We start from the raw sequence: 72,089 nt of genomic DNA on the forward strand, positions 1-72,089 counted from the left end.
CCATAAAAAACCAAAAAAGAACAAATTAAACCAAAGCATGCAGAGGAAGGAAATAATAATGAAACAGAAGTCAATGAATCAGAAAGATTAAAAAAAATTAATAAATCCAAAAGTTGGTTGTATGGTAAAATAATCAGTAAATTTTATAAACCCCTAGCTAGATTGATCAAGGCAAAAAGACACAAATTAACAAAATCAAGAAGAAAAGAACATCAGTGCACAGTCTTCAGGTCCTGAAAAGAAATATTAATAATTTCATGCCAATATGTTTGACTACCAAGTGAACAATTTCCTTGAGAGAGAAAACTCAGGAAAATTAACCCAAGAAGAAATACAAAATGTAACCAGCTATATATAAATATCAGAAATTGAATTTGTAATAGAAATCCTTCCCATAGAGGAAATTCCAGGTCCAGAAGGCTTCAATGATGAATTATATGGAACATATAGTTGATAAATAACATCAATTTTTCAAACACCCTTTTAGAAATCAGAGGAGGCAACCATTTTCAAGTGAATTTATGAGGGAAACATTACTCAGATTTAAAAAAGAAGAAGAAAACCCAGACAACAAAATCACAAGAAAAAAGAATCAAGAACAACTATTTCTCTTGAGCCCAGACCCCAAATTCTGTGCAAAAAGTTATTGAATGCAAATAAACATAAAAAGAACAATGTGTCATGCCAGATTGGTTTTTTTATGGGGAAGTGTTTGGTTCAACACCTGCAAATTAAATAACACAAGTCACTCAATTAATATAATAAAAAACAGGCTGGGTGCAGTGCCTCATGCCTGTAATCCCAGCACTTTGGGAGGCCGAGGTCAGCGGGTCACTTGAGGTCAGGAGTTCCAGACCAGCCCAACATGGCGAAATTCCGCTCTACTAAAAATACAAAATTAGCCCGACATGGTGGTGGACACCTATAATCCTAGCTTCTCAGAAGGGTGAGGCAGGAGAATCTCTTGAACCCAGGAGGCAGAGGTTGCAGTGAGCCAACATCACGCCACTGCACTACAACCTGGGTGACACACTGAGACCCTGTCTCAAAAAAACCCTTTTTTGTTTTGAAACAAGGTCTCACTCTGTTACCAAGGCGGAGTGCAATGGCGCGATCATAGCTAACTGCAGCCTCGAACTTCCAGATTCAAGCAATCTTCCTGGCTGTCACAGCTGTCTGCACGAGTGCCAGAGCAGACACCAGCAGCTCCGCCTCTGCCATGCCACCACCACTGCTAGCACAAGCGTTGCACAGGAACACCACAGCCCCACTCCTGGCGATACCCCACACCAGCCGATGTGCCTGCACTCCGCTGTGCTGCCTGAGCTGCTGACGTGTTAACACCTGAAACTAAAATAAACAGTAAAAAAACTAAATACCATTTAAAACTTTTTTTTAAAGGTATCAAACAAAGATGCCAAAAGTCAAGTGCAGCAAAAACAAAAATTTACAAAAGGGACCTAATTAAAAAGCTTCTGCACAGCAAAATAAACTGTCAACAGAATAAACAGCCTACAGAATGGGAGAAAATATCACAAACTATGCATCTGACAAAGGTCGAATATCCAGAACCTATGAGGAATGTAAAGACATTAACAAGCAGAAAACAAGCAATCGCGTTAAAAAAGTAGGCAAAAAACACGGACAAACACTTTTCAAAAGAAGACATACACAGGGCCAGCAAGCATATGAGAAGATGATCGACATCACTAATCACTCCAGAAATATGAACCCAAACCACAGTGAGATACCATCTCACACAATCAGAATGGATATTATCACAAAGCCAAAAAGTTATGGATGCTGGCAAGGTTGCAGGGAACAGGGAACGCTTATACACTGCCAGTGGGAATGTAAATTAATTAGTTCGGCCAGTATGGAAAGCAGTTTGGTGATTTTTCAAAGAACTTAGAATTACCATTTGACCCAGCAATCCCTTTATTGGGTATATCCCCAAAGGAATATAAATCATTCTATCATAAGGACACCCCATGCATGTGTATGTTCATTGCAGGGCTATTCAGAATAGCAAAGACATGGAATCAACCTAAATGCCCATCAATGGTAGACTGGATAAGGAAAATGTGGTACGTACACACCATGGAATACTACATATCCATAAAAAAGAACAAGGTCATGTCCTTTGCAGCAACATGGATGGAGCTAGAGGCCATTATCCTGAGAACTACCACAGGAACAGAAAACCAAACACCACGAGTTCTCGCTTATAAGTGAGAGCTCAACAGTGAGTACACATGGACTCAAAGAAGGGAACAGTAGATACCAGGGCCTACTGGAGGGTGGAGGATGAGAGAAGAGTGAAGATTTAAAAACTTCCAATCAAGTACCATGCTTATAACCTGCATTGTGAAATAATGTGTACACCAAACCCCCATGACATGCAATTTAAATATATAACAGGCCTGCACATGTACCACAGAACCTAAAAGTTAAAAAATAATAATGAAAAATAGAATGTAACACTCATTTGTGACAAAATTTGTCAGTAAACAGGAATTGTAGTCAAGTTCTTCAATTTGATAAAGGGCTTCTATGTAAAACCTACAACTCACATCATATTTTATGATGAAAAGTGATCACTCTCTACCTAAGATCAAGAAAACGGCAAAGATATTGTCCTGGAGATTTTGGCCAGAGCATTAAGCCAAGAAAAAGAAATGAAAGACTTATAAATGAAAGAGAAGTAAAATGTCCTAGTTTGCAGGTGACAATATTATCCAAGTGGAAAATATTAAGGCAAATAAAACTTCTAGAAGTAATAAGTGAATTTATCAGAATTGTACGGTACAACACCTACACAGAAGTAAAGTCTCTATAAGTAATGTAAAATCAGAATAATGAAAAACTTAAAAATCCACTTATAAAACATTTATTAAAGTAATACCGTGTTCAGACATTAATTTTTTAATAGTGTTTGTGATTTGTACACTAAGATCTACATGGCAGCACCGACAGAAAGTAAAGATGATCAAAATAAACAGAGAAGTAGTGTATTCAAGAACTAGGATCTCCAATGTTATTAATTCTCCAAGATTGAACTATTAAATTAAGTGGAATTTGAATTAAAACACTGGTGAGCTTTAAAAGAAGTGTTTAAAGAAATTGGCAAGCTGAAGCTACCATTTCAACGGAAATAAAAATAACTTTGAATAGCCAAAATAATTTTTAAAATGAAGAAATTTGGAGGATGCATAGTGGGTGATTTCAATATTTACTATAAATTCTAGTAACAAAAAGCAGTGTGATATTGGCATAAAATAGGCATAAATCAATGGAATACAATGAAGCGTACATGAATAGAACCACGCAGACCCCGGCTGATCCCAACCCTGACCTAGGGTAGGCGCGCCCTCTTGTGTTCAGACCCCTGTCCTGCTGCCTGGAGCCCAGGGAGACCCAGAGGAGGTCTTGGCTGAGCAGGTGAGGTGGGGGGAGCTCAGGGCCTCTGTCTTTAGCCCTGTGGGCACACCGGGGACGCCGCCGCGCTGCTCTCAGATTCTCTGAGCAGAAGAGAGGAGTGGGCTGTAAGTCAGGCAGAGATGGCTGAGCCGGGGGTGAGCATCAGTGGGGGTGAAGGAGCCTCTGGGCAGCAAGGGACTCCACAACGATGAGAGGAGAGGGAAGCTCTGGAGCCTTGTGCCGTCCCTGAGGTTTCTGTCTCCTCCCTGCAAACCCTCTCTCCAGCCCTTCATGACAACACTCTGGAAAACCGAAGAGAAGAAGCATTTTCTTCCTCTGCTTCTTTCTTTTCGGTGCGCCTTCTTCATGTAACAATAATAACACATGCACAGCTGCTTTCCAGGAAGGATGCATGAGACTTGGTCACGTGCTCGTTTCTGGCAGAGGACCTGGGGTCTGGGAATGGAGGAAAATGTCCCCTGTAATACCTTTGGAATCTTTTGAAGAATCTTTTCAAAACATGTTACATGAAAAATCCCTCTCATTGGCAAGACCCTCTCCAGTGACCGCCCAGTTTACCCAGATGTGGCTGTGCAATGGGGCCAGATTGAGGCCCTCCACGGCGTCGTTCATCCAGCACGCCCAGGTGTCCACACCTCAGAACCTCTGCACAGCTGCTCCCCTGCCTGGAAGCTCATCTCCAGGGCTCCCTTCCACCCTGACATTCTCCTCATTCCCACCACAACCCGTCCCTGCACTGCCCACTTCATGTGGCTTCTCCCATCCCCTCTGACCCCACCCTGTACCTTTGGACCCATTTCTCATTGTGGTTTTGAGATCTTTCTGCCTCCCTCCTCCCAAACCTCCCTCACCTGTCATCACATTAGGGCCCCACTCCCTTCATTGTAGCCATTCCCTGTGGACCCCAGGCCATTCCTCTCAATCCTGACTTGTAGGTCCTGGTTCCCTGGCTCCCTCTCCAGCAGTGCTGTCTCCTTGATATTGATGACTTCAACATATGCAGATGCGGTAGGCTGGGTAATGGTCCCCAAAGTAGTCCAGCCTCAATCCTTAGAACCTGTGAACAGCTTGCGTTACATGGCAAAAGGGACATTACTCATGTAATGAAGATTAAGGACTTTAAAATAGGGAGATTCTCCTGGACTATTTGCATGGGCCCAATCAAATCACATGAGCCATTAAAAGCACAGAGTCTGCTCTGGCTGGAGTCAGAGATGGAGCGAGGAAGAGGAGACACAGGAGAGGAAGCCACAGGTTCCTAGCAGGGGCATTGGATGTGCCACAGGGGCCACGTGTAAGGACGCAAGACAAGGCGCTAGGAGCTAAGTGTTGCTCTCAAATGACAGTCAGAAAAGAAACGGTGACCTCAGTCCTATCTGCAAGGAACTGAATTCAGATAACAGCCTGAATAAACTTGGGAGTGGATTTTTCCCCAGAGTCTCCAGGAAGGAACACAGACCTGCCCATACCTTGATCTTAGCCCCATGAGACTGGACTTGCAACCCACACATCTGTGACGTGACAAAGAGGCGCTGCTTAAAGCCACTCGGCTTGTGGTAATTTTATGACAGCAATAGACACCCATACAGCGGAGAGCATGCCCTCACTCCCTGGCATCTGAGATCCTAAAACTCCTCTCCTCCATGACCTTCTCCTCTGCTGTGCATGGGCCCTGTGCCCTTGCCATCTAGGCCTCATCATGGCCGAGAACCCGAGCACTTAAATACTCTCAATCTCACACTTCCCACTCTCTGACGGTCCTCCCACTCATCCCCTTGCAGGGTGGCCACAGGCTCTGAGGACACAGATACTATCATTTTATCATATGTTGTAATTTGATATCAGCAAATAATTCATTCTATATGTACCTGTTTTTCAGGCTTGGTGTCCACCCTATAGTACATCAATTTCAGCAATCCTTTGACCCCCCCGGCACCCCCCCACCCCGGGATTCTCAATCTAGTGATCCTGCCATCTACCCATTGTCCCTGAGCCTTGGGGGTCCTCTCCTCCCTCCTCACCCATTTTGAGTTCTATGGTAAATAATTTCCATCCCTCCCTTGTCTCTCCCTTGCGTTGTCACACTTGCTTGGCAAAACTATACAGCTGGTGAATTCCACCTCTGCCTACATTCACCTGCCCCCATGAGGTGCAGGAGGCTGGAGAGCAGCACACAGCACACTGACTGTTCTCTCTACCTTCACCACCCAAACCTCTTGGGGAGCCCCCACCACGTTCAGCAATCACCCTCTCCCTGCATAGCTCACCCTCAGCCTCCTCCTGGCCTGGGTGACTCCTACACACCTTCTCTCTGTGCTCACACATCTAACCCTCCTTCCCCATTCTTATTTCCGCTGATGACCTTGCTTCCTACCTCACTGAGAGAAGTGAACACATTAGAAGACAATTTCACAGATTCCACCACCATCAGCTCATGCATTTGCAGCTGTGCCACTTGATAGGCCTTCCACCACACAGACAGTTATTGTAGGTTAACCTAGTCCCAGCCAGAGCCAGTTCCTCTGCTGGTGTCCAAACCGCATCCTATCTCATCTACTTGAAGATAATAATTCATCAGTCTATTATTTTTTTCTCTTTCATCATCATCATTTTTTCTCTCTCTACTGGACCACTGTGGCAGTCACAGGAATGCACACCTGAGGCCCTCAGCTAGAGGAAGTGTAACTGATGATGGTCCCAGCTATTCTAGCCTGAAGCCTATCGCCACATTTGCTCTGAAACCATGTTCCCATAGGCTTCCTCCGGACAAGGTTGAGAACAGCAGGGAAATTAAGGCAGGACCTTTCCTCCACTGAAGGCCGACTGAGCTCCAGGACTCCCTGATCCCCTTACTGAACTTCCCTTAGCCTGCAGTGGGTCCAGGGCGCTTCCAGCTGACTCTGCCTCCCTCTCTCCTTCACTGGAGTTTAGACTTGCATCACCCCCTGATGGCTCTCCCAGCGTTTTCTATCTTCCTCCCTAATTTCTGTCACAAGCATTTCCCCTAATAAATTCTTGCACATATAAACTATATTAGGGTCTTCTCCGGGGACGCTAACAAGAGTGGTATCAGGAGTGTTCCAAGAACACAGGCAAAAGCATGAGGATTTGGGATGAGCTCACCCACTGCCTGGCTGGCCAAGAGGATGCCATCTGGGTCGGTGGAGGACACAGAAAGTGCATAGCACAAGGTGCCGCCAAGCAACTGTGGATCTGCCCAGTGCTGACCTGAGAAGATGCCCTGGTTAGGGGAAGCTCTGGCGGGTGTGATGATAGAAGCCTCTGCACAATAATGACAGGGTGAGAGGGAAACCTACAAAGACAGTGAAGTTGGCTGAATACTACTCGGCCGTGTTAGTGTCCTATAAAAGGAGAAGGAGAATCTGAGGATTGTTAACAGCAGTCGGTGGCTATGTGTGAGTGCCTCTGCAGTGTCTCATGGACAGTCCTTTATCTCCTGTAGAGGAAGGGCAGGTAGCATGGAATAGCAGCTGAAGATATCATTGTGAGGGTCACAGCACTCCAGAGATGTTTGACACTCAGCCGAGGCACGCCTGTTGTGGGAAAGTCAGGGCCCTGCTGGGGAAACCTGAGATTCTGCAAACTGGAACAGAGTTATCCGATAGGTGCCCTCCAGGACCCTCTGGCATGCAGGGGAGGCTTCCCTTTCTCTGGTAATAGTTCCCGCTTCCTGTACTGGAAGATGCAGCAGAAGCCTCCCCCAGTGACGCAGTGGGAATCCCTATCAGGAGCTCTGCAGGAACCAGCTGGCATGGCCTTGTAGGAGCCCACGGAGCACTTCCGGGATTGGAATGTGAGGGTGTTTGATCAAAGCATCAGAATGTCAGGCTGGATGAATGAAAATCCTTTGGCTTGAGGGCAGTTTCTCAGGACATGGGTTTATCCGGGACTCCAGGGCGTGAGACACACTCACTGCTGGGTGGCTCTATGTAGACTGGAAAAAGTAATGCCCAGCTCTCAACAAGTTAACCACGACTTAGTTGCCCTGGAACATGCAGAGGATGAAATAAGAAGCCTGAGGAAAGTGGAGTGTGGATGAAGCCGTTATGTGAGGCCAGAGGCCCATCAGGGTCATGTCCCACCAGAAGGCCCAGAGGGCACACCTTGTACCAGAGCCCTCAGGAGCGTGCTGGTGAGAGAGATCTGCATCAATAAGAAGTGTCGGGGTTCTGTCCTCTGTAGGATGGGGATGATGATAGGAAATGCGGCCCCAGAGTTGGGCTAGTTACTATCTGTTTGAGGATGTGGCCCTGAAAAGATAGAGATCAAGTGGTGGCAGTGACCTGCAAAAGTCAGAGGGCACAGTTACCATGACAACCCCAACAGAGCAGCCAAGGTTGTGCTTGACCTGCAGGGAGTGTGGGGAAGGTTAACAGAGGGCAGTGTCTCAGGTTCAGAACAGAAGGACAGCCAGCAAGGGCGCTGCTTGATATCTATGGAAAGAAAACAAGAATTGAGGAGCAGGAGGCCGAGGGTGGTTGACACAATACAAAATCATAATCCATTCTCAATGCCCAGACCTCAGCCAACTTTCAGATTCACATCCCAGTGACAGAGGAGGAGTCCATATCCGTAGGAGGAAGACCCTGGAACAGCATGGAAGTGTATGCTGGCTCAATTCCCTGAGCTCTTCTGCAAAGGAACCTACAGCCATTTACTCAGGAGACTGTACACTGGGAAAGGGAAATAGGCAGAATTTGGGGGAGGATTGACATTGGATGTGAGCTGACATTGATGCCCAGATTCCCACAGCACCATCATGTCCCATCACAGTGGGGCTTCCAGAGGCCGGGACACATTATAGCTCATAATCCCGTAGTCCCAGCCCTGTTTATTTCGTTGTTTCCTGAGTGCATAATTGGTCTTGATGCACTGGCAGCTGGAGTCACCCCCACACTTGATCCCTCGCCTGTGGAGTAAGGACTCTTATTGGACTGAAAGCCAAAGGGAAGCCTCTGAAACTGCCCCCTTCTCAACTGAATCTGAAGTGATGTCACCTCCCAGGGCAGGTTGGTGGAGGTTACTGCAGGTATTGTGCGGGTAGCACCACCATTAGAGAGCTGTAGGAAGTGGGGTGGTGCTGGGGTTGCCTGTTATCTCCATGTATTCTGTCCTTGCTGAAGCCTGATGGGGCCTAAAGAATGAACAGGATTACTTCAGATTTGACCTAGTAGCAGTCTTGATTGCAGCTGCCATGCTGGCCGGATATCACTGCTAGCAGAGGTTAACAAGGCTGCAGGCCAATGTGTGCAGCTGTGGATTTGCTGAGTGCTTTCCTTTCCAATTAGAAAGTGGATATGGAGTTATTCACATTCATACCACAATTATTTACAGTTTCCCTGAGAGCTATTAGAACTCTCCTGCCATCTATAACAGAGTCTTCCGAGACCATGGACATTCTACAGAATATTCAATCTCTTCATTTCATTGGCAACATCATAGATTGGGATGGATGAGAAAGAAGGTGGAAAGTATTCTGGAGGCCTTGGTAAAACACATGCACCCCAGGAAGAGGAGGACAAATCTTACAGAACTTCAGGAGTGGCCACTACAGTGAAATTTTATGGATCTGGTGGCTAGGGGCATGCAGGGATATTTCTTCCAAGTGAAAACAAAACCAAACAGAAAAAACAAAACAAAACCCGTTGCATCCTTCATCTTCACTGAAAAAAAAAAAAAAAAAGGGGGAAGCACACTGCCTGGTGAATCTCTTCGGGTTCTGACAACACTACATTCCATATCGAGGTATATCATTTTGGTCACATTTTTGGTGACATACGAGGATGCCAGCTTCAAGTAGGGCCCACACAGGAAAGGACCCTGCAGCAGATCCAGGCTGTGGCGCAGGCAGTCACCGTCCCTCAGTCCCGCTGGTGCTGGAGGTGGCAGGGGTGGGGAAAGATGCGGGATGGAGCTGAAACAAGCATCGGGGGAAAGTCACAGTGGAGGACCTTGGATTCTGGAGTAAGATCATGTCATCCACAGCAGAGACATATGCCACTTTCCAGAAGCAACATTAGTGTTACCAGCCCTGATCAGATAGAATTCTTGACCATGGGACATCGAGAATCATGTGATTCCAACTGCTTATATCAATTGGTTTCTGTGTGATCTACAGAGTCGTAGATTGGATGGGCCCAACAGTGTCCATCATGAGATGGAAATGGTCCATGTGGATTGACTCTGAATCCCAGGTTAACACCCCATCCACGCAGAAAATACCTGCCCATGAGGTGTCAGTGATCAACCAAGTGGACAAATGCAAGTTAGCCAGCCTTCACTGTGGGTCACTCAGACCTGGCAGGATGGGTGCGTGCATGCAGGAACCACACTAGCTCCCTTCACTTGCCCATCCTGCCAGGTCATTCGACTGCCTTGGCAGGTATAAGTCAGTGCTGCTGGATCTATAGGTGGCCTCATATTTGGAGGCTACAATGGGCCCAGCACAGCACTGACTCCCACCAACCAAGGCTGATCTAACTGCTGCTGCCTCTGAATATGCAGCTTGTCAGGATTAGAGGGCCATGACAGGCCCTGATGAGCCCTGCTAGGATGCTATTTCTTTAGGTGATGAAATAGCCACTAAGTGACTCAGTGACCACACTGAGCCTCATCATGGAAGGGCCAGGGGTTCATCCTCACAGGGATAGACACTTCCTCCATGGGTAGGCTTGTTTTCCCCTATTCTCAGACTCTCCGCCAGCACCACTATCCAGGAGCTGCGGACATTCCTGATCCACAGGTTTGGAATTACTCTCAGCACAGTGTCTTCCTGGGGGACCCACCTCACAGGGAAATGGACTTAGGTGCAGCATGGGCTGTGACCAGGGGATCCACTGATCCTATCACCATCTGCACCATGCAGGGGCTGCAGGCCACACAGAACCATGGACAGGCCTTCAACAGGCACAACTCAGAACCAGCCTGGAGGAAACACTGAGGAATGGGTCCATCTTTCAGGACACAGTGCATTGATTGAATCAGAGACATCACTATGGTGCTGTATTCTCAGTAGGAAGGAACTTGGGTTCAGAAACCAAGGGATGGAAGAGGGTGTGGCTCCATGTCCCATCCCTTATATTCACCCGCTGTGGAACTCGCACTTCTCATCTCCCAAATCTGGGCTTTGTAGTATGGGAGGTCCTGGTTTTCCACAGGGAGGCACTCGGACAAGGGCACAAACAAGAGCCCATTGAGCTACACATTGCAGTTGCTTCCAGGGAAGTCTGGACAATACGGGCCCAGAGACGAGCAGAGGAGAAGAGCACCCCTCTCCTCTCCAGGCAGAGGTGCTGGACCCGGATCCCCAGGACGAGGCAGGGCTGCTGTTACACAATATGGGGCAGGAGGAGTTTGTGTGGAATCCACAGATTCACTTGGGGGCCTCCTTGTTCCCCTTGTTCCATTGCAAATGTGAACAGAATCGTCCAACAACCCAGTCTGAGAGAGTTTGATTTCCAAAGGCCCAGACCCCTCAGGAGGAAGGTTTGAGCCAGTCTCCCAGGTAATTTCCCAAAGCCTCGCTCTTGTGCTCTGACATCCTCAGCGGCATTGGTGCAGAGGCCCTGCTTCTCATAGGCTGTTCCCAGCCACTGACAGGTAACAGCACGGACACTAAGGCAGGCCATTCCTGGGCAACAAGGGATTCCTCTATTGGCCATCTGTGGCCGGAGGACTCCTCCATGGCCTTGCTCAACTCTCCTTAGATTGCCTGTGGTCTAGGATGCGTCCAATGAACCTTCTCTCCTTTTGTCCAGCACTGGAGTCAGCCTTGCATCTGGGCCTGCCACTATTCTCAGGGTTCTCTGACTCCCTCTCCATTTTCTATGAAAGGTGTGTCCCCCAATAAACTCTGTGAGAGGCCCTGAGCCAGAAGCACTCAAGGGAATCTCTCCCAGATTCCTGACCACTGGAAACTGTGGGAGATGATAACCATTTGTTGTTTTGGGCTGTCAAACTTTACGTTATTTATTATGCAGCAATAGGCAACTAAAAGAGCTTCAAAAGAGAAAAAGAATTACTACACTTTACTTTTTATTTACTCTAAATTAACTAAAAGATACTCACTGTTATTTGGTTTTAAGATTTCAGTATTTCCATGTATCAATAGGATGTATTTTATTAACATTCACAGCAATCTATTTATTTGAACTTCAGTTTCCTACTGTGACCCAATTAGACACAAAAGGAAGATCCTGGCTATGCGAGGATGATTCAGTGATGGCCTCCAAATAACCACCCCTGGTTATTCACCTTCCCCCAGTTACTCAATCAACACTACTGTAGGTGCTACTGTGAAGGGTTCTGCAGATATAAGGAAGGTCCCAAATCAGTTGACTTCAAGGTCATGATTATCCTGGCTTGGACTGTCCTAATCAGGTGAGGTCTTAAAACAACTTGTTTCTTCCTCAGCAAAGAGATTCACAGTGTGACTGAGATTCCATGTGAGGGGCTTCCTCCACTGCAAGCTTTGAAAGTGGAGGGGCCATGTGGCAAAGGATGCTGGTGGGCTCCAGGAACTGAGAGCAGCTCCACCCCACCTCCACACGACAGCTGCCAAGCAACCAGGACTACAATCCTACAACTGCCGGAAACTGAATTCTGCCACCAAGCTCCATGTAAACTTGAAGGACGACCCCAACCTCAAGATGAGGACACAGCTTTGTGAAATCCTGAACTGACAATCGTTCACGCCAGGTCTGGATTTCTCATTAAGGAAATGTGGAGAAATAAATGGGTGCCGTGTAAAGTCACCGAGTTAGTGGTCATATGTTATGCAGTAACAGAAAATTAATACATAGGCTCAACAGATAAGCATATAACATTTTCTCTATTGGAATAAATTAATGAATTGAAAGGTACATTTCTTGCGTAAAATAAAATCTTTCCTAATTTTTTTGGTATTCTTCATTTTATAATTTTTATGCAATGCAATTACATTTCAATACAATCATATTCATGAATTCACCAAAGACCAAACCTAACTTTGTGTCTATTTTATACCAAGTATGTCTTTATATACTGTGCAGTTGGTTCAGTTCCCACACCTGCTTTCCTCATGTTTTCTGCCCTGGGTCTGCGGTCACAGTTTTGGAAACTTCTCTGGGGTCCAAGACTAGGGGGTTCCTCTAGGACCTCATGGTCCTGTCTCTTCCCTGGCCCCGCACAGGATGATTTCTTCCCAGGGGTAGAGAAGGAGGTGCTCAGGCTGTGTTAAGTATGGGAGACAGGTGTGGAGGAGCTCACCTATGCCGTAACTCCTCCTCTCCCACATCTCCTGAGGCTCTGACCAGGTGCTGTTTTTGTTCTACCCCAGGCAGCCCTGACAGTGCCCAGGGCTGTGATGTGTCTCACAGCTTGTAAAGGTGATGTCCTGGAGGGCCTCATGTGGAAGGGGGATGGGGTAGAGGGGACAAGACTGGATTATGGTGATTCTTTGGGACATGTTGAGTGTGTAGTGGGTAGTTCAGAGCATTACCCTTTATAGCCACTGACCTGAATTTGTTCATGACTGTTGTTTTCTGTAGCATGAGACAGCTGTCTTGTGAGGGACTGAGATGCAGGATTTCTTCACGCTTCCCCTTTGTGACTTCAAGAGCCATGAGGTCAGGAGATCGAGACCATCCTGGCTAACACGGTGAAACCGCATCTCTACTAAAAAATACAAAAAAAACCTAGCCGGGCGAGGTGGCGGGCGCCTGTAGTCCCAGCTACTCGGGAGGCTGAGGCAGGAGAATGGTGTAAACCCGGGAGGCGGAGCTTGCAGTGAGCTGAGATCCGGCCACTGCACTCCAGCCTGGGCGACAGAGCAAGACTCCGTCTCAAAAAAATATATAAATAAAAAAAAATAAAAAAAATAAAAAGAGCCTCTGGCTTCTCTTTCTGCAAAGGCATCTGAATGTGTCTACGTCCCTGTTAGCCTACTGTGAGGAGGTGGGGAGACCAGCCCACCCGGGTGTCTACCATGACCCCCTTCCCCATGCTGAATTAGCTGACTTTGCAAAAAGAAAATGACCATCAATAATGTGAATGTGCCTCATCCAATTAGTAGAAGACTCTGTGAGCAGAAACTGAGGTTTCCCAGAGAAGAAGAAATTCTGCCTCAGAATTGGAACATCTTCTTTCTGCGTTTTCAGCCTGCTAGCTTATCCTGCAGATTTTCAGACTTACCTCCCTAATAATCACATGAATAAATAGCATCATATGAATACAAATACATACACACACACACACACACACACACACACACACACACACACACACACCCCCTATTGGTTCTGCTTCTCTGAAGAATCCAGACTGATAGAGACTGTGGTATGAAGAGTGGTTCTAGAGGAATATTATTAATATTTTAATAATATTAAAAATGTTATAGCTAACCATAAAAAATACTTTATTAAAATGTTGAAATGTATGTAAGCATAATTATAATTAGCAAATTAAGAATTAAATCGGCAAATAAGAAAAGAATTGTTTTCTTTTCCTTATACAGGACAAGCAACAGTAATTTGGATCTTCCTCACTTTCAGCCACCATTTGCCCTAGGTGTCCTTCACTTAAGTTTCTGGCTTGTGTTTTTGGAGTGAAAAGTCACCTGAATACTAAGAAGCAACTCTAACAATGTGAATCAGGTATCAAAAACGCCTTATGGCGTGTTAACACGTGATGATGGTTCATATATATTCCAACATCTCACAACAGGCAAGCATTATTTCCAGAGGAAAATTAAGTCACTTTTGTAGCTGCTAGTGAATGTTGTACAAACGAACACTGAAGATGTAAGGCATTGCTCTGCTCTGGAGCGGTGCTTCTGTGGCTCCAGCAAACTGTGCAAAGGCGTTCTTTAATTATATATAATTTTATTTTATATACACAAATATTATACATATACACACCCCCTGAAACTGAAAGTTGAAAAAAGAAAAAATACAAACATATCTTCTGTGGTACTTCAATCACTTCACTCCATTGATCATTTTCTTGGGCGTAGAACTGAAACTATCGCTCAATAATGTGTTTATACACCTTGCTGTGATTCAAATGGTTTTGAACAAATAACCATTTGTTCCATTTTCTGTTGCCACTAGAACATGGTTATTTGTCCCTGATGTAACAACTCCTTCTCCAGCTCCACTCTCTCGCCACTGAAATTAACAGTCCAGGTGGTCTTTTGAGTCACTGGGTGGTTTGACAGGACAAGGTTGATTTGAGTTAATACTTCTGCCATGTCCATTTTGATTTGTAACAGAAGCTTTTTCTGGATTCATCACCTGCAAGGTGAACTGGAAAACTGCAACCGTCACCCACGCTTGAAAATACGAGAGGTAGCCAGTGTTTCTCTTCATGGCCAAACACTTGTCTCCAATTTTTACTATTGTCCTGTTTTTTTTTAAACCAACACAGCGGTAGTAGCTGAAAAGAGAGAAGACACTGAAGAACTTTGTAGGCACAAAGAAAAGGAAAAGTATGTGGAGCTTTGCTGTGAATCTGTCAGTTCATTCTACTCCACTAGAACACAGTGTTCTCAGGACTTGATGCCCTGCAGGCCCCCAGCTGAGGGCAGCGAGCATCCTGAGAGTGGCCTGGACTCCCCTCTCGGAGTGTAATCGCACAGCCACAGCATCTGCATGTGAAGCCGTCCTGCACTTCTGGAACCGTCTCTCTTGGTCATGGTGGCTACTGTGACATTGTCCTTTCTTCTATTTTCCTTTCTTCCTCTGTCTTGTTGCTGGGGATAACTTTGCCCCTGCTGGCATCATGTCCTGAAGAGCTGAGGATGACACATCCTGGCTGGCATCCTCCCTGGTCGGCCTTGGGTCACTGTCTAAGTGCTGCCCATGGCGGGAGGTTCTGGGAATGAGCGGCAGTGCCTCATGAAGCTGTCCGTGTGAGAGTGGCCCGCAGGTGTTTGTACCTGTGGCATTTTCACAACTCTTTCCAAGGAGTCTTGTGGGAGGAGAGCAGGTCTGGGTCCTCACCTGTGTCCCCCATCTCTCATCTGGATGGCTATGGGGCTGACATTGTCAGAAATGAGAAACGCTGCCCCTTCACAAGCACTACCTAGTTTCTCTCTTCTGGAAGGCGGCAGCACAATGCCCAGGCTGAGATGGACACAGGAGTCAGCATCCTAAAGTAAAACATGTGATTCTAATAAAAATACCTGAGCTTGTCAATGTGAATGAACAGGACCTTCACCCTCTGGCAACTGTGTATTTCTCCTTGAGATATGACAAAAAAAAAAGAAGAGAGAGAGAAAGAAAGAAAGGAGAGAGGGAGAAAGAAAGAAAGAAAGAAAGAAAGAAAGAAAGAAAGAAAGAAAGAAAGAAAGAAAGAAAGAAAGAAAGAAAGAAAGAAAGAAGGGAGGGAGGGAGGGAGGGAGGGAGGGAGGGAGGGAGGGAGGGAGGGAAGGAAGGAAGGAAGGAAGGAAGGAAGGAAGGAAGGAAGGAAGGAAGGAAGGAAGGAAAAGAAAGGAAGGAAGGAAGGAAGAAAGGAAGGAAGGAAGGAAGGAAGGAAGGAAGGAAGGAAGGAAGGAAGGAAGGAAGGAAGGAAGGAAGGAAGGAAGGGAAGGAAAAAAAAAGCAGGAGAAGGAGTGGTGGCTGGCGTGTGGGGAGCTGGGACCCTGGCCCTGTGCAGGTGAGTTGCCAGGTACTTCTGGGGAAGCCACCACCATCCTGGGCTCTGGCAGGTTGGGGCACCACAGAGCCAGCCTTCCTGACAATGCCGTCTGTCCCAGTGACTCACCAGAAGCCACAGCACCCAGATTAGTTTTGTGTTGATAGAAAATTTTAAAGTGTTATGTTACATAATTTTACGTTGTTTGAGGAGGCAAATAAGTCTCTCTGGCTCAGCTGCTCCTCACGGCGTCTCTCTAATGTGCTTGAAGACGGTCAGATCTGTGGGGTTCCACCCTCAGTGAAGACCTGCGCTTCCCTGCTGGGTCGTTTTCTGGTGTCTCTGCCTGTTGGTTGCCCCTGTGACTGGTGACCTCATGCCCTCTGGTGGAAGCCATGCTCTCTTGCTCATTGAGGGTTGGAAAACTGGAAAATTACGCTCGATGAGGATAGGCAATAACATTGGTTCTGTGTGGCACTGTCATCACCCGCACTTGAAGGGGAAGCCGTGTTTCAGAAAGTACAAAACGTGGCTCCATCCCCTGCTTGGCTGCCAAGTGGCTGCCAGGCAGCCTAGCGGCAATGTGAGCCCAAGTGGATGACACTGTGATGCAGGACAGGGTGGATTCAAGGGCCCTTCCCAGCTCATGGATTGACTACAGGGCTGGTGGTAACCAGGGCTGAGAGGAACCTGGAGACACGCTGGGGTGGGGCCGGGTGAGAGCCTGGAGAGAGCCTCCACCTGTCCTCACAGGGCCTGGGGGAGACATACTGAGGAGGGGGCACCTGCCCCTCCACTCTGCCTCACCATTGTCCCCCAGCCACACCGGCATCCCTGGTGTCCACCAGGCACTTTTCAGGTGTCTCTTCTTCAACCTTCAGAACCTCTCCATGAGGTCTGTATTGGATTTGCATTTCCGGAGTTGAGGGAACACTCTGAGCCTGGGAGACTCCATAGGGAGGGGTCCACACTCTGTGACTGACGCCACAGTTGAGCCCCAGCAGCTTGGACTTCGGACCCCAGAGTGCTCTGAGCTCTGAGTTTCTCTGGGCTGGCGGTGCCCTGTGCCAGCTGCACTGAGGCAGCCGTGTGCCTGCTGGTCCTACAGGATTCGCCGCCTGAAACCAGAAGCAGATCAGGATTTCCCAAATTGTCTCCAGCCCTGATGGGTGACGTCTCCACTGTTTTCATAAGGCAATAATCGCAGCTACCGCTTCTGTGGTGGGTGCTGCCATGTGTCAGCATCTTTCTGGGTACTTGGCATATGTGAACACACACATTTACAATGGAAGCTTGTGAAGCACAGAGAGGTTAAGTGATTTGGTCAAGGTCACACAGCAGTAAGTAGTGGAGCTGGTATTTGAGCTGAGACAGTCTGCTTAAGGGCTCAGGCCCTCAGTGCTGGCATCATGTCACATACAGTGAGATGACTGGAAGTGGGAAGAAGCTGGGGTGTGTTGGTTACATGGAGTACACATGGCCTTTGTAGTAAGCTGGAGCCTGTGGCCACCCAAAGGTGGATTTGTGCATGAGCCGAGGACAGGTTTCTAATGTGCCAGATGAGGTGAGTAGGAGATTATGCACCTGTGTCTTCAGCCTTGTCCTCCCCGTCTTTGTCATCTCCTGAGGATGGAGCATCTGTCATGTGCACACTGAGTGGCACCACTCCTGCTGGGTGAGTCGCTGCAGCTGCAGGTCCCCAGGGTCCTTGTGAGAGACAGTCAGCACCTGCAGCTGCTGGGACTCTACCAGGATGCATTTTGAGGACACCAGCTCTGCACGATCCTTGGCCCAGACAGCGGGCCCCATGGGACCTCCTTCAGGCAGGGAGCAACTCAGCCCTGCGGTGTCCCTGATGCCAAAGAACAACTGCTCCTGCTGGTTTCAAAACCTCAGCGGGAGGCTGCAGCAGGCCTTGAGTGAGGGAAGATCAGCTCCCAGAGCCTGGGGTTCTGCCAGACAACACTCAAACCAGGGGCTGGTAAATAATCCACAAAAGGGCCTGGGGCAACATTTTCAACTTTGCCAACCAGTCTCTGTACCAAAGACTTAACTATGCCCTTGTAGCATGAGGCAGCCTTCCATAGACATCCTCCTGGTCTCCCCCAGACAGGCTGCTCCCAGTCCTAGGGGATCTGAAGTAGCACCTGAATGGCCACAGCCATGAAAAGCACTAGGGTGCAGGCCAGGGTGTCTGTGACAGGGGCTGGGGCTGCAGTTTGTCAGGCAGTGTGAACAGGCATGTTGCTCCCCACAGCTTAGCTTGGCACTAGCAGGGGGAGAGTGTCCCTTAGAAGCCTGGGGGCCACTGGAGCCCGACTCAGTGTGTGCAACTCCCGAATGGGCTTGATGCCCATAAACCCAATAGCACTGTGGGCTGCTGACCCACCAGGGCATAGTGCACCCCAGCTGAGCCAGCTGTCCTGGACCCACCAGGCCTCAGACCACGCCCAGTCCAGCTTACTGGGGCACAGGGACACTGGAACAGAATTTTAAGAATGAGTTCACTGAATTTGGTGGAGGGATTTCTTGAATTGTTTCTCTAATCTATTTGGATTTAAAGGCACAAATGACTCTATTTCCAGTAGTACAGAGAGTGTGAATACTCAGAATATCACCACTGGATAGACCTAATCAAATAGTTATAAGGTCTGGGTGATCATGTATTTGACACCTTAGAAGACTTTGTTAAACTAGCAAGTATAAGGTGATTGGCTGATTTTTGCCAGTTGTGCTGGACAAAATGGGGGAAAAAAAGATGAACTCAAGGCTGCAAACTTCTAGCTCGTGAGTCACATAAGTCACCTAAAAGTTTCTGTTTCCTTTGAATGAAATCCTAATCTCCTGTAGCTGCAGGGCTGAACTTTCTGAAAAATAAACACAGACTCTCATCTGTGGGTGGCTAAATTACAACACAAAACAAATCCCAGACTCAAAGAATATCTGTTATTTAAGTGAAGTCATTGATTGGGAATAAATGGGATCCTGAAAATCAGAATGGGGACATCTGGGCAGATCCTGATGAAACTAAAGACATTGAACTCCTAAATTCCTCTGAAAATTATTTGCCAGTTACATTCAACCACATTTGGCGAAATTAATCCAGTTTTCCCTAACGAAAAAGTACTGGTCTTCTTTGAGGTAGTTGCCCTCAAGACCCTGTGATTCCACTCCACATTTACCCCCAACACCCCTCTGTGATTCCAGATCCATAAATAGCCTTGAGTCCTAGCATGTCCTGAAAGGTGTGGTGGAATGTGTCAGTAAGATGATTTAGAGAAGCAATGTGACAATGTGATGAAAATAATTAAAAATGTTTAAAAGTCTGTGTCTTAATATTTATCGTTTGAGTAGCCTATGAATCTTCTAAAATTCTAAACATAGAAGAATCTCTCTATGTAAAGATGCTTGTCAAAACATTATTTACAACAAGACAAAATGAAAGCAGATGGATCCAAAAGAAGTTGGGTTACATCTTCTTATCTGAAGTGGGATGCAGCTTGTAAAAGTGTATAAACTTTATGCAAAGTTTATAACATGGAAAACTACTTGTATAATTATACATTCAAAAAGCAACATCCAAGATAACCCATAACATATGAATGCAACTTTGTAAAATGACAGCGTATATATATATATATATATAAAATAACAAAATGAAAATGAGCACCACTGCACAAGACAGCTCCGGGGACCACCATTTGCACTGCAGTCTACAAAGTTTCAACAATATGATAGCAGTGATTTTTTGAAGAAAGGCCTAGGTGATGTTTCTGTCTGTGCATTTTAAAGTCTTCTGTGATCAAATAGGGTTTAACTTTTCCAATATAAAAACATATATATTAACATTTAAAATAAAACATTTGAAGTAAAATAACAATGAAATGAGGCCAGACATGGTGGCATGCACCTGTAGTCCCAGCTACTCAGGAGGCTGAGGCAGGAACATTGATAGAGCCCAGAAGTTCAAGGATGTAGGACACTATGATCACAGCTGTGAATAGTCACTGCACTCCAGCCTGGGCAACATATCAAGACCTTATCTCAATAATAATAATAATAATAATAATATTCACAATCTTCTTTCTGCCTCAAGCTAAAACTGCTTTCTCATTTGAACCCAAAGGGCAGAAATGCCTGCTGAGTGCTCCACCAGAGGAAATAAATGAGTTCTTTCTTCACAATCCATGATCCAATTTTTGGTTACAGAGTTCAGCTGAGCAATTAAGGCAACACTAAGAACACTATCAATATATAGATTATTGATTGTCATGTATGTGTTTGTGTATAAATGTGTACCCCTGAAAGAGGGAGATGGATTCTTCCATTTCATAGATGAAAATCTGAGTCCCTGTGAACTTTGAGGCTTGTTCTGGGTTCACTGAATGTAAACCTTGAGAATTGGGAGACACTCAGCCTCCTGCAGAGCCCACCTAGGCATGAGCCACACCAGTGGATACTCCTCAACAGCAGGAAGGGCAACTGAGATCCAGGAATGTCCACACTTGTAGAGGGTCCATATCCAGTGGAATACAACTGAAGGATGGGCGGAGGGTAAAGTCTAGCCGCTTCCTTCAGCTGGTGGTGGCAGATGTGTGGGTCAGTCAGCTACCCACGAGGTGTATCATATTCTTAGGGCTGTCTCTCATTCCTCTACTGAGAACTCCATCCTGCACAGACAAAAACCATATATTCACTGGTAAGCAGGATCCTTTTTAGAAATGCAAACATAACTTCCCTAACATTAAAGTCAAACATTCTTTCTCCCAGTGAATCATCTTATTTGGATAATCTCCTACCTTCCCCTGAAGTTAGCCCCAGAGTTGCATCTGAGCATTTGGATCCAAGACAGAAAGTCATTTTGGGGTTTGGAACTGGCTGATCTTGGACCGTGTTTTGAAAAGGAAGCTTTCTACTTGCAGAAGAGCAAGGGTGAGCTCTGAATAGGAGATGAAATCATGAGGGGAAAAGACATGGGCAGATTCCCAAGCAAACTTGGAATATGTTTGCCAGCCTCTTTTCAGTTGTGATAAAATACACATCAACACAAAATTTGCCATTGTAACCATTTAAGTGTACAATGCAGTAACATTTAGTAGGTGCACAACGTTATGCAGCCATCATCACTATCAAGTTCCAGAGCATTTTCACCACCCTAGAAGGAAACTCTGTACCTGCTAAGCAGTTACCTTCCTCTCTCCCCTGCCACCAGCCCCTGGCACCATTAACCCAGTTTCTGTCTCTCTAGATTTGCTTCTTCTGAATATTTTATTAAAATGGAATCATACAATATATGGCCTTTTGTGACTGGCTTCTTTCATTTGACATGCTTTCAAGATTCATCCAAGTTGTAGCATGTATCGGTACATTATTCCTTTTATGGTCAAATAATATTCCATTGCAGAATAGATTACTTGTTGTTTATCCATTCATCAGTTGATGGGCATTTTCTGTTAAATTAAATAGAGTAAAACAAAAGAGGAGTTACAAATTATCACCTCCCAAAAAATACTTGCTTTTCTATTTACCTATGAAGTTACTTTTAGCTGTGTACTTCTTTGCTTCATATGGCTTCAAGTTGCTATCTAATGTCCTTTTATTTCAGTGTGAAGCATCCCTTTTAGCATTAACTGTAGAATAGTTTTACCAGAGACAAACACCATCCGTTTTTATTTACCTGTGCATGTCTGAATTTCTCCATTATTTCTGACAGAGAGTTTTGCCAAATATGCAACTGTCAGTTGAGACACGTTGTTTTTTTCTTTCTGAACTTTAAGTTTGTCATGCCAATGTCTTCTGAACTCCATGGTTGCTGAAGAAGATTTGGCGGTTAATCTCATGGAGGATCCTTTACTATATGAGTCCCTTCTCTTGTTGTTTTCAAGATGCTCTGTTTGTCTTTGACTTTTGACATTTTCATTATAATGTCTCTCAGTGTGGACATCTTTGAATTGCTGCTACTTTAAATGTTTCAGTGTGTTGGATACCCAGATTCATGTTTTTAATAAAATTTCCGAAGTTTGGGGTCATTATTTCTTTAAATACTCTTTCTCCCCTCTTCTTCCTTCTCTCTTTTGGGGACTCCCAAAATGCATATACTTGATGCTGTCTCTCAGATCTCTTCTGTTCATTTTTCTTCATACTTTTTCCCTTCTGCTCCTCAAATGGGCAATTTCAATTGGCCTATGTTTGAGCTTACTGATTCTACATTCTGCAAACTAAAATCTGCTCTTGAAGTCCTCCAGTGAATTTTCCATTTTGCTTTCAGCTTCAGATTTCCATTTGCTTCCTTTTCACAATTATTTATTGATTTCTGCTATTTAGTGAAAGGTAGTTCTCCTGATTTTCTTTAGTTGTTTGTCCATGGCTTCCTTTAGCTCTTTGACTATGTTTAAGACAGTTGATTCAAAGTTTTTTTCTAGTAAGTCAGTCCATTCTTCTTCAGGAACAATTTCTTTCCATTGCTTTTCCTGTGAATGAGTCATACATGCATAATTCATGTTTCTTGAAGTTGAAAACCAGACATTTTCAATATTATAATGCGGTAACTGTGAAAATTATATTTTCTAAACTATTTTTGTATAGACTGTATTCTTTATTGTATGTGGTCACTGAAGTCTCATAGTTGTAGATGTGTGGTCTTATTTCTGAGTTCTCTATTCTATTCCATTGGTCCATGCATCTGTTTTTGTACCAGTACCATACTGTTTTGGTTACTGTAGCCTTGTAGTATAGTTTGAAGTCAAGTAGCATGATGCCTCCAGCTTTGTTCTTTTTGCTTAAGATTGTCTTGACTATAAAGCTCTTTTTGGTTCTATATGAATTTTAAAATCATTTCTTCTAATTCTGTGAAAAATGTCAATGGTAGTTTAATGAAAATAGCATTGAATCTATAAATTACTTTGAGCAGTATGACCATTTTCATGATATTGATTCTTTCTATCCATGAGCATGGAGTGTTTTTCCATTTGTTTGTGTCTTCTCTGATTTACCTGAGCAGCAGTTTGTAGTTCTCCTTGAAGAGATCCTTCAATTCCTTTGTGAGCTGTATTCCGAGGCATCTTATTCTGTTTGTAGCCATTATGAATAGAAATTTATTCACAATTTGACTCTCTGCTTGTCTATCGTTGTTGTATAGGAATGCTTGTGACTTCTGCACATTGATTTGGTATTCTGAGACTTTACTGAAGTTGCTTATCAGTTTAAGAAACTTTTCAGCTAAAACAATGGGGTTTTCTAGATATACTATCATGTCATTTGCAAACAAAGACAATTTGACTTCCTCTCGTCCCCTGTTTGAATATCCTTTCTTTCTCTTACCTGATTGCCCTGGCCAGAACTTCCAATACTTTGTTGAATAGGACTGGTAAGAGAGGGCAGCCTTGCCTTGTGCAGGTGTTAAAGGGGAATGCTTCCAAATTTTGCCCATTCGGTATGATACTTGTTGTGAGTCTGTCATACACGACTTTTATTATTTTGAGGTATGTTCCTTCAATACCTAGTTTACTGAGAGTTTAAAAATATGGAATGCTTCATGAATTTGCATGTCACCCTTGTGCAGGGGCCATGCTGATCTGCTCTGTATCTTTCCAATTTTAGTATACGTGCTGCCAAAGCAAGTACTGACCACAAGTTCTTAGAAGTGGAGATAAGTGAAGAACTGTGGGTGAGATGGAGTGTTGAATTTCATCTGCAGTAATTTCTGCATCTAACAAAATGTGATTATCTCTGTCTTTTATTCTTTAATTAAGTGGTAAAATGCATTACAGATTTAAAGTTTAAATATTCTTGTATCCTGGGGATGAATAACCTGGGCAGGATATTTAATTTATTTACAGCTCATTGGTGGACACAGTCTAGTATTGTTTTTCTCAGTATTTTTACCTCTAATTGCTTCAAAGTGATTATCATATCATGCTTTTCTCTTATGTATTCCTTGCTGGCTTTAGAATCAATGTTATTTATACATAAACAATAATGAGTTTGCTGGTTTTCTCTATGTTTCCTCATACTCTTGAGTATTATGTATAAATTCAGTAACTTTCTTCGGAGTTTTGATGGAAGTCACCTGTAAAACAGTCTGGATATGCCTGAAGGGAAATAAAGTTTTACAACCGTTTTAACTTCTTTACTTGTAATAAGTTCTCCCCATTGACATAATCTTGTTCATAGTCTCAAAATTATTTAAACCTCTACTATATCTTTAGTGGCATGTTTATCTATCGTAATGTTATTTATTCTTAATTGCCATTGCCTGTTTTATTTCTCCATCCAAAAAAAAAACAGCTGCTTTTGGTGGGCTGGGCCCTCAGCAGTGGCAGCTGCCAGGTCAGCCCTGGTGAGTGGCAACTCAATTGCTGTGCCCACGCAGTGTCCATCGCAGCCACCACGGCCACCTTGTGCAGGGACTCCATGAGCAAGCCCTGTGCGGCTGAGTGGCATTGTCCGTCAAGCCATCTCACTCACTTGATTACAGGGAGCCCTAGTACCTTAAAGACCCTCTGGTAGGCATCCACACACAACCAGTATCATCATGCACTCGGCCTATAGCAAGAGGTCTATGCGTACCTCTCTCCTCTACCTCCCGATTTTCCAACTCTATTTTCCCCAAGTTCATGACTGGCCAGCCAAGGCATGAGCCACTGCCCATGACTCATTCATTCATGCACTACTGGGCATCATTTCACACCCCACACCTCCCATGGGCTTGTTAGGGTTTGATTCCTAGTTCATGGCTTAAGAGCCATTCCCAAAGCTGTTCTGGTGTCAGCTCCCAAGCCTACTGCTGTTGTTGTAGATTTTCCTCTTTATATGTATTTATTTCCTGGAATTAAAAACAATTGCACTAATTTTTTCAATTCAGCATTTCCAAGGATATGCAGTAGGAGTGATTCGTCTTAGTGTACATAGAATTGCTTCAAAACACCAGCAATGTATATTTGAGGGAAGGACAGCATGCATGGAGAAAGGAGGGCAACCCACAAGTGGGCAGTGTAGTTTCACAAAGTGAACACTTGGGTAAACAACACCCACATCAAAGTACACCAGTCACAGCCTGCTGGAAACACCTTTGGGTCCTACTCAGTCATAAACCACCCTCCCCACCCTAGAGTAGCCACTCTTGATTTCTAACACAGATGAGTTCTGTTAGTTCCAGTTGAATGGCATTATACCGTCACCATCACGCCCCTGGGTCTCATCATCTCGCTGTGTGTGGTCATAGCCTATTCACTCCCATGGTTGTCCAATGCTCCACTTTATAACTAGCTCATATTTCTTGTCCCTTCACTTTGATAGACAATTGTGTTGTATCCAGAGTTTACAAGTCGTGCTGCTATGAATAATATTTGCATATATTTTGGCACACACATACAAGCATTTCTACTGGTTGACAACTAGGAGTGCTATTGCTGTGTCATAGGTGAGTAGATGCTTGGCTAAGTCTCTGGTTAACAAATTTCTAGTAGTAAACAAACAGTACAGGAGCGTGAATCTCTTACTTAGAAATTATTCGGATAATAAATAAGGAAGGAATGAGAGACTGAGACTATAATAACTCTATTGCAAACCATCATGAGTTAACGGATTTAACCATTGAACAACAATGGCAATTAACAACACAATAAAACAAAAAACTAATGTCAGGTTCTTCCTCTTGATGGAAGACCACAATACAGCACCATCAAACAAGTACAAGTGGCAAAGAAACCAAGCCTGAATATAAGCTAACCTCCATAGCCAATTACCAATTTAGAGGCAATACAGATAATAAAAACACAAACAATGGCTTCGGGAGCAATCAGCAAAATGCACACTATGGGAAGTTCTACCACACAATATAAATTTCAAGAAAGAATCTATAGAATAAAAGAGAACAAAAGCGTATTTCTAGAAGTAAAACTAATTTATAATTTTGGATGATAAAAATATAAAATAGAACAAAGAAGTGATGATCATGAAAGTCAGGATGTATTTTCATTTGGGGGAGGAAAGAGTTTACTGCTGAGCTGGGGCAAATGATGGGGCTTCTGGTTTGCTCCACAAACGTCTATCCCTGGTGGTTAATGGGTGTTCACTTTTTATTCAAGGACACAAATTTTAGACCGTTTCTTTTTCCTTCTAGAGTCCTACATTTTATTTTAGGACACAAAGGTTAAGGAAAAAATAATTTATAGAGTATGGTTACTGTTTTGCACAAAGCCCCTCCCCATCTTCCCTCTGAGCACCCAGAACAACCAGCAGCCCCAGGACCCGCAGCAGGCGTGACCTCACTTCTAGATGTGTGTGCAGCTCACATCAGCAGAGGCAATATGCAGGTCTACTTCTTGACTCTTGGAAAAACCTGATAGGACACAGCTGAGGGGAAGCCTTCTCCGCCGTCTCCAGGCTCTTGGACTTCAGTGTAGAGGGAGCGGCTTCTCACCCCTCCAAAGGCGCCTTCATGGCCAGAGCCTCCTCTCTGCATGGGGAGTTCATGGCCCTTCCCCTGAACACGGTGACATGGATCTCGCCAAAGGTGGAGATGACACCATTCCTCCCCCCACCATCTTTTGCTATAGAGCAACTGGAGTACGTTCCACCCACACACAGGACAGGGAGCTGAGAACCAAGGAGTGGAGGAGCAATACTCCAGCTTTCTCTACTTGTAATAACTTCTCTCCATTGGGATAATCTTGTTCATAGTCTCAAAATTATTTAAACTGCTACTATATCTTTAGTGGCATATTTATCTATCATAATGTTATTTTATTCTTAATTACCATTCCCTGTTTTATTTCTCCGTCCAAAAAAAACAGCTGCTTTTGGTTGGCTGGGCCCTCACCAGTGGCAGCTGCCAGGTCAGCCTTTGTGAGTGGCGACTCAATTGCTGTGCCCATTCAGTGTCCATCGCAGCCACCACGGCCACTTTGTGCAGGGACTCCATGAGCAAGCCCTGTGCGCTTCTTTTGCTTTACAAGAAACTTGACTTAGCCTGGTGTCCAGTGAAGAAATCCCAGGTGCACGGAAAGGAGAGGAGGACCTCAGGGCTGTGAGTGATCTGCAAAAGGAAGCGCATGGACCACCAGGTGGCGCTGCTGCGCTGCTCCTGCTCCCAGGAGGTGACTGCTCAGGACGAGCTTTGAGGTGGAGAGAGATGTTATTGCTCCAGGTTCAGAGTAAAAACCTTCCAGCCAATCTCGGCCGCGCGTTCTTGTGTAGCGAGCGGGCTCCGAGGTACTCACCGCTGCTGTCATGGTTCGTTTGCTAAACTGCATCGTCGCTGTGCCCCCAGAACATGGGCATTGGCAAGAATGGGCACCTGCCCTGGCCGCCACTCAGGAATGAATTCAGGTATTTCCAGAGAAAGACACAGACTCTTCACTAGAAGATAAACAGAATCTGGTGTTACGTGTAGGAAGATCCGGTTCTCCATTCCTGAGAAGAATCGATCTTTAAAGGATAGAATTAATTTAATTCTCAGCAGAGAACTCAAGGGACCTCCACAAGGAACTCATTTTCTTGCCAGAAGTCTGGATGATATCTTCAAACTTACGGAACAACCAGAATTAGCCAATAAAGTAGAGATGATTTGGATAGTTGGTGGCAGTTTTGTTTATAAGGAAGCCATGAATCACCCAGGCCATCTTAAACTATTTGTGACAAGGATCATGTGGGACTTTGAAAGTGACACGTTTTTTCCAGGAATTTATTTGGAAAAATATAAACTTCTGACAGAATACCCAGGTGTTCTCTCTGATGTCCAGGAGGAGAAAGACATTAAGTTCAAATTTGAAGTATATGAGAAGAATGATTAATATGAAGGTGTTTTCTGGTTTATTTTAAGTTGTTCTCCCTCCCTCTGGAAAAAAAATTATATATTTTGACATGAGAAGAAAAAGACTTTTGTTGACTTTGGATCTATGAATAATTATTTCTAAGCAATGTGTTTTTATTCCGCACTAGTCTTGAATATATCAGATACCATTTATGAAACATTCTTGCTATAACTAAGTGCCTCTCCAAGACCCCGACTGAGTCCCCGCACCTGCTACAGTGAGCTGCCATTCCACACCCATCGCACATGGGACTCTGGCCAGTCCTTGACATTGTCGGGCTTTTCAAATGTCGGTAGTATTTATTAAAGATGAAGATGCACGTACCCTCCAACTGAGCAGTTTCACTAGTGGGAAATACCAAAATCTTCCTACATGTATATCTAGAGGTTTGTAGACATATGTTGCAGCCTTGTTTGTAACAGTGAAAAACTGAAAACAACCTGGAATTCCAGTGATGGGAAAATGAATATATTTCTGTCTTAGACTGGGGAAGCCAAAGCAGATTCCAAGCCTGAAATTTCAGTGAAAACAGTTTATTTGCTAGGTCTTACCAGAAAGCATCAATTGAGGTATGGAGAAATGGAACTGAGAAGGTAAGAAAACCAGTTTAAAGTCGCTGAGCAGGTTCTCATTGGTAACAAGCTCCATACTGCTGAGATACGGGGAAACGGAGGGGAGAAAGCTGGAGTATTGATCCTCCACTCCTTGGTTGTCAGCTCCCTGTCCTGTGTGTGGGTGGAACGTGCTCCAGCTGCTCTATAGCAAGTCCCAGGTGTTTGCAGTAAGAAGCTGCTGGCATGCATGGGAACTGTGAATGGCAAACACTTAAAGCAATTCCATGTTTAAGTATATAACCTCTTCATATCTTTTTTTTTTTTTTTTGACAGAGTTTTGTTCTTGTTACCCAGATGGAGTGCAATGGCGTGACCTCAGCTCACTGCATCATCCGACTTCCGGGGTTCAAGCGATTCTCCTGCCTCAGGCTCCCAAGTAGCTGGGACTACAGGGGTGCACCACGACACCAGCTAATTTTGTGTTTTTGGTGCAGACGACGTTACACCATGTTGGTCAGGCTGGTCTCAAACTCCTGACCTCAAGTGATTCTCCCGCCTCGGCCTCCCAAAGTGCTGGGATTACAGGCGTGAGCCACCGCACCTGGCAGATCTTTATCATTTTTATGTAGTAAAAAGTATAAAGCCACACATGGTTTATTTGAAATATTTTATGGTTTAAAAAAATACAGAAGCAGGAAATCCAATTCTAAGTTCAAGTGAGGGATTGTGGTAGTTTGAGCCAGAAGGTTGCATGTAGTAAGAAACTGTGATTTAAGATATATTTTAAAATTGGAAGTAGCAGGATATTCTGATGGAGTTTGACTTTGGTTTGGGGCCCACTGAGTTTGAGATGCCTTTGAGAAATGAAGGAAGAAGAGAGAGAATAAAAGAAAAACTGGCTAGGCCCAGTGGCTCATTCCTGTAACATATTGGCTCAGCATTTTGGGAGGTAGAGACAGACAGATCCCTTGAGACCAGTTTGGGCAACATGGTGAAGCGCCATCTCTCCAAAAAATACAAAAATTGGCTGGGAGTTGTGGCGCCCACCTGTAGTCCCATCTGCTCAGGGGCTGAGGTGGATGAACTGAGCCCGCGCGGTCACGGCTGCAGGGAGTTGTGATTGTGCCACTGCACACCAGCCTGGGTGACAGAAGAGACCCTGCCTCAAAAAAAAAGCTGGAAACAATGGAAGCATGACTTCAGAATTCTAGAAAGAAAGTTATTTTCAACAAATAAATCTATATTCAGCCAAAAAATCAAGGGTGAAGGTAAAATAATACATTTTTAGGCCAGCAAAGACTCAGGGGTTACCTCCATGTACCCTTTCTTGGGAAGCTATTGGAGAAAATACTCCCGCAAAATGAAGGAGGAGACAAACCAGAGAATGACATGGATCCAGCAAATAGGATCCAACACAGGCAATATTCCAGCTAAGGAGCTGGCTTAAAAAACAAACAAACAAACAAAAGTAGAAATATTAATAGGTTAGCTGGGTGGAATGACTCATGCCCTCAGTCCCAGCTACTCAGGAGGCTAAAAGCAAGAGGTTGGCTTGAGTCCAACATTTCCAGACCAGCCTGGCCACCATAGTGAGATTCCCTTCTCTTAAAAATAATAATAGGTTATTGCCAGATTTAGGGCATTTGGAAAGAAATTCATTGAAGATAAAGCAAAAGTGAAAAAAACAAGAGGGAAGGCTGGTTAGGCAATCATTAATTCTAGGGCAGAAGGAAGTACAGGATAGGAAGTAAGAGCACAATACTCTGTTCTTCTCAACAATGAACAATATGTACATAGTCATAATGATGTGGTGACTGCTTAGCCCCTAACTCTGGTAACTACTTTGGGACAATATGGGAGGAAAAGTGAAGATAGTGATGGCGTAAGAGCTAAATCCTCGTCTGTCATTCAAGAAATCACTTAAAATGTGTAAAATAATCAAGAAATGACTAAGTAGTTATGTGAGGAGAAAAACAGAAGACATTGCTAAAAGAGTTGAAAGTCATTGCTCTGGAGGATTAGGAGGGACAGGGCAGGGAACGGTTAGGATGCATTATAAACTGAAGAGGCTTTTAAAAATTACATGTATTAATATATGCACCCACTTGAAAAACTGAAAAAATAATAATTTGGAAAAACCCATGAAGGCAACGACCAGAAGGAAAACCTGAGAGAATGAAAAGTGCTTGTCTCTGGAAAGAACAAATGGCAGAACTGTTGCTTTCATTTTAAGACTTTTAGAGCCATTTGATTTTACTTAATCATTTTCATCTATTTCTTTATTAAAACAACTCTATCATAATAAAAAGTTACATTCATTCACAGAAAACAAACAAACAAACAAAAACCCTTCCTGCCCAGCCCATCTCATTCTCTCTGAATCCTCAGCGCTAATGAGGACTGTCTCCTTCTCACCTCCCTGGACTGGACTTTTACCACTGGAAAGTGGATGTGATTTCTAGTTTCTGCATGTCCTGGTTTATTGTGCTGCTAGTGAAATAAAATCAAAATACATATTGAATAAATAATAAATCAAATAACCCATAGTGAGCAAAGGTTTGCAATGTATTTTTTGGAGTCAAGATCTCATTCTGTGGCCTGGACTGGAGTCCAGTGGTGTGATCATAGCTCACTGCAGCCTTGAATCCATAAGCTCAAGGGATCTTCCCATCTCAGCCTTCCCAATACCTGTGAATACAAGCGTCCACCACCAGGCCCAGCTAAGTTTACTTACCTTTATATCTTTTAGAGATGAGCGTGTCACAATGTTGTCCAAGCTGGTCTCCAACTTCTGATCTCAAGCAATCCTCTTCCCTTAGCATCCTGAACTGCTGGGATCACAGGGGTGAGCTGTCATGCCTGGCTTGTAATTAACTAACACCATCAAGGTTTCCTTCTCCAAGTGTGGACACAGCAGCAGACGCCCCTTGTCTCTTGGGTCAGGACACTGGGTAGAGTGGAATAGCAGGACAACAAAGTCCCTGCAGAAAGTGCCCATGTGGAAGAGGTCCAGCAGGAAGGGCCAACTGACCCAGGGCCACCGTATTTAGGGATAACTCTTCTTTCTGGGCAGGACTGTTCTGTGATTACTTTTGTATTCACAATAGTCCTGAAATCGTAGGATGATGAGACTCAAGACTGGCTGGGATTTGTTTTCAAAAAACCATCCCCGAGATTTGTTGATCTTTTGAATGGTTTTTAGTGTTGCAATTTCCTTCAGGACTTAACTCATTCTTAACATTTCGCAGTCTACTTTCAGTTAATAATGTACTAGTACCCATAAATATAGAAATATTGCAATCATTTATCCTCTGCAAAATGTCCATCTTTTATGGTATAGCTATTATATGGAATATATCTATATAGGTTGTAAGTCCCACGATAAAAAACTTTTTCTTATCTTGAAACAGTTCTATGCATGTAAAGTAAGAATAAATGAGGGGAGCAAGATAGCCTTTTGCACTTAGCTCAGTATTTACCATTTTTTATCATCTTCATCTTTTCTGATAATCTCATTTTCCACCTGGTATCGTTTGTCTCTAGTCTGAAGAATTTTCTTTACCAGTTGTTATTGTACAGATCTGCTGGCGAGAAATTCTCTTAATTTTCTTTTACCTGAAATATCTCCTTATTTGCCTATCTTTGAAGGACATCTATGCTGGATATAGAATTCTTAGTTAACCTTTTTGTCCTCCAGCACCTTAAAGATGTTATTCTACTTTCTTTAGTTTCTATGGTTTCTAATAAGAAATGGGTCAGGACAAGAGGAACAGAGAAACCAGAACTGGGAAAATAACATGGTAGACCTAAAACTTGTCATATCAATAATGACAAAAACCTATATGAATCAACACTCTAATGAAGGGCAAAGATTGTGTGACTTGGTTTAAAAAAATATGGAACCCAACCATAGGCTCTTTCCAGACATGCACTTTGTTTGTTTGTCTGTTTTAATTTAACTTTTATTTTTAGTTAAGGGGTACATGTACAGGTTCATTACATAGGTAAACTTGTGTCATGGGGTTTTTTTGTACAGATTATTTCCATACCCATTAGTACTCACCCAAGTATTAAGCCTTAGTAGCCATTAGCTATTTTTCCTGATCCTCTCCCTCCTCCCACCCTCCACCCTCAAGTGGACCCCAGTGTGTGTTGTTCCCCTCTACGCGCCCATGTATTCTCATCATTTAGCTCCCATTTATAAGTGAGAATATGTGGTATATAGTTTTCTCTTCCTGCGTTAGTTTGCTAAGAATAATGGCCTCCAACTGCATCCATGTTCCTGCAAAGAACATAATCTCATTCTTTTTATGGCTGTATAGTATTCTATGGTGTATATGTGCCACAGTTTCTTTATCCAGTCTACCATTATGGGCATTTAGGTTGATTCCAAGTCTTTGCTATTGTGAATAGTGCTTCAATAAACATATGTGTACATATGAGATATGCACTTTTTAAAATTTAATTTATTTTATTGTACTTTAAGTTCCAGGATACATGTGCAGAATGTGCAGGTTTGTTACATACGTGTAGTCTGCCATGGTGGTTTACTGCACCCATTCACTCGTCCTCTAAGTTCCCTCCCCTCACTCCTGACTCCCCAACAGGCCCTGGTGTGTGTTGTTCCTCTCACTGTGTCCATGTGTTCTCATTGTTTAACTCCCACTTAGGAGTGAGAAAATGCGGTGTTAGGTTTTCTGTTCCCATGTTAGTTTGCTGAGGATGATGACTTCCAGCTTCATCCATGTTTCTGCAAAGGACATGAACCCATTCCTTTTTATGGCTGTGTAGTATTTCATGGTGTATATCTACCACATTTTCTTTACCTAGACTATCGTTGATGGGCATGTGGGTTGGTTTCATGTCTTTGCTATTGAATATAGTGCTTCAATAAACATACATGTGCATGTGTCTTTATAGTAGAATGATTCATATTCCTTTGGGTGTATACCCAGTAATGGGATTGCTAGGTCAAATAGTATTTCTGGTTGTAGATCTTTGAGGAATGGTCACACCATCCTCCACAATGGTTGAACTCTTTTACATGAAATGAAATGAAATGAGACCAATAGAAGGACCAGGCATGGTGGCTCATGCCTGTAATCCCTGCATTTTGGGAGGCTGAATGGTATTATCTCTTGAGTTCAGGAGTTGGAGACTAGCCCGATAGTGAGATCTCATGTCTACCAAATAAAAATAATTTTAAAAGAAAAAAGATCAATAGATAGGGAAGGAAGAAACAACAGTCTTTCTTTGTCACCAGCTTCACTGCATATGTAGAAAACACTAGGAGATTCTGAAAAAGTCTCTGGAATTAATCATTGAATTTGAAAAATAATTCATAAAATATATGTACTGAGTCACTTCGATGAACATGAAAAGATAGCAAACAATACTAGTCATCTAAGAAGTGCAAATTAAAACCACTATGAGAAACCATCACCCATCACCTAGAATAGGTAAAGTTAAAAAGACATATGATAAGTCTAAATACTGTCAAGACTATGGAAAAAATAAGAATGTCTGATATTGCTGGTAGGAATGCAAAAAATGTGGCAGCCAAGTTGTAAAGCAGTATGGTAATTTCTTATACAGCTACCCATCCACTACCACATGACCCAGCAATTCCACAAATATGTATTTATCCAAAAGAAATAAAAATGTAAGGCCACACGTGTAAGCAGTTATTACTAGCGGTTTCATTAATAACAAACCCTAGCTGGAGTAATCCACATGTCAGTCAACTAGAGAATAGAGAAACCAATGAATAAACTGGGATTCCAGCAATACTCAGCAGCTGCTCAGCAACAAAAATGAGTGGATGGCATCATCTCAAACACCGTTATGCTAAGGGAGAGACCAAACGAAGGACTACACAACATACGATTCCATTAAATTCTAGAAATTTCACTATTGCAGTGACAGAACACAGAGCGGTGGTTAAGTGAAGGGAAGGGGTGAGGGAGGGAGGCAAGGATTAAATAGAAAGGGGCATAAAGAAAGTTTTTAGGGAAAAGAAACCGTTCTCTACAGTGCCACAGTTCAGGAGTAACTGGGTGGTGGGAACTAAGGGGAGAGGAGGGTGTGAGGGATGAGGGCAGAGGGAAGGGCTGGGGAAGCAGGAGGTGAGGACAAGGAGCAGGGGAAAGGACTCCAAAGCAGTGGAGGAGCCTGGCAGGGGGTTCCGTGCATTCAGTGTTTCCGTACTGGGCAGTGTGGTAGTTACACGACTATAAATAATTACCAACATTCATCAAAAACCGCAGCTAAAACTGGTGAATTTTATTACACATAAATGCCCTAATAAGCAAAAAAAAAAAAAAAAAAAAAAAAAAAAAAAAAAAAAAAAAAAGGGCGGGGGGAGGCAAAAATAAAGACATTTTTAGATCATCAAAACCATAAAATTCATTTCCTAGGGCTCCTGTACTACATTTAATTTTAAAGGAAATTCTTCAGGGTGAAGGGAAATGATACTAGATGGTGACCCAGATACACAGAAAGGCACAATTAACAACAGGAATGATGCACACACACATGTCACATTCACACTCATTTTCTTAATTTCCTGAAGACATATGGCTGCTTGTCTAAAACAAAAAGTATTACACTGTATCACTGAGTTTATAATATAGATTGACGTAATATACAAAACAATAATAGCATAATGGTAGGTTAAAGGAAACTACACTATTTATTTTCCTTTATTTTGCTGGATGTAGTTTAATAGAACCTGAACTTCACTGTGAAAAGTCAAGGAATCGGGTTTCCATTCTTACAACAATAAAAAACTAGTGTAAAGAAACATAGCTAAAAGCCACTAGGAGAATTAAAACCATAAACTAAAAACTGTTTATTTGACACATAAGAAAGTAGCAAAGGAGGAACAGAAACAAAAAGATATAAGACAAATTGAAAACAAATAGCAAATTGTAGACCAAAATCCCGCCATAGTAAGGAAAGAAATGACAGGACTTTGCTCACATTAGCAGGACCGCTGAGCACTGTGGGGAGAACAGACATGGGCAGGAGGTGAGGGACAGTGTTAGTGCCACAATTCAGGAGTGACAGGGTGGCCGGGAGGAAGTGGGGGGAGGTGTGAGGATGAGAGGGGCAGAGAGAAGGGCTGGAGAAGCAGGAGGTGAGGAAAAGGAGAGAGGAAAGAATTCTAAAGCAGTGGAAGAGCCTAGCAGGGGGTTCTTTGCATTCGGTATTCAATACATTTTGTTGGACTGCCTAAAAGCTAATTGGCTCCTTATGATTAAAAAAAAGAGTTACAAAACTACCAAGTGTCCAGATAAAATATGCACACTGCTTAGATGCTCATAGTTCAGGAAAACAGGCATGCAGCACTCGCAACTTTGAGGTGATGACTACAGGCTCCCTGTTGCAATAGACAGTAACAAACCCTGCTTCTTTGTATCAGGAGATGTTCTGGACTCACACAGAGAAACTCGGGCTAGGGAATGAAGGTAATGTTAAAGGCAACAACCCACAGTCACAGATCCATAGTCTGGGAAAGTAAAACTTAGGAGCTTTGTAATGCTGTTTTGACACAGGTCTGTTACAGATTCGATTTCTAATCATTCAGGGATTACCAATATTGTGCTACCTACTGTATTAATAAACAAAAAGGAAACTTCGTCTCTATGAGAATCTCTGCGTGGTGGCTTCAGACAAAACTTCACCAGGTTTAGAGAGAAAACCCCTGTCTCTACACCCCCATTCCCAGGGCGAGCTCACTCTCTGGCATGAAGTTCCCCGTGGTCAGTTTCCCTGTACAAAGGTCCAAGGGGAGAGGTAAGGGGTCGGAGGCAGGGAGTCCAGTTTAGGGTCGGGGATTCCAGGACAAGTAGGGAAGGGGAAGGGGCTGGGTGCAGCCTCGGGGTCTCTCCCTGGTTTCCACAGACAGATACTTGTCCAGGACTCAGGCAGTGTGACAAAGAGGCTTGGTGTAGGAGAAGAGGGATCAGGACGAAGTCCCAGGTCTCGGGCGTGGCTGTCAGGGCCTGGGGCCTTACCTGCATTGTGGAGGCACCGGGTTGGGGATTCCCCACTCCCCTAGTTTCACTTCTTCTCCCAAAAGTGTCGGGTCCTTCTTCCAGGATACTCGTCACGCGTCCCCAGTTCCCACTTTCACTGGGTGTCGGATGTCTAGAGAAGCCAATCAGCGTCGCCGCGGTCTCAGTTCTAAAGTCCCCACGCGCCCACCAGGACTCAAGAGTCTCCTCAGACGCCGAGATGCCGGTCATGGCGCCCCGAACCCTCCTCCTGCTGCTCTCGGGGGCCCTGACCCTGACCGAGACCTGGGCCGGTGAGTGCGGGGTCGGGAGGGAAATGGCCTCTGCGGGGAGGAGCGAGGGGACCGCAGGCGGGGACGCAGGACCCGGGGAGCCGCGCGGGGAGGAGGGTCGGGCGAGTCTCAGCCTCTCCTCGCCCCCAGGCTCGCACTCCATGAGGTATTTCCACACCGCCGTGTCCCGGCCCGGCCGCGGGGAGCCCCGCTTCATCTCCGTGGGCTACGTGGACGACACGCAGTTCGTGCGGTTCGACAGCGACGCCGCGAGTCCGAGGATGGAGCCGCGGGCGCCGTGGATGGAGCAGGAGGGGCCGGAGTATTGGGAAGAGCAGACACGGAGAGCCAAGGAGGCCGCACAGTCTTTCCGAGTGAGCCTGGGGAACCTGCGCGGCTACTACAACCAGAGCGAGGCCGGTGAGTGGCCCCGGCCCGGGGCGCAGGTCAAGACCCCTCCCCACCCCCGACGGACGGCCCGGGTCTCCCCGACTCTCAGGGTCCGAGATCCGCCCCGAGGCCGCGGGACCGGCCCAGACCCTCGACCGGAGAGAGCCCCAGGCGCCTTTACCTGGCTTCATTTTCAGTTGAGGCCAAAGTCCCTGCGGGTTGGTCTGGGCGGGGCGGGGCTCGGGGGCGGGGCTGACCGCGGGGGCGGGGCCAGGGTCTCACACCCTCCAGAGGATGTACGGCTGCGACCTGGGGCCCGACGGGCGCCTCCTCCGCGGGTATTACCAGGACGCCTACGACGGCAAGGATTACATCGCCCTGAACCAGGACCTGCGCTCCTGGACCGCTGCGGATGAGGCGGCTCAGAACACCCAGCGCAAGTGGGAGGCGGCCGGTGTGGCGAAGCAGCGGAGAGCCTACCTGGAGGGCAAGTGCGTGGAGTGGCTCCGCAGATACCTGGAGAACGGCAAGGAGACGCTGCAGCGCGCGGGTACCAGGGGCAGTGGGGAGCCTTCCCCATCACCTCTAGATCGCCCGGGATGGCCTCCCATGAGGAGGGAAGGAAAATGGGATCAGCGCTAGAATGTCGCCCTCCCTTGAATGGAGAATGGCATGAATTTCCCTGATTTCCTCTGAGGGCCCCCTCTGCTCTCTAGGACAATTAAGGAATGACGTCTCTGAGGACATGGAGGGGAAGACAGTCCCTGGAATACAGATCAGGGGTCCCATTTGACTCCTGCAGCAGCCTTGGGCACTGTGAATTTTTCTCTCAGGCCTTGTTCTCTGCCTCACACTAAATACGTCTGAAGGTCTGATTCCAGCTTTTCTGAGTCCCTCGGCCTCCACTCAGGTCAGGACCAGAAGTCCCTGTTCCTCCCTCAGAGACTAGAACTCTCCAAGGAATAGGAGATTATCCCAGATGCCTGTGTCCAGGCTGGTGTCTGGGTTCTGTGCTCCCTTCCCCACCCCAAGTGTCCTGTCCATTCTCAGGGTGGTCACATGCGTGCTGCTGGAGTGTCCCATGAGAGATGCAAAGCGCCTGAATTTTCTGACTCTTCCCATCAGATCCCCCAAAGACACACGTGACCCACCACCCCCTCTCTGACCATGAGGCCACCCTGAGGTGCTGGGCCCTGGGCTTCTACCCTGCGGAGATCACACTGACCTGGCAGTGGGATGGGGAGGAGCAAACTCAGGACACCGAGCTTGTGGAGACCAGGCCAGGAGGAGATGGAACCTTCCAGAAGTGGGGAGCTGTGGTGGTGCCTTCTGGAGAAGAGCAGAGATACACGTGCCATGTGCAGCATGAGGGGCTGCCGGAGCCCCTCACCCTGAGATGGGGTAAGAAGGGGGATGAGGGGTCATGTCTCTTCTCAGGGAAAGCAGGAGCCCTTCTGGAGCCCTTCAGCAGGGTCAGGGCCCCTCACCTTCCCCTCCTTTCCCAGAGCCATCTTCCCAGTCCACCATCCCCATCATGGGCATTGTTGCTGGCCTGGCTGTCCTAGCAGTTGTGGTCACCGGAGCTGTGGTCGCAGCTGTGATGTGGAGGAGGAAGAGCTCAGGTAGGGAAGGGGTGAGGAGTGGGATCTTGCTTTTCTTGTCCTCTGGGGGTTTCAAGCCCAAGGTAGAAATGTTCACTGCCTCATTCCTGGGAAGCAGCATCCACACAGGGGCTAACCCAGCCTGGGACCCTGTGTGCCAGCACTTACTCTTTTGTGTAGCACATGTGACAATGAAGGACGGATGTATCACCTTGATGATTATGGTATTGGGGTCCTGATTCCAGCATTCATGAGTCAGGGTAAGGTCCCTGCTAAGGACAAACCTTAGGAGGACAGTTTGCCCAAGACACACAGCTGCTTTCCTCCTATTTCCTGATCCTGCCCTGGGTCTGCAGTCATAGTTCTGGAAATTTCTCTTGGGTCCAAGACTAGGAGGTTCCGCTAAGATCTTATGGCCCTACTTCCTCCCAGTCCCCTCACAGGATATTTTCTTCCCACAGGTGGAAAAGGAGGGAGCTACTCTCAGACTGCGTGTAAGTGGTGGGGGTGGGAGTGTGGAGGAGCTCACCCATCCTGTAATTCCTCCTGTCCCATGTCTCCTGCGGGCTCTGACCAGCTCCTGTTTTTGTTCTACCCCAGCCTGCGACAGTGCCCAGGGCTCTGATGTGTCTCTCACGGCTTGAAAAGGTGAGATTCTTGGGATCTAGAGTGGGGGGCGGGGGGACAGAGGGAAAAGGTCTGCGTAATAGAGATTCTTTGATTGGGATGTTTCAGGTGTGTGGTGGCTGTTCAGAGTGTCATCACTTACCATGACTGACTTGAATTTGTTCATGACTGTTGTTTTCTGTAGCCTGAGACAACTGTCTTGTGTGGGACTGAGATGCAGGATTTCTTCACGCCTCTCCTTTTGTGACTTCAGGAGACTCTGGCCTCTCTTTCTGCAAAGGCATCTGAACGTGTCTGTGTCCCTGTTAGCATAATGTGAGGAGGTGGAGAGACAGCCACCCCCGTGTCCACCGTGACCCCTGTTCCCACGCTGACCTGTGTTTCCTCCCCAGTCGTCTTTCCTGTTCCAGAGAGGTGGGGCTGGATGTCTCCATCTCAGTCTCAACTTTATGTGCACTGAGCTGCAACTTCTTACTTCCCTGCTGAAAATAAGAATCTGAATATAAATTTGTTTTCTCTAATATTTGCTATGAGAGGTTGATGGATTAATGAAATAAGTCAATTCCTAGAATTGGAGAGAGCAAATAAAGACCTGAGAACCTCCACAATCCACATGTTCGCTGTGCTGCATCTGTTGCAGGTGGGGGTGGAGAAGGCTGTGAGGAGCCCAGTGTGGACTGGGCCTGTGCCTAGTTGCTGTTCAGTTCTTCATGAGATTTAGGTGGTCAGTCCTCAGCTGGGTCACCTTCACTGCTCCGTCGTCCTTGTCCCATCAGTGGAAACTTGTCCAGCGGGAGCTGTGACCACAGAGGCTCAGACATCGCCCAGGGCTGCCCCTGCACGTGGGGGTCTCTGTGCATTTTGAGACAAATGTTCAGAGCAATTCACCTCCTGCCCTGCTTCTAGAGCTTCTGTTCTGCTCTGCTCTCCTGCCCTCTCTCCTTGCCCTGGTTCTAGTGATCTTATTGCTGAATCCAATCCCAAATCATGAATCTATAAAGCAGAGTCTAATTTAGACTTATGTTTTTCTCTGAAATTGGACCCATCATCAAGGACTGTTCTTTCCTGAAGAGAGAACCTGGTTGTGAGCTGCAGTGTGCTGGGGTGGGGGCACTGGGGGCGTTCCTGTAGAAAGGGAGATGGGGGAGGGAGGGCACACAAGCAGCACTGCTGAGAAAAACATAGGCGGCCTCTATCTCAGTGTGAGGGGACCTTGTGCTGAAGCTGCCACAAAACAGCACTTGGCCTGAGGCTATGTTAATAAAGATATTGCCTTTAGAATAGGGAGGTGCTCTACAGTGATCATTCATTCAACTGACCTTTGTCATTGGCCAGACATAGGACAGAATGGTTCTGATCTGGGGAACACCATTGAAGTAAAATCAGAAAAATCTCTGGCCTTTTGTAGCACATGTTCCAGTGGAAAGAGGCAGATGATAGATACACTATAACCAGAGTAAGGAAGGAAAGTACTAGAAGGTGGTAAGTGCTGTGAGGCAGGTGATCCAGGATGTGGGCAGTGGGGACAGGGAAGGTGGCTGTTGTGCTGGGTAGCCAGTGTGTGCCTTGTTGCAAAGGTGAGTTGAGGAAGGATTGGAGGGACATGAGGATGTCTGGGGAAGTTCTTTCCAGGCAGAAGAACTTCCAGTCCAAATGCACTATAGCAGGAAGGTGTCTGTGTTCCCAGAGAACAAGGAGGCCAGGAGGGCTGGACAGAGAGAAACTGAGGTGAGGTCAGAGGTGCGGCCAGAGCAGGTGGGCTTGAGGGGAATGGGGTTGGATCTGACCTTTGCTCTGAGCGGGATGAAGAGTCAGAGGACAGTTTTGAGCAGAAGAGGGCCATGATATAACTTCTCTTTTAAAATGACCTCTGACTGCTGTGCTGAGAACAGAATTGAGAGGTGAGGGACGAGGGAGGCAGAAGGAAAACAGTAGAAAGCGAGTGCAGTATTCCAGGCTGGAGATGTCGGTGACCTTGACTGGGAAGTGAGAAGGGGAAGGAGTGGGATGTGAGGGGATTCTGGATGCATTTGAAGATGAACTCACAGCATTTGCCAGTGGATTGTATCTGTGGTGTGAGAAAGACGAATGAAGGACACCCGTCGTTGTAAAATGAGTGAGTAGAAGGAAGGGTGGAGCTGCTGTCAGTGGAGATGGGGAGACTCTGGCAGGAGCATACTGAGGAGGGGGCATCACAGGCACTCAGTAGAGGAGATGTCTACTAGGAATGCAGGTGGGGGAGCTGGGGTGGAATTTGGACAGACAATTCCAGAGTTTAGAGGAAAGGAGAAATAGACTGGGCAGGAGAAATAGATTTAGGAGGTCACACCATATAAACGATACTTAAAACCTCAAGCATGGATGAGGGCACCAAGGGAGTGATTGACTGTGGAAAAGAATGAGGGCAAGGACTGAACCCTGGACCTCCAGTTGTAAGGGATGTGATCAGACCACATCCAGAGCAGAGTGCACAGTTCTGACCCCAAGTCTAGAGGACACTTAGACAAGGAACTTCTGTGTGTACAGGGATCACCCGGACGTGGTGCTGAGATCCAGGAAGTCTGGAGTGGAGCTACAGATTCTGTGTTTATGACAAGGCTGGAGTTCATGTTGCTGTTCTCCAGATTACACTTGGAGTATCAAGAACACCAGGATCCCACGTGTCTGAGCATCAGCCTCACCGCTAGGGCTTGTTATATAAACGATTCCTTGGTCTTGTGCATAAAACTCTGAGACAGGGGTTCTGGGGAGTGGCCTGAGTATTTTCTAAGCCCCCACCAGCAATCATGTTGCTCAGCCAGATTGGGAACCACTGAGATCAGAGATCAGAGAGTGTCCAGGGTGGGTGGATGGGGTAGATTTTCAAACCCTGTTTAAAAGAGGATTTTTCTCACAGAAAGAAAAGGGAGGCTGTGTATCATCAGTTATGAGATGTGACATTCCCTGTTGTTCTCTCCACCATGGGGTGGACGCCAGGTAGAGAATTCAGGATGTGGCTCTTGCACAATGAACACCTGTGAATGCCGCTCTCTGACACTCGCCCACAGACTCATTTCCCACTCACTTCTTGGAGCAAACTATGGAAAACAAATTTCTGTAATGTACACATAAAGTCGTATATCTGGTATTGGGGGCTAGTTTTATTGTGGGGAAGGCCACAGAAGCAGGCTGGAACCTACACATCCAGGAACAGAATCCACAGCCCCCCCTGGATCAGGTCCCTCCTAGGAACAACTGCCCCTGCTGCTGAGCACAGACGCCACTGCTCACACCTCTGACACCTGGTGCTGGACACTGGACCCCGAGGCCAGGGGAGACGTCACTGCTGCACCTGGAAACTGGACATCACTACTGTCACTCAGCCATCTTTACTAAAATGTGTTCTGAACAGTCCCAGCCTCTCTGTCACCTCATTCTGGCCAGAGTCTGGTAGTGATATAGGAGGTAAGAAGAAATTATTTAGACAGGTAGTGAGGGTACGGAAGGCTTTTAATGAAAAGCTGGCTCCAAATTATTTTCTTTTCTAACAAGGTGTAGCCTGTAATATCAAGCTTCAGACACAGACAAGTAAGCTGGAAGCTTGCACGGGTGAATGCTGGCAGCTGTGCCAATAGGAACAGGACACCTGGGACTGGGCATATTCACAATGGCAACTCCATCTTCCCTTCTCTTTGCCAGGCTCCTTCGTTACAGTAAGGAGCAGACAACATGGCACTGGCCAAGTGGAAAGGCCATTTGCATAATAGGATGAGGGTGGGGTGAACAGCCTTCCACTTGCACTATGTAAATATCACACCTGGTCCAACCAACCTGTGGGCCCTACATAAATCAGACACCATCTCCTCAAGCCTGCCTGTAAAATCCGATGCATTCCCACTCCAGGCCAGAATTCCCTTTTGGGTGCCCCTCTCTCTCATAAGAAGAGAGTTGTTCCCCTTTGTCTTTCTTTTGCCTATTGAACTCTTTGCTCCTAAACTCACTTCTCGTGTGTCAGTGTCCTTAATCTTCTTGGCTTGAGATGACAAATCCTTAGTATTTACCTGAGACAATGACACCTCTTCAGCAGGTGGTCATCAGACTGGTGAAGCTTAAGACTCATGTCCATGATCAACTGCAGGGGTGACTGGAATGCTGTCCTCATCCAGGGACGATGGTGGTGTCTGTCTCCTCTCAATATTTTACATGTTGTAAACCAAAAATAAAAATCAAAACCACTCCCTCCCAATCATTTTAAAGGACACCCTCAGCCAGTGTGCTCAAAAGTTAACCTGAAAGACTGGCTTAAGCCATCATGGAAAGCAAGTGTTGAACATGCCTCATTATGCTCTCTTCCCTTTTGGAATTCAGGAAAAGCTGATCAGGATTTACCATCAACAGAGACCTTAAGTCTGATCAGAAACATTTACAATCTATTCTCTCTGAAGCCTGGCACCTGGAGGCTTGATCTGCATGAGAAAATTTTGGACTCCACCACCTCTTATCATAACCCAGACATTCCTTTCTATTGATAACTCAACCAATTCCAATCAGAAAAATTAAAAATCTACTTATAACCCAGAAGCACTACCCCTCAACCCTTGCTTGCTTCAAATTGTTCCAATGTTTTGGACCGAACCAATGTATAGCTTAAATGTATTTGATTGATGTCACATATGTTCCTAAAATGTATAAAACCAACCTGTGCCACAACCACCTTGAGCACATGTTCTCAGGGTCTCCTGAGGACTGTGTCATGGGCTGTGGTCACTTATTTTTGGCTCAGAATAAATCTCTTCAAATATGTTACCGAGTTTGACTCTTTTCACCTACAGTGTGGAATTCTGGTGTAGTAAGAGGGTTCAAGTGCTGGAGTGTGAGGGGTGGGGAAAAGTGACAAATTTTAATTCTTGGAGCAGTGATCCAGGACGAGAACCTTATCTGGTACCTGGTAGGCACACAGAGTGGCTGAATGAACCAGTGACTAATAAATAACATAGTTCTACCCATTCCCTTGAGGATAGGTTATTATATCAAGTTTTGATCTATCCCAGTTCATACTCTAGATTATTGGAGTGGCATTCTGTGATAGTGAAATGATTATTCAAACAGCTTCCCTTGGCTTTGTCTCTTATTAGGAGTAAAACACCCAGGTTTGTAAGATCTCCGAGGATCTGGGTCCACACCAGTGTTTTATATTAATATCTATATTTTCTTGTGTGTGGAAATATTTCTGGGGAGAGAATTTCTAACATTTATTGTTTTTTATGTGACACCCTCAAAGGCCTAAAAAATCCTAACTTCTAGGTTAGAGGTAGGGCCACTCCACGTCTGGACAATGAACAGCTTGTAGTAACCTGTGTTTAGTAGATTAGGGACATGAAATAAATGCTTACATTTTGTTTATCTTTTCCTCTGGGACCAAAAAGATAGAGGTGTACTTGCTTACTCTTACTGTAAGTTTCTCTCTGTGGGATGGTGATGAGGTTTTTCTCCAACCAAATAACTTTCTGATTCTCTAACAGCAGCTGGGAGTCCTACAATTCGACTCCATTCTGACACTAACTACCTGGAGTTCACCTCAGGCTCCACAGGTGTAAGGGCTCAGTCCCACAAGACTGTCCTCAGTTCAGATGCAAGTCACAAGTATCGGGTACCAGGTCACCTGCACTTCTGTCTATCACGGCTGTAAAGTCAGGGGTCTCTCACCTCCCAAGGACTGATAATTCTTAAACTAACTCAAAGGACTCAGGAAGTTGCTTTAGCCATGTAAAGCTAAAAAAAAAAAAAAAAAAAAAAAAAAACCACACAGCCAAAAAGCGTCTGAGACAGGTCTCAGTCAGTTTAGAAGTTTATTTTGCCGAGCTGAAGATGCACCTTGGAAACAGAGACACAAATCATTGTAGCATCTGTGCCCCGTGCTTTTTCCTAACAGGGTTTTGAGGACTTCGATATTTATAGGGGAAAGAGCAGCGAGAAGAGGAAAAAAACAGTCAACTATGCATTCATCTGGTGCTCAGTAAATCTGCATTTTACATAAGGTAAAGTAAATATCGGGTAGAAAAGTCACCGGGTGGTGAAGGGATGATGTCTAATCTTGTCTTTGTCCTGTACCTGTGAAGATAAGCTGTTAATTTACATTGTTGGGGGAAAGTCAACAAAACTCCATTTTAGAGTAAAGATGTTGGGGCCCACAAGGAATTATCTTGTGAGCAGTTTGTGAGGGAGGCCACCTGGGGAGATAGGTGGTCTTCTGTCTTTGCAGTTATTTGTTTAGGAACAAAAGAAAGGCAGTTTTTCCATCACTCAGTCTCCAAACTTAACTTTTCCCTTTGGTATAGTGAATTTGGAGTCCTGAAATTTTATTTTCCTTTCACACTCAGTATTGCAGTTTTTTTTTATTGTTATAGCTTAAATCCCCACTTTTTTGGCACCCGGGACCGGTTTCATGGAAGACAGTTTTTCCATGGACCAGTGGAGGTGGCAGAAGGCAGAGGGAAATGGTTTTGGATGAAACTGTTGCAACTCAGATGATCAGGCATTAGTCTTTCATAAGGAGCATGCAACCTAGATCTCTCACTTGCAGAGCTCACAATAGGGTTTGTGCTTCTATGAGAATCTAATTCCGCCACTGATCTGACAGGAGGCAGAACTCCGGTGGTCATGCTCATGCTCTCTCGCCCACCGATCACCTCCTGCTGTGCGGTCTGGTTCCTACCAGGCCAGAAACTTGTACCAGTCCCCAGCCCGGGGGTTAGGGACCCCTGGTTTAAATTATGCCACTATAGCAGAACACCTGAGACTGGATCACTTATAACAAACAGAAATTTGTTTCATTCATAGTGTGGAGGATGGGAATTCCCAGATCAAGAGACTGTATCTGGTAGAAACAAAAGGGCAAGAGAGGGTGAGAGGTAGGGGGAAAAAGAGGTCAAACTCACAGCCTAAGGTCTTTTTATGATGAGCCTTAATCCATTAATGAAGGCAGAGCTCTGATGGTCCAATCACCTCTCAAAGGTCCCATTTCTTAAAAATGTTGCATTCAGGATGAAATATCCAACAGATGCTTATTTGGGGAAACATTCAAACCATAGCACTTATAAAGGATACAAATGAGCAGCCAGATGAAGAGGTGCACAGGGTAAGGTCTGGAAGGGCTCTGAGCACAGCAGCCTCTGTCCCCATGGAGATGGAGTTCACCACCCTCCCAGCACGTGGACACACGGATGTGCTCACCAATTGGGAAGCTCTCCGAAACCCAATCTTGAGGTTTCTATGTAAATTTCATTGTGTAGGCAAGATTAATTAAATCACCGGTCATTGTGTGACTGAACTCAACCTCAAGCCACTCTTTCCTTCTCAGACTTTAGGGATGGTGCTAAAAGTTCCAATCCTCTAATCACAGCTTCGTGTTTCTAGCAACCAGCCCCCATTCTGAAGCTATCTAGGAGCCCCTCACCCCACAGTCATCTCATTGCCATATTGAAGTCATGTTTATCACTGAGGAGATTGCAAATGTTTTAGGACATGGTTGTTAGGAAACAGGGACAAAGACCAGATATTTTTATTGGACCACAGATCACACCCTGGTTTTGACCACATTATCTCTTTTTATAATATTTATTATTTTATTTTAGAGATAATCTCTTGCTCTGTTGCCCAGGGTAAAATGCAGTGGCACAAACATAACTCACTGTAACCTCAAATCCCTGGACTCAAGTGATCCTTCTGCCCTGGCCTCCTAAGTAGATAGCATTACAGGTGCACACCACCATGCCCAACTAATTTTTATATATTTTGTAGGAATGGGTCTCACTATTTTGCTCAGGCTGGTCTCAAACTCTTGGCCTTAAACAATGTTCCTACCATTGCCTCCCAAACTGATGGAATTACAAGCGTGAGCCACTGTGCCTGGCCAATCACAGATCTCCTATACTAGAAGAATCATAACATTGAAAAGATCCTGGCACATTACCAGGATCATCTTGGGTCATTAACAATTATCCTAGTACAGTCCAAAAATTGGAATAGTCTCAGCAACATATGGCTGCACCCTTTCAGGAATCTGGTGAAATCGATCTAAAAGACAATATCATCTCTTGCTCACACCTCTTTCGAGTAGTTCATGTAACATTGGATTTTCCTCATTACATAACCCAGGTGTTCATTCATTTACCCTCAGCTACTATTTCTCCTTCTCTTCATTTATAATTTTGGAAGGAACACTAGGTTCTGCTACTGTGCTGGCTTAAACTGCAGGGACCAATACTGTTCTAGCAAGTGTCTCCCGTCATCCATTCCAGTTCATAGAGGGGAGGGTTATGCAGGTAGAGAACTGGGTGGCTATCTGATCCCAGGCAATACAGCTGCATTCAGTGTTAGCCCCGACTTTGCCAGATGCAGTGAAGGCACAACCTTCTTCTACAGGCCCCTAGGAATTATTATATAAAGGACATAAAATATTTTTACAATTCTTTGCTTAGGAATAATTCCTGTTTCTGGACTCTATTGGCATCCTTAGTCCTGGGACCACTGCATCAGGTATGAGAAAAGCAAGTTGAGGTGAATTACAGTCATTATTCCAGTGTCCTCCCACCATGGGAAGGAATATATGTAGATCACACCAGCACCTTCCCCTGATCCACCAGGAAAAGAGAGGATACTCTCATGTCAAGTGTGAGCACCCACATGAAGGTGTATAAGCCCACCCTTCATGCTTGTTTCCCCACTCTTGCTTTATATACCCAATGTTTCAATTGGCTATTGTAATTCTCTGTGGAACTCTTCCTTTGAGGAGGATGTCTCTCTGACCATTGTTGGACATTTTGAGCAGTTGCATTTTCCGGTGTAAAGAAATGTGACTCAGTGATCCACATGGTTGCAGTACCTCCCATTCAAGTTCCTTGTAGCACTCCGAGCATTTGTATCTGAGACAAAGCAGGGACCTCTCTTAGAAGACTGCCAGCGCCTCCCAACCTGGAAATAAAGAAAAGCCTTCAGTTCCTTCAAGAGAAATTCCAGGCACCTAGCCAGCCCTAAAAAGCAAGTGAGTGACCTTATAAACAAGAAGGTAATGATAGCTTAAAACAATAGCCAAGGAAGTTAGAGTCACAACATCTTTGATTCTCTACAGAAACTAAAAATAACATCTTAACATATGTCCCTGAGTTGTTTTTCAGAAACATAGATTCCCACCTAATAGATCCACTGACAGGGAGACCTTATAAAGGGGAAACTGAGGACTGAACTCTGACCACCGTTCTTTGTTCTAAATTTCTTCCTGAGGAGCTGGAGAGAGTCAAGCCCGCAGACCAGGCCTGAACATTCCTCTCTACTCCCCCCACCTGTGTAAGGAAGCAGTGTAAGGAAGCTCTCACTGTTCAATTCCCACCTATGAGTGAGAACATGCAGTGTCTGGTTTTCTGTCTTTGTGATAGTTTGCTCAGAATGATGGTTTCCAGCTTTATCCATGTCCCTACAAAGGACATTTGGGTTGCTTCCAAGTCATTGCTATTGTGAATACTGCCACAATAAACATACATGTGCATGTGTCTTTATAGCAGCATGATTTATAATCCTTTGGGCATATCCCCAGTAATGGGATGGCTGGGCCAAATGGTATTTCTAGTTCTAGATCCTTGAGGAATCGCCACACTGTCTTCCACAATGGTTGAACTAGTTTACAGTCCCACCAACAGTGTAAAAGTGTTCCTATTTCTCCACATCCTCTTCAGCACCTGTTGCTTCCTGACTTTTTAACGATCGCCATTCTAACTGGTGTGAGATGGTATCTCATTGTGGTTTTGATTTGCATTTCTCTGATGGCCAGTGATGATGAGCATTTTTTCATGTGTCTGTTTGCTACATAAATGTTTTCTTTTGAGAAGTGTCTGTTCATATCCTTTGCTCACTTTTTGTTTGATTTTTTCTTGTAAATTTGTTTATTTGTAGATTCTGGATATTAGTCCTTTGTCAGATGAGTAGATTGTAAAAATTTTCTCCCATTCTGTAGTGAAAATAATAATAATAATAATAATAATAATAAAGATGACAGCAGGTATTTCATTGGAAACAATGCAAATGAGGAGACAGATGAGCAACATCTTAAGGTCCTAAAAGGAAAATGCTATGAAACGAGATTCTATTCCCAGAAAACAATACCTTTTTCAAATAGATATGTATAATTTTAATTGACAAATTATAATACGTCTGGGAGATATTGCTTGATGTATTGATACATGTATACCATTTGTAATTATTAAATTAAGCTAACATACCTTCAATATAGCCATCAAAAAATAAAGAGATTTTAGGCCAGGCACTGTGGCTCAGGCCTGTCATCCCAACACTTTGGGAGGCCGAGGTGGGCAGATCATGAAGTCAGGAGTTCAAGACCAGCCTGTTCAACATGGTGAAACCTCGTTTCTACTAAAAATACAAAAATTAGCTAGGCATGGTGGCACGCACCTGTAATCCCAGCTACTCAGGAGGCTGAGACAGGAGAATCACTTGAACACGGGAGGTAGAGGTTGCAGAAAGCCAAGATCACACCATTGCACTCCAGCCTGGGCAACAGAATGAGACTTTGTCTAAAAATAAAACAAACAAACAAACAAATGAAGGGATTTTAGACATATAGGGAGTGAAAATATAACCAGCAGACCTAAATTATAATAAATGTTTCAGTCCTCTAGGCAAAAACAAAATTAAGGGACTCGGTGACACAGCATTTAATGATGAAGAGACAGCTTCATTGACCCCTCCCACTGAGACAGACAACGCAGCCCTGGGGCCTGGGAATTCCTTAACCCAATCCACTACCTTGGGCACCTGCACACTCCTCCTGGGTACCTGAGGTTGGGTGCAATCACCTTAGCTGTCACCTACCTACAAACACCACCTATGGGCATCCCACCCAGCCTATCACAGCTGCTGCTAACAACGCACACTGCTTGGGACCCAGAGAATCAGCCCATCATCACCACTGCCAAGCTAGCTGCCCAGGAGTCAAAGACCCCACCCACCCACCCACCCAGTCAACCACTGCCACTACTGGCATCCAAGCAAACCACCTGGAGGCCCAGGAATCAGCCCACCAGTAACCACCAACACAAATGCCAGTATACACCACCTTGGGGCACAAAGATAGGAACACTCAGCACACCACTGCCACCACTGGAGCCTGAAGACTGTCTCATGTGGCATCCCAGTCCCCAGCACATCTTCACCACAGCCTCACTTATAACCACACCCTAATGCACAGAAGAAATCACAGATACCATTAACACTGTCTACAGCCAAAGAAATTACACAGAGACCATAGCACTCTACTATGTACTACACCCAGAATCAAATCAGAATACTTTTAGTTAATCTATAATCTATGGAAACAATGCTTATCACTGGCTTGAGTTAATAAATACGTGGGTAAATCTCTGTTTGAGGCTGTCTGCTCTGAAGGCTGTGAGACTCCTGATTTCCCACTTCACACCTCTATATTTCTGTGTGTGTGTCTTTAATTCCTCTAGCGCCACTGGGTTAGGGTCTCCCCGACTGAGCTGGTCTCGGCAGAAAGCCTCACATATTAATAAAAATCTGGAATGTAAACAGATTAAATTCTCCACTTATAAGATTTAGAATGACTGAATGGGTAGAAAACATGATCTAACTATATTCTGCTTACAAAAAAACTCACCAGTAACACCACCTCACCAGAATCCATAGAGACAGAAGGTAAAAGAACGGCAAGAGGTTATTTATGGAAATGAAAACCAAAAGTGAGCAGGAGTAGCTATACTTAAAGCAGATAAAATAAACTGTAAGTCAAGAACACTTTTTTTTAAAAGATAAGGAAGGCCATCACATAATCATAAAGAGATCCATCCAAGAAGAGAATAGAACAATTCTAAATATATATGCACTAAATACTGGAGCATCTAGATTAATAAAACAAATATTACTACATCTAACAAGAGAGATAGACTCCAATACAATAAGAGAGGGGAGTTTCAACATCCCAACCTCAGCATGAGACAAATCATCTACATAGAAAATCAAGAAAGAAATAGTGGATTTAAACTGAATTTTACACCAAATAAAGCTAACAGATATTTACACAGCATTCTGTCTAACACTACAGAATATACACTCTTTTTCAGGAACACATGGATCATTTTCGGGGAGAGAGCCTATGTTAAGTCACAAAACAAGTCTCAACACATTTTCAAAAATTGATATCATATTAAGTATCTTCTCCGGCCACAATGGAATAAAACTAGAATTTATACACCATGAGAAATGTTGGCAACTAGATCGATACATGGAAATTAAACAACATGCTCCTGAATTACCATTGAGTAAACAGAGATATTAAGATGTAAATCAAAAAGTTTCTTGAAACAAATGAAAATGGAAATACAACATACCAAAACCTGTGGGATACAGTTAGACAGGGCTAAAAGGGAGGTTTATAGCAATAAATATCTACCTAAAAAAAGTAGAAACGTTACAAATTAACAATATAATAATGAACCTCAAGGAACTAGAAAAGCAAGAAAAAAACTCATCCAAAATTAGCAGAAAAGAAATAATAAAGATCATAGTAGAACAAAATAAAAACTTTTAAAAACCATGTAAATGATCAACAAAGTGAAAAGTTTGTTCTTCAAAAACATAAACAAAATTGAAAAACCACTAGCTAAACAAACCTAGAAAAAAAGAGAGAAAATTTGTTAAGAATAAAAGTTCCTCTACAAAGTTTTCCTTTTTGGTTTAGAATGATAAGTGTTAAGAAGATAGTTCCTCTTAAAAGCTTCCTTTAAGTTTCCCTTGCTCTTCATACTAACAAATCTTCTATTTTACCAATAACTCCTTACTGTGCCCTCAAGTAGTTGTTACATACAATAAGGAAATAAACACATTTTATGTTCTTGTACTTGAACCAAGGTTGAACTCCTTTGTTCTCTAGTCTGTCTGGATCTGCCTAGACATGCCCAGACATGTTCCAGCTTGAAGTCTATGCTCTTTCCTTATTTGGAAATATTATTGTCTTCCTAGTTTCCCATAAGCGACCCCCTTCTTCTCTTCATTCCCCATTGCACCTTTACCTTATTTGGGAAAGTTTAAGTTTTTAGCCAATTGGGACTAGTTTATATTGTGTGGTCCAGTTCCAGCCAATGGAGACAGGACACAATAGTAGAAACAAGTTGTGTTAGGAATAAAAACCCTCCTTACCTTTGTTCTGGGTGATCTCCTGGCAATCAGGCTTATGGGTAGCACCTTTCTGCAGAAGTAAAAATTGCCTTGCTGAGAAATCCTTTGTTCAAGTGTTCGTTTTCTTTGTGACTCCAAGCTTTATTTTTAACAATTTTCTGGGGGCTCATCCAGGATTCCCATTCTCCTCTGGGAAGGGGTCTTTGGTCACCTCATCTAGGGGAGGCACACCTCACTGCCCCACAGCGGTGGCCCCAGGGATGGGAGATTGAGACTACCCATCGTGACAAATAAATCCAGGCTCTCAGCATTGTAGAAGGAGAAGGCCTGCAAGTACCGCAATGACCAGGTAACTCTGTGAAGAGACCAAGGTAAAAAAGTCACAAGGACAACAGTATTTCCTTGGTGTTGGGGATATTCTGGAGGTTAAAGGGTGTGAAAGGTAACAAGCGCTACTGCTGTGCAGAGTGAGTGAGTCCAATCTGCGGTTCCGTGGTCATCTCGTACGGCTTATGGAGGCCTTCTTGTAGGGATACTGACGTTGGGGTTTATGCAGTCCCACTGATGCTAAGGGGAGCCTAATTTCCTCTGGGAAAGCAGCCAGAGTGGACGAAGCAAAAGGAGAAGAGTGCAAGGAACCTCCAGGGTAGGGATTAAACCTCCAGGGAAGGATAGGTGAGAAATCTCTAGTTCAAGGGACTGAGCCTAACCAGTATTCAACATAGGAAATACCCTGAGTAAGATAGAAGGAAAAAGCACCAGATGATAAAGTATTATTGTTTCATTTGGACCAAGAAACCTATTCTAAAGCCTTCAGTTTTCTGGCCAAAATTCAGGTGAAATGAGGATTGGACTTGCCAGCTTTTAACAGAATATGTAAATGATAAGAGTCCTGTTTCCCAGGAGGAAATACATTATGTTCTGTGTTGGCGGCAAGGGCCAATCCTCCTTTGTCAGCCAAAAACTAAAGGAGACAAGCCAGAAACTACTTCTCATTAAATTAATACTCCTTACTGCAAGAACCACACCAACACGTGGGACCCATTAGACCATCTTTCGCCACCAAACCTTCTTCTCCCCTCCCAGTAGACCAACATCCCCCACCTCTCCCTCCAGTAGATGTAACAGTCCCAGACCTTTCCCCTGCTCAGATTTTTTTCCCTCCTTATAACACTTGATTCTTGGGGTCATCCCCAGTTTGAATGCCCTCCCTCAGAAAGACTTCAACATGAGTTAGAACAATGTAAAAAGGATACCAAAACTACCCTTTTCCCCCTTCCTCTAGGGGTTTGGCTACAAACTTCTTCCCACTGAGGGAAATGCCTCTAGGAGGAGGGGGCATTGTATTGTAAATGCTTCCCTGACCAATTCAGAAGTCCAGAGCTTGAAGAGAGAACTCGAGTCACTCTTAGATTATCCCGATGGAGTGGCAGATCAAATTGATCAATTTTTAGGACCCCAGTTGTATACTGGGGCTGAGTTAATGTCCATCATGGGCATCCTTTTTTCAGGGGAAGAAGGAAGCACGATGCATAGGGCCGCTATGACCATTTGGGAGCATGAGCATCCTCCCGGTCAAAACATCCCTGCAGCCAAACAGAAATTTCCTGCTCAGGATCCCCAGTGGGCTAATAACAACATAGCTCATAGGAGGAATATGAGAGACCTTCAAGAAATTATAACAAAAGGAATTAGAGAATAAGTACCCCGCACCCAGAATATGACCAAAGCTTTTAATATACTGCAAGAAAAGGATGAGGGGCCTATGGAATGTTTTAATAGGCTTAAGGAACAAATGAGGAAATATGCTGGTTTGGATGGAGGAGACCCACTTGGACAAGGAATGTTAAAGCTTCACTTTGTCACAAATAGCTGGCCAGACATTACCAAGAAATTACAAAAGATAGAAAATTGGAAGGACCATCCCATAGGGGAACTCTTAAGGGAGGCCCCAATGGTGTATGTACAAAGGGATGAAGAAAACCAAAAGCACAAAGCAAAGATTCTGCTGTCCTTACAGCAGGGAACTCCCCAACAGGCAGTTCAAAGAAATGTCGCTGGTAAATCTTTTAGGTACTCGACTGCCAGACCCTACAACAGAGGTAAAGGAACCAAATCAGGGAACAAGGGAATAAAAAGAGGAATAGGGCAAAATAAATGCTTCAAGTGTGGGAAGGTCACTTTATAAGAGAATGCCCTGAATGGAAAAAAGAAAAAGAAATCACCCCATTTACGAACTTTGAGGAGGAATGGGGGGCCAGGGGCTCTACTCTTTTTACCTCAAGTCCCACCAAGAGGCCCTGATAAATTTAGAGGTGGGAACCAAACCTGAGAATATCACGTTTTTAATTGACTCAGGAGGTGCTCATTCCTCAGTTTGTTATCTTTCCCCTGGTATAACTTGGTCACAAGAAGAACTTTTTATTTTGGGAGCAAAAGGGGAGGGGTTTAAAGCAAAAGTCTTAGAAGAAACAAAAATTAAATATCAGAACCACTCAGTAAATATTAAACTTCTGTTAATCCCAGAGGCAGGAACAAACCTACTAGGAAGAGATTTAATGCTAAAATTAAACCTCGGCCTTTATGTTAATCAAGGAAAACTCCTCCCCTCCTTAAATTTGCTTGCTACTCTAAATGAGGGATGACACATCCATCCAGATGTATGGTCAAAGGAAGGAAACCGAAGAAAATTACGAATTTCCCCAATCCAAGTTAAATTGAAAAACCCGGGGGAAGAGGTAAAAAGAAAACAATATTCAATTCCCTTAGAAGCTAAGATCAATTTAAAGTTCATAATAGAAAGCCTCCATGAGAGACTCATTGAACCCTGTATGTCTCCTTATAATACTCCGATACTGCCTGTGAAAAAGCCAGATGGGTCATATCCGCTAGTGCAGGATCTTCGAGCTGTTAACCAAATAGTTCAAACAACTCACCCTGTTGTTCCTAATCCTTACACTACTGTTAGTAAAATTCCATACAACCATGAGTGGTTCACAGTAATAGATCTAAAGGATGCCTTCTGGGCTTGCCCACTAGCAGAAGATAACCGAGACCTGTTTGCCTTTGAATGGGAGGACCCTCACTCCAGTAGAAAATAACAGTATGATTGACAGTTTTCCCCCAGGGATTTACAGAATCTCCAAATTTGTTTGGTCAAATACTACAACGGATCATAGAAAAGTTTTACAGACTGCCATATATATGCCTGCTCCAATACATGGATAATATCCTTATTTCAAGGGAGGATAGACAAAAAGTAGAAGGATTTTCAATAGGTTTTTAAAATAATTTACAACTGGAGGGATTACGAGTGTCAAAACAAACTTTGGTTTGTAGAACCTGAAGTCAAGTATTTAGGGCACGTAATCAGTAAGGGGAAACGGAGAATTGGATTTGAATGGGTTGAAGGCATCATATTCTTACCTCTGCCTGAGACAAAGAAGGAACTTAGAAAGTTTTTAGGGTTAGTAGGGTATTGTCACTTATGGATAGACTCATGCTTTAGTAACCAAATCTCTATATAAAAGAACTTATACAGGATGAATCGGACCAGAAAAGCAGCAGACAAAAAAATTAAGAGTTACTAGTGACAGCCCATGTTCTAGCCTTACCCTCTTTAGAATTACCCTTTCATCTTTTTGCTAATGTAGGTAATAAAGTAGCCTTAGGGGTACTTACTCAAACACATGGAGGCCATTGACAACCCATAGCCTTCTTGTCAAAAATTCTTGACCCAGTAGCCCATGGATGGCCCGAGTGTGTCCAATCAGTGGCAGCAACAGCCTTGGTCACAGAGGAGAGCAGAAAATTAACCTTTGGGGAAACTTATCATTAGTTCTCCTCACCAAGTGAGAAGAATTCCCAATCAGAAGGCGGGAAGGTGGCTTACTGATTCAAGAATTTTTAAGTATGAAGTCACCTTGTTAGAAAGAGATGATCTAACCTTAACCACTGATGACTCAATTAATTCAGCTGCTTTCTTAACACGAAACCCCAACCCACAGACCCCTGAGCTTTGCCCAGAACACAGATGTTCAGATTTAATTAGTTATCAAACAAAGTTAGACCTGATCTAAATGAAACGCCCTTTCAGACTGGGAAACACGTGTTTGTAGATGGTTTCTCCCATGTAATCAAAGGAAAAAGGCATAACAAGTATTCAATGATAGATGGAGATATCCTCACAGAAAGAGTCTGAAAGGTTACCAAATGACCGGTCTGCACAAACATGTGAGTTGTTCACATTAAATCAGGCCTTAGGTCAGTTACGGTGGCTCACGCCTGTTATCCCAGCACTTTGGGAGGCCGAGGTGGGCAGATCACGAGATCAGGAGATCAAGAGCATCCTGGCTAACACGGTGAAACCCTGTCTCTCCTAAAAATACACAAAAAAATTACCCGGGCGTGGTGTCGGGCGCCTGTAGTCCCAGCTACTCCGGAGGCTGAGGCAGGAGAATGGCGTGAACCTGGGAGGTGGAGCTTTCCGTGGAGCCGAGATAATGCCACTGCACTCCAGCCTGAATAACAGAGCGAAACTCCATCTCAATAAAAAAACAAAAACAAAAAACAAAAAAACAAATCAGGCCTTAAAATTTCTGTAAATCAAGAAGGAACAATCTATACAGACTCCAACTATGCCTTTGGAGTAGTCCATACTTTTGGAAAAATTTGGACTGAGCGGGACCTCATTAACAGCAAAGGTCAAAATTTACTCCATAGGGACCTAATAATACAAGTACTGGAAAATTTACAATTGCCAAAAGCAATAGCTGTTGTACATGTCCCAGGACATCAAAGGAATCCTCCATTTGAAGGCCAGGGAAATAATCTCACTGACCAAATAGCTAAGTAAGCTGCCTCTTCTCCAGCAGAACCCATTTTTCGACTAATCCCTTGTCTTCCATCTCCAGCTGCACTCCCTATCTTCTCTCAAGTAGATCAGAAAAAACTTTAAAAAATTAGGAGCTGAGGAAACTCAAAAGGAAAGTGGTTATTACCAGATGGAAGGGAAACGTTATCCAAACCTCTTATGAGGGAAATATTGTCACAGCTTCATCGAGGATCTCACTGGGGTCTTCAAACCATGTGTGATGTAGTCCTTAGGGTTTATGGGTGCATAGGAATATATACCCTCACCAAGCAAATAGTGGAAAGTTGTATAGTGTGCAGAAAATCTCATAAGCAGACCCTAAAAAGACAATCTCCCAGAGGGAGAAATCCTGGGTTGAGGCCATTTCAATGTGTCCAAGTCGACTATACTGAAATGCCCCCAATAGGCCACCTTAAGTATTTACTGGTAATAGTAGATGATCTTACCCACCCATCTATCCACCCACTGGATAGAAGCCATCCCTTTTCCAAATGCAACAGCCAGTAATGTGGTCAAAGCCCTGTTAGAACATAGCATACCCGGGTTTGGAATAATAGAGAATATTGATTCAGATAATGGGACCCACTTTACCACACACATTATTAAAGGACTAATCCAAGTATTAGGGATAAAATGGGAATATCATACTTCCTGGCCTCCCCTTCATCAGGGAGAGTAGAAAGAATGAATCAAACTTTAAAGAATCATCTAACCAAATTAATTTTAGAAACTCGGTTACCATGGACAAAATGTCATCCCATTGCTTTACTAAGAATCCAAACTGCCCCTCAGAGGGATCTTGGCCTTTTGCCTTATGAAATGCTTTATGGGTTACCTTATCTAAACACTACTACTGACCTTCCTACGAACAAAACAAAAGATCAGTTCCTTAGAAATTATGTATTTGGTCTGTCTTCCACTCTTTCTTCCCTCAGGACTCAAGGTCTCCTAGCACAGACTCCACCCCTTGAATTCCTGGCTCATGAGCATCAACCAAGAGATCATGTCCTTATCAAAGGCTGAAAAGAGGGAAAGCTTGAGCATACCTGGGAAGGATCCTGTCTGGTGCTCTCAACAACTGAAACAGCAGTTCAGACCACTGAGAAAGGGTGGACCCATTATACTCCAGTCAAGAAGGCATCACCTTCTCCAGATACATGGACTGTTATTCCGTCGACTCCCACCAGAGTATCGATAAAAAGAAAAACATAATCTATGTCTCTTTTTCTTTTCTTTCCCTTAACTACCCCCATCTCATCATTAATGTAACTAGATCAAGTTTGCCCAAAATTATTACCTTTGATGCTTGTCTAGTCATGTCTTGTGGAAATTTGCAGGACCAAAGACAGCTTACTGCCTCAGGTAAATATCTTTGTCCCTCTTGGACTTCCTCAGATTGGAAAGATATAGTAAATTCTTGTAAAGATCATGATAATCCCAAAAATAGTAGTTGTATTAACTGGTGGGAATGGGACTCTTGTCCCCTTAAAACAGAGTCCCTATGCTATAATTGATCTGATGTCCTGTGGAACACCAAACCTCCAGGCTGGACTGCTCCCACCAGTCTGCCAGTCCTTAAAGCCATATATCCATTTTACAAAAGGGAATGCCTCTTCTCATTGTCCATATAACCAATGTAATCCTATTCAGCTTACTATTACTATTGCAACATCCCAAAACTCTTCCCATTCATTAAGTCATATTTATGGAATATGGGCCAACATCACAGGAAAGGAACCTAGGGGAATTTTTGAAATCTGCTTTATTGCCCCTTCCACCTCTCTACCACATCTTCCTCAAACCATCACCCCACCTATACCCAGTGACAAAACCAAAGTAACAATAGTAGAAGTAAAAGACCTGAGGCAAACTCTAGCCATTGAAACAGGGTCTCAGGATGCAAATACCTGGCTGGAATGGATTAAATATTCCATCCACAGTCAAAATAAGAATGATAGTTATGCTTGGGCACACAGCAGACCAGAGGCCCAAATTGTCCCCTTTCCATTCAAATAGTCTTGTAATAGACCAGAAATGGACTGCATGGTAGCTCTGCTCCAAGACCCCACAGCCTGGGGCAATAAATCATGTCAAACACTTTCTCTGCTATTCCCTGGGGTCCAGCACCCTGCAGGTTAGCCCCCAAAGGCCATTCAGCCTCCATCTTCCGGGACCAAATTTGCTTTGTGTCTCTCACAACAGGGAGAAAATTCGGCTTTCCTTGGAAACCTGATGGGATGCAGTGAGGTCAAGCACTTCCAAGAGCTAACCCATCAGTCCGCCCTTATCCATCCCCAAGTAGAAGTATGGTGGCATTGTGGTGGGCCTTTGTGGGATACTCTGCCAAATAACAGGAGTGGTACTTGTGCTGTAATTCAATTGGCTAGCTCTTTCACCCTGGCATTTCATTCACCAAAAAAAAATTAACAAAAATGGCATTTTCGTTAAAATTTTAAAAAGGCATCGTAGTACAAAAAGTGTTTCTGTGAGTCTTTTGATCCCAACATTTATACATATGCTACCGGACTACCAGATGAATTTAAAGCTTGAAACCAAATAACTGCAGGATTTAAGTCATTATTCAGGTGGGTGACTATCAATAAAAATGTAGATTGGATAGCCGGGCACAGTGGCTCATGTCTGTAATCCCAGCACTTTAGGAGGCCAAGGCAGGCGGATCACGAGGTCAGGAGTTTGAGACCAGCTTGACCAACATAGTGAAACCCTGCCTCTACTAAATATACAAAAATAAGCTGGGCACGGTGGCATGCACCTGTAATCCCAGCTACTCAGGAGAGAGTTGTTTGAACCTGGGAGGCGGAGGTGGCAGTGAGCCAAGATCACACCACTGCACTCCAGCCTGGGCGACAGACTGAGACTCCATCTTGAAAAGAATATGTAGATTGGATAAATTATATTTACTACAATCAGCAATGATTCATTAATTGCACAAGGGATACTATGAGTGAATAGCTGTGCAACTAGGACCCACCAGTCAGATGACTTGGGAAAATAGAGTAGCACTAGATATGATACCAGTAGAAAAAGGCAGGGTTTGTGTTATGATTGGAGCTCAATGTTGTACTTTTATCTGTAATAATAGTGCCCCTGATGGAACTATGACAAAAGCACTGCAAGGTCTTACTGCTTTATCAAATGAACTAGCTAAAAACTCTGGAATAAATGATCGTTTCACTAGCTTAATGGAAAGGTGGTTTGGTAAGTGGAAAGGACTCATGTCCTCAATTCTCACCTCACTGACTCTCATAATCAGTGTACTTATCCTTGTAGAATGTTGTATTATACCTTGCATTCGTGGACTAGTGCAAAGGCTTATAGAAAAGGCTCTTACCAAAACCCCTTTCAATTCTCCTCCCCCTTACTCAGATAAATTGTTCCTTTTAACTGATCAAGAAGAGCAACAAAGTCAAGATATGTTAAGGAGATTTGAAGAGGAAGAACTGTAAAATCAAGAGGGGGAAACTGTAAAGAATAAAAGTTCATCTCCAAAGCTTTCCTTTTTAGTTTAGCATGATCAGTGTTAAGAAGATAGTTCCCCTTAAAAGCTTTCTTTAAGTTTCCCTTACTCTTCATACTAACAAATCTTTTAATTTACGAATGACTCTTTATTACGCTCCAAGTAGTTGTTACATACAGTAAAGAAACAAACACATTCTATGTTCTTGTACTTGAACCAAGGCCTAACTCCTAGTCTGCCTGGATCTGACCAGACATGCCCAGATATGTCCCAGTTTGCAACCTATGCTGTTGCCTTATTTGGAAATATTATTGTCTTCCTGGTTTCCCATAAGTGACCCCCTCAATTCCTTTGTTCCCCATTGCACCTTTACCTTATTTAGGAAAGTTAACATTTTTAGCCAACTGGGATCAGTTTAGATTGTGTGGCCCAGCTCCAGCCAATGGAGACAGGACACAACAGTAGAAACAACTTGCATTAGGAATAAAAACCCCTGCTTTCCCTTGTTCTGGGTGCTCTCGTGGCAATCAGGCTTACGGGTAGCACCCTTCTGCAGAAGTAAAAATTGCCTTGCTGAGAAATCCTTTGTTCAAGTGCTCATTTTCTTTGTGACTTCGAGCTTTATTTCTAACAGACTCAAACAAAATCAGGAAAGAAAAGAGAAATATTATGACTGATATTGCAAAAATACAAAAGACTATCAGAGACTATTATGAACAATTCTGTACTGACAAACTGGAAAATCTGGAGGAAATGGATACATTCCTGGAAACAACCTACCAAGATTAAATTAGGAAGAATAGAAAACCTGAAGCCCTAACATCCATGAACCATTCTCACAGCGGGTCTGGTGGGCCCCTGACCACCCTGTGATTATTTCCTCAGTGCTGGTTTGCATAATCGAAATAGACCTACTCAGCAGCAGGCAAAATCCACAGATCACCTCCTTTTCTTAACTTTATTTTCAGTTCAGGGGTACAAGTGCAGGCTGTTTTACAGGTAAACTTGCGTTGTGGGAGTTTGGTGCACAGATTATTTAATCACCTAGGTTTTAAGCCTAGTACCCAGTAGTTATTTTCCCTGATCCTCTTCTTCTTCCCCCCCTCCAGTTTCTGAAAGGCCCCAGTGTGTGCTATTCCCCTCTATGTCTCTATGCATTGTCATCATTTAGCTCCCACTTAGAAGTGAGAACATGCAGTATTTGGTTTTCTGTTTTTGCATTAGTTTGCTAAGGATAATGGCTTCCAGCTCCGTCCATGTCTCTGCAAAGGACATGATCGTGTTCCTTTGTCTGGCTGCACAGTATTCCATGGTATCTATGTATGACATTTTTTTATCCATTCTATAATTGATGGGCATTTAAGTTGATTCCATGTCTTTGCTATTGTGAATAGTGCTGCAATGAACATATGAGTGCCTATATCTTTATAATAGAATGATGTGTATTCCTTTGGGTATAATGGTATTTCTGTCTGTAGGTCTTCCAGAAATCATCACACTGTCTTCCACAATGGCTGACCTAATTTGCACTCCCACCAACAGTGTATAGGTATTCCTTTTCCTCTACAACTTTGCCAGCATCTGTTTTTTGACTTTTTCGTAATGGCCATTCTGACTGGTGTGAAATGGCATCTCACTGTGGTTTTGATTTGCATTTCTCTAATGATCAGTGATGTTGAGCATTTTTTCATGTTTGTTGGCTTCATGTATGCCTTCTTTTGAGAAGTGTTTGTTCATATGCTTTGCCCACTTTTTAATGGGGTTGTTTTGTTTTTTCTTGTAAATTTGTTTAACTTCCTTATAGATATTACACTTTTGTCAGATGCATAGTTTGCAAAAGATCTTCCCCCATTCTGTAGGTTGTTTACTCTGTTGATAGTTTCTTTTGCTGTGCAGAGCTCTTTAGTTGAATTAGATCCCATTTGACAATTTTTGCTTTTGTTGCACTTGCTTTTGGCATCTTTGTTGTGAAATCGTTGCCCATGCCAATGTCCTAAATGGTATTGCCTAGGCTGTGTTAGGGTTTTTACAGTTTTGGATCTTAAATTTAAGTCTTTAATCCATCTTGAGGTGATTTTGGTATATGGTGTAAGAAAGGGGTTCAGTTTTCATCTTCTGCATATGGCTAGCCAGTTATCCCAGCATCATTTATGACTAGGAAATCTTTTCCCCATTGCTTGTTTTTGTCAGGTTTGTCAACGATCATAGTTGTAGGTGTGTGGTCTTCCTTCTGGGTTCTTTATTCTGTCCATTGGTCCTTACGTCTGTTTTTGTACCAGTACCATGCTATTTTGGTTACTGTAGACTTGAAATGTAGTTGAAATCAGGTAGCATATGCTGGACATGGTGACTCACACCTGTAATCCCAGCACTTTGGGAGGCAGAGGCAGGTGGATCACAAGGTCAGGAGTTTGAGACCAGTCTGGTCAACAAGGTGAAACCCGTCTCTACTAAAGATACAAAAAATTAGCTGGGTATGGTGGCACGTGCCTGTAATCCCAGCTACATAGGAGGCTGAGAAAAGGAGAATCACTTGAACTCAGGAGGCAGAGGTTGCAGTGAGCCGAGATCTCACCATTGCACCCCAGCCTGGATGACAGGGTGAGACTCTGTCTCAAAAAAAAAAAAAAAAAAAATCAGGTAGTGTAATTCCTCCAGCTTTGTTCCTTGTGTTTAGGATTGCCTTGGCTATTCAGGCTCTTTTTTGGTTCCAGGTGAATTTTAAAATAGTTTTTTCTAGTTCTGTGAAGAATGTCAGTGGTAGTGGCCGGGCATGGTGGCTCACACCTGTAATCCCAGCACTTTGGGAGTCTATTCCTTCACTAAACTATTATTGAGAGTTTTAACCATGAATAGATGTTGAATTTTATCAAAAGCCCTTTCTGCATCTACTGAGATAATCATGTGGTTTTTTTGTCTTTAGTTCTGTTTATATAATGAGGCACATTTATTAATTTACATATGTTGAGCAAATGTTGCATACTGGGGATGAAGTCTACTTGATTGTGGTGGATAAGCTTTTTGATGTGCTGCAGGATTTGGCTTGCCAGCATGTTGTTGAAGATTTTTGCATCGATGTTCATCAAGAATATTGGCTTGAAGTTTTCTTTTCTGTTGTTGTTGTATCTCTGCCACATTTTGGTATCAGGATGATGCTGGCCTAATAGAATGAGTTAGGGAGAAGTCTCTCCTCCTCATTTTTCTTTTTTTTGGAATAGTTTCAGTAGTAATAGTACCAGCTCTTCTTGTACATCTAATAGAATTTGCCTGTCAATCATCTGGTCCTGGGTTTTTTTCGGTTGGTAGGCTGTTTATTACTGCCTTAATTTCAGAACTCATTTTTAGTCTGTTCAGTGATTCAATTTCTTCCTGGTTCAGTCTTGGAGGGGGCAAGTGTGTGTGTCTAGGAAATTGATCCTTGTCTTCTAGATTTTCTAGTTTATTTGCATAGAGATGTTCATAATATTTTCTGGTGGTTGCTTGAATTTCTGTGTGGTCAATGGTATTGTCCCTCTTATTGTTTCTAATAGTGTTTATTGAAATCTTCTCTCCTTCCTTCTTTACTAGCCTAGCTAGGGGTCTATTGATTTTATTAATTTAAACAAAACAAACAAACAAAAAAAACCTTGGCCAGGAGCGATGGCCTCACCCCTGTAATCCCAGCACTTTGGGAGGCTGAAGCAGGTAGATCACCTGAGGTCAGGAGTTCAAGACCAGCCTGACCAACATGGATAAACCCCATCTCTCTTAAAAATACAAAAAATTAACGAGGCATGGTGACATATGCCTGTAATCCCAGCTACTTGAAAGACTGAGGCAGGAGAATCGCTTGAACCCGGGAGGTGGCAGTTGCAGTTAGCCGAGATGGTGCTACTGCACTTCAGCCTGGGTAACAGGAATGAAACTCCATCTCAAAAAAAACAAAACAAAACAAAACAAAAAACTCCTGAATTCGTTGATCTTTTGAGTGGTTTTTCGTGTCTCTGCCTCCTTCAGGAGACAATGCCTTTGTTAATTTTTTTTATTATGTCTTGTCTTCTGCTAGCTTTGGGATAAGTTTGCTCTTTATTCTGAAGTTCTTTTGGTTGTGATTTTAGGTTGTTAACTTGAAATCTTTCTAACTTTTTGATGTGGGCATTTAATGCTATAAATTTCTCTCTTAACACTGCTTTAGCTGTTTCCCAGAGATTCTGGTACATTGTATCTTTGTTCTCATTATCTTCAAAAAACTTCCTGATTTGTGCCTTAATTTCACTATTGACCCAAAAGTCGTTCAAGAACAGATTATTCAATTTCTATGTAATTGTATGGTTTAAGTGAATTTCTTAGTCTTTATTTTGAATTTGATTGTACTGTGGTCCAAGAGACTATTTGTTGTGATTTCAGTTCTTTTGCATTTGCTGAGGAGTGTTTTACTTCCAATCGTGTGATCAATTTTAGAGTAAGTGCCATGTGGCAATGCGAAAAATGTACATTCTGTTGCTTTGGGGTGAAGACTTCTGTAGATATTTATCAGGTCCATTTGATCCAGGGCTGAGTTTAGGTCCTGAATACCTTTGTTAATTTTCTGTCTTGATGATCTGTCTAACATTGTTAGTGGAGTATTAAAATCTCTTCCTATTATTGTGTGAGATTCTAAGTCTCTTTGAAGGTCTCTAGGAACCTACTTTATGAATCTGGGTGTTCCTGTGTTGGATGCATAGATATTTCAGACAGTTAGATCTTCTTGTTGAATTGAACCCTTTACCATTATGTAATGCCCTTCTTTGTCTTTTTTCATCTTTGTTGGTTTAACACCTGTTTTGTCAGAAACAAGGGTTGCAACCCTGGCTTTTTTTTCTGCTTTCCATTTGCTCGGTAAATTTTCTTCCTTCTTTTTATTTTGAGCCTATGTGTGTCATTGCATGTGAAATGGGTGTATTGAAGACAGCATACTGATAGGTCTTGGTTCTTTATCCAGCTTGCCACTCTTTGTCTTTTAAATGGGGCATTTAGCCTATTTACATTTAAGGTTAGTCTTCGTATGTATGAATTTGATCCTATCATCATGCTGTTAGCTAGTTACTTTGCAGACTTGCTTATGTGGTTGCTTTATTGTGTCACTAGTCTGTGTACTTCACTGTGTTTTTGTAGTGGCTGGTAACTGTCTTTCCATGTTTAGTGCTTCCTTCAGGAGTTCTTGTAATGCAGGTCTGGTAGTAATGAATTCCCTTGGCATTTGTTTGCCTGAAAAGAATCTGATTTTTCCTTTGCTTATGAAGTTTAGTTTGGTTGGATATGAAATTCTGGGCTGAAGACTCTTTTCTTTAAGGATGTTAAATATTGGCCGTCAATCTCTTCGGGCTTGTAGGATTTCCACTGAAAGATCCACTGTTAGTCTGATGGGCTTCCCTTTGTAGGTGATCTGGCCTTTCTCTCTGGCTACCCTTGACACTTTTTCTTTCATTTTAACCTTGGAGCATCTGATGATTATTTGTCTTGGGGATGATGGATGATCTTCTCATGGAGCAACTTACTGGGATCCTCTGCATTTCTGAATTTGAATGTGGGCCTGTCTAGCTAGGTTGGGAAATTTTTCATGGATGATATCCTGAAATGTTTTCCAAATTGGTTCCATTCTCCCCATCTCTTTCAGGTACACCAATCATTCATACATTCAGTTTCTTTACATAATCCCACGTTTTTCAGATGTTTTGTTCATTCCTTTTCATTCTTTTTTCTCTAGTCTCATCTTCTTGTCTTATTTCAGAAAGCCAGTCTTCAAGCACTGAGATTCTTTTCTCCACTTGCTCTATTGTACTATTAATACTTGTGAGTGTACTGTGAAATTCTTATAGCATGTTTTTCAGCTCTGTCAGGTTGGTTACCAGATTCTTTTACTGATTTCTTCTCATCTTTGTGGGCTTACCTACCCTCAATCTTTGAGGTTGCTGATCTTCGAGTGGGTTTTTTTCTCCTCTTCTTTTGTTTTCTCTTGTGACAGTCTGGACACTTTTCTGTAGGGCTGTACAGTTTGCTGAGGGTCTGCTACAGTCCCTAGTTGCCTCAGATTTTCCAGTGCCTGAAGGTATCACCAGTGAAGGCTATATAACAGCAAAGATGGCAGTCTGCCCCTTCCTCTGGGCGTTCTGTTCCAGGAAAGTATAGACCTGTTGCCAGCCTGAACATACCTGAAGGAGGTGCTGGAGACCCTGCCTGTGAGGTCTTGCCCAGTCAGGAGGAACAGGATCAGGATCTAGAGGTTTACAAAAGGAGGAGACACAGAAATGAACCATTGAGCTCCCTCAGGAGACACAGAAATGAACCACTGAGCTGGAAGCTAAGACAGACACCCGGGCCTTCAGCTCCTCATGATTCTGAATCAACAAAGGAAGGAGTGACTGCACCATCTGGGGTGATTGGTCCTGGTCATCATGGGGAATTGGTCTGCTACTATACCATGGCAGTAATAGGACTATTTCTGGAACAGGAGATGTTTTAGAGCATCTCTTAGTAATACTCTGCCCTGTAATGAAAGTCAATAAAAACTACAACAGCCCAAGTCAGGCAGGACTTCTAATGATCCATTCCCTTCAGAAATAAAGGTTTGAGTCACCCAAGCAGGAAAAGAAACCTGATCAGCTGACGGACTTGCTGAAAGCAGTGGGAATATGGGATGGTTAGTAAAAAACGACAAAAAAAAAGTATTTATAAATACGAGTTGTCGCTGGCACAGTGGCTCATGCCTGTAATCCCAGCACTTTGGGAGGCTGAGGCAGGTGGATTGCTTAAGTCTAGGAATGTAAGACCAAGCTGAGCAAAATGCTGAAACTCCATCTCTACTCAAAATAAATACCAAAAATTAGTCAGACTTGATGGTGTGCTTGTAGTCCAGGCTACTTAAGAGAGTGAGGTAGGAGGATCACTTGTGCCCAGGAAGTGGAGGTTGCAGTGAGCCGAGATAATGCCACTGCACTCCAGCCTGGGCAACAGGACAAGGCCCTGTCTCAGATAAATAAGTAAATAAATAAATAACCAGCTGTAACCATGTGAGCACTTACAGAAATAAAGACAGCAAATGTTATCAGCATTACTTCCTTATGTTTTTATAATGATATTTCTGTCTGTGTGTATGTATCCAGACATGTATTGAGCAAATACCTTTCTTTTCATCTTTCCTGATCGTCTTGCAATAAAACATAAGACGTGCTAATGATAGTTCCCTTTTATTAATGATGGTGTAACTTTTATTACACATGGTATTTAGGTTACAGTACATCAAAGAGAAGAGTAGAAGAGTGCGTATCATGTATTCAGTTTGAATCTTTTTCTGAGGAAAGGGTTAGTGTGTTTTTAGTCGGGTGCAAGCTAATTGTATCATCTTTGGCAAAAGTATGCCTTTATAATTGTTCTTATTTGGAGACGAAGTAAGGTTTAAGAAAATGTTAATGGGTGCCAAGTTCACAAGCATAGACTGGGATGGTGGGTCTTATGTGTCAATTTGACTATACCACAGTACCTAGTTATTTAATCAAACACTAAATTTACATGTTGCTATGATGGTGTTTTGCAGTTGTGATTAAAATCTGGTATCAGATGATTTTATGAAAAGGAAATTACCCTCAAAAATCTGGGTGGGGCTTTTTTAATCAGTTGAAGGCCTTTGGGCAAAATATGAGGCTTCCCAGAGGAGAAAAAAATTCTGCCTGAAGATGACAGTAGAAACTACTATTTACGTTTCCAGTCTGCCAGCCTGGTCTACAAATTTTAGACTGAAGGCTGCAACATTATGATTTTCCAGCCTGCCAGCCTGCCGGTCTGCTAAGGCGTAACTTGTGACATCAATAACGTAAAATGAGGGGTGGGAAAAGATGTAAAGAAGCAGAGTTTCATATTGGCTTCAATTCAAGATTGTCATAACTGTATTGTTATATGCAATACCATAGTAATCACAAAGAAATAGACATAAACTATACACAAAAGAAAATGAGAAGGCAATGAAAACATATCACTAGAAAAAAATCAACTAAAAACAAAGGAAGGTTGGAATGAAGGAGATGAGGGACAAAACAGCTATAAGACATGCATAAAACCAACATCACAATTACAGAACTAAATCGTTCCTTATCAGTAATTACTTTAAATGTAAATGGATTAAACTCCCCAATCAGAATTCAGAGATTATCACAATGGATAGAATAAAAAGAGGAGGGGCGGAGCAAGATGGCCGCATAGGAACAGCTCCAGTCTCCAACTCCCAGCGCGAGCGACACAGAAGACCGGTGATTTCTGCATTTTCAACTGAGGTACTGGGTTCATCTCACTGGGGAGTGCCGGACGATCAGTGCTGGTCAGCTGCTGCAGCCCGACCAGCGAGAGCTGAAGCAGGGCGAGGCATTGCCTCACCTGGGAAGCGCAAGGGGGAAGGGAATCCCTTTTCCTAGCCAGGGGAACTGAGACACACAACACCTGGAAAATCGGGTAACTCCCACCCCAATACTGCGCTTTAAGCAAACAGGCAGACCAGGAGATCATATCCCACACCTGGCCGGGAGGGTCCCACACCCACGGAGCCTCCCTCATTGCTAGCACAGCAGTCTGTGATCTACCGGCAAGGCAGCAGTGAGGCTGGGGGAGGGGCGCCCGCCATTGCTGAGGCTTAAGTAGGTAAACAAAGCTGCTGGGAAGCTCGAACTGGGTGGAGCTCACAGCAGCTCAAGGAAACCTGCCTGTCTCTGTAGACTCCACCTCTGGGGACAGGGCAATAACAAACACAGCCGAAACCTCTGCAGACGCAAACGACTCTGTCTGACAGCTTTGAAAAGAGCAGTGGATCTCCCAACACGGAGGTTGAGATCTGAGAAGGGACAGACTCCCTGCTCAAGTGGGTCCCTGACCCCTGAGTAGCCTAACTGGGAGACATCCCCCACTAGGGGCAGTCTGACACCCCACACCTCACAGGGTGGAGTACACCCCTGAGAGGAAGCTTCCAAAGCAAGAATCAGACAGGTACACTCGCTGTTCAGAAATATTCTATCTTCTGCAGCCTCTGCTGCTGATACCCAGGCAAACAGGGTCTGGAGTGGACCTCAAGCAATCTCCAACAGACCTACAGCTGAGGGTCCTGACTGTTAGAAGGAAAACTATCAAACAGGAAGGACACCTACACCAAAACCCCATCAGTACATCACCATCATCAAAGACCAGAGGCAGATAAAACCACAAAGATGGGGAAAAAGCAGGGCAGAAAAGCTGGAAATTCAAAAAATAAGAGCGCATCTCCCCCGGCAAAGGAGCGCAGCTCATCGCCAGCAATGGATCAAAGCTGGATGGAGAATGACTTTGACGAGATGAGAGAAGAAGGCTTCAGTCCATCAAACTTCTCAGAGCTAAAGGAGGAATTACGTACCCAGCGCAAAGAAACTAAAAATCTTGAAAAAAAAGTGGAAGGATTGATGGCTAGAGTAATTAATGCAGAGAAGGTCATAAACGAAATGAAAGAGATGAAAACCATGACACGAGAAATACGTGACAAATGCACAAGCTTCAGTAACCGACTCGATCAACTGGAAGAAAGAGTATCTGCGATTGAGGATCAAATGAATGAAATGAAGCGAGAAGAGAAACCAAAAGAAAAAAGAAGAAAAAGAAATGAACAAAGCCTGCAAGAAGTATGGGATTATGTAAAAAGACCAAATCTACGTCTGATTGGGGTGCCTGAAAGTGAGGGGGAAAATGGCACCAAGTTGGAAAACACTCTTCAGGATATCATCCAGGAGAACTTCCCCAACCTATGGCAGGCCAACATTCAAATCCAGGAAATACAGAGAACGCCACAAAGATACTCCTCGAGAAGAGCAACTCCAAGACACATAATTGCCAGATTCACCAAAGTTGAAATGAAGGAAAAAATCTTAAGGGCAGCCAGAGAGAAAGGTCGGGTTACCCACAAAGGGAAGCCCATCAGACTAACAGCAGATCTCTCGGCAGAAACTCTCCAAGCCAGAAGAGAGTGGGGGCCAATATTCAACATTCTTAAAGAAAAGAATTTTAAACCCAGAATTTCATATCCAGCCAAACTAAGTTTCATAAGTGAAGGAGAAATAAAATCCTTTACAGATAAGCAAATGCTTAGAGATTTTGTCACCACTAGGCCTGCCTTACAAGAGACCCTGAAGGAAGCACTCAACATGGAAAGGAACAACCAGTACCAGCCATTGCAAAAACATGCCAAAATGTAAAGACCATCGAGGCTAGGAAGAAACTGCATCAACTAACGAGCAAAATAACCAGTTAATATCATAATGACAGGATCAAGTTTACACATAACAATCTTAACCTTAAATATAAATGGACTAAATGCTCCAATTAAAAGACACAGACTGGCAAACTGGATAAAGAGTCAAGACCCATCAGTCTGCTGTATTCAGGAGACCCATCTCACACGCAGAGACATACATAGGCTCAAAATAAAGGGATGGAGGAAGATTTACCAAGCAAATGGAGAACAAAAAAAAGCGGGGGTTGCAATACTAGTCTCTGATAAAACAGACTTTAAACCATCAAAGATCAAAAGAGACAAAGAAGGCCATTACATAATGGTAAAGGGATCAATTCAACAGGAAGAGCTAACTATCCTAAACATATATGCACCCAATACAGGAGCACCCAGATTCATCAAGCAAGTCCTTAGAGACTTACAAAGAGACTTAGACTCCCATACAATAATAATGGGAGACTTCAACACTCCACTGTCAACATTAGACAGATCAACGAGACAGAAAGTTAACAAGGATATCCAGGAATTGAACTCATCTCTGCAGCAAGCAGACCTAATAGACATCTATAGAACTCTCCACCCCAAATCAACAGAATATACATTCTTCTCAGCACCACATCGTACTTACTCCAAAATCGACCACGTAATTGGAAGTAAAGCACTCCTCAGCAAATGTACAAGAACAGAAATTATAACAAATTGTCTCTCAGACCACAGTGCAATCAAACTACTACTCAGGACTAAGAAACTCAATCAAAACCGCTCAACTACATGGAAACTGAACAACCTGCTCCTGAATGACTACTGGGTACATAACGAAATGAAGGCAGAAATAAAGATGTTCTTTGAAACCAATGAGAACAAAGATACAACATACCAGAATCTCTGGGACACATTTAAAGCAGTGTGTAGAGGGAAATTTATAGCACTAAATGCCCAC

General features: G+C 43.8%; 1 non-coding gene and 2 pseudogenes across 2 annotated transcripts; 2 read left to right on the forward strand and 1 right to left on the reverse strand.

Annotated features, from left to right (window-relative positions):
* Nucleotides 1-23,590: 23,590 nt before the first annotated feature.
* On the reverse strand, nt 23,591-23,697 carry LOC135970732 (U6 spliceosomal RNA). Its single transcript, XR_010586590.1, has one exon. It is a non-coding gene; the product is annotated as a U6 spliceosomal RNA (small nuclear RNA).
* A 3,609-nt stretch (nt 23,698-27,306) lies between these two features.
* LOC135970441 (dihydrofolate reductase pseudogene) lies at nt 27,307-28,128 on the forward strand (annotated as a pseudogene).
* An 8,533-nt stretch (nt 28,129-36,661) lies between these two features.
* On the forward strand, nt 36,662-39,954 carry LOC135970332 (patr class I histocompatibility antigen, A-5 alpha chain-like; annotated as a pseudogene). Its single transcript, XR_010586033.2, has 8 exons — nt 36,662-36,755; nt 36,885-37,154; nt 37,399-37,674; nt 38,250-38,525; nt 38,630-38,746; nt 39,187-39,219; nt 39,326-39,373; nt 39,537-39,954. The product of XR_010586033.2 is annotated as a patr class I histocompatibility antigen, A-5 alpha chain-like (transcript).
* The last annotated feature ends 32,135 nt before the right edge of the window (nt 39,955-72,089 follow it).

This window comes from Macaca fascicularis, chromosome 4 (assembly GCF_037993035.2).
Source record: "Macaca fascicularis isolate 582-1 chromosome 4, T2T-MFA8v1.1".
NCBI classification, from domain to species: Eukaryota; Metazoa; Chordata; class Mammalia; order Primates; family Cercopithecidae; genus Macaca; species Macaca fascicularis.